This window comes from Mercenaria mercenaria, chromosome 5 (genome assembly GCF_021730395.1).
Source record: "Mercenaria mercenaria strain notata chromosome 5, MADL_Memer_1, whole genome shotgun sequence".
NCBI lineage: Eukaryota > Metazoa > Mollusca > Bivalvia > Venerida > Veneridae > Mercenaria > Mercenaria mercenaria.
Window position 1 is genome coordinate 35,008,183 of NC_069365.1, and position 61,685 is coordinate 35,069,867.

Below are 61,685 nucleotides of genomic sequence, written 5' to 3' on the forward strand. Positions count from 1 at the left end.
AGTTTGATTATAATGGGTAGGGTCAAATCTATACTTTTAATGAAGAAATCTGGGACACGATTGTCAACCCAGCGGTCGCATCTCTGGGTAGTTTTGACGGATTTGAACATTAGTAATCTCTGAATTGAACACGTAATTTTCAAGCTCACTTATATCTTGCCTTCTTCTAAGCTAAAATGATCCATATTCATTTCTGGGTTAGAAATGTTCTTTCCATTGTTGTTTTGTGATTCTATTCTGAGTCTGTGTATTATTAACTGTCATTAGTTTCAGCTTTTCCAGAATGACTTTGGGTTGCTATAGCAATCCATCAAGTTACATAACTGATCGGTATAAAAGTTGTTTTATTCTTTTTATTACATGTCTCCTTGAAAATTATTTCTTGAATTTTTATATTCTTCTAACTTCGTTTCGGATCTGTGGTGTATAAATTCTCACAGGTACTTTTATTTTTCTGTGTTCATTTTCTTGCATGTATCATCGAACCATTTCGGTTGATTTATACTTTTACTTTGATATGTTTTAATACAACACTCAACAGTATTGTAGAACAAGCTGTTAAAATTGTCTATAATACTGTTAATGCTTTTTTGCTTCATTCGCTATTTGTTCATTAAAGTCCCGTACAAATTCTTCTTAGTCTTTTTTCTAAGTGCCGTTGTTTCGTTCAAAAACATATTTTACTTTTTCTTTACTTCAGACAGCTACACTGTTTCTTTCCGTTTGATTTAATGCTTTCATGGAAAATGATATTCGAAAATGTGGAGATTCTGTTCTATCTTTTATCTTGAAGCTTGCAAAAAACATCCGAACCTAGCATGTAGTCAACAACGCTATTTCCACTTGGAACAACAAATGTGAAATCTCCAACCCCTTGGTCTTCGCATACACGTCTGTTTGCTATTCTTAACTGGTACACTTTTCAGAATTCAATTAGATCTAACCAAAAATTATTTACCTTTTTATCATATGAAACTCTATATGTTATATTTTCATCTGATAATATATAAAAGTATTATTTTAGTTCAGGAACATTTTTATTTGCTATGTCGTAACCGGGTCTATTACTTGTTCTAGCATTTAGATCACCACATAGTACTACGTCGCTATCATCCTAAGTTAAGGTCAACCAAATATTCATTTAGCAAGGCTATACCCTTTGTCCGAGTCTTGTTAAAGAAAGGCGACTGCTCTGGTTGCGAATAAATACACTATAACATTACAAGCTTACCAGATGAAACTAGGTCCTTGTCAAATTTAAATAAATTGTACCCATGTTTCTAATAAAGAAACAACATCAAAGTATTTAAGGTAGTCACTTACATCAGAATGTACAAGTTTATCTGTTAGACCATCAATATTCCAACTAAAACATCTTAAGTTTTTGAAAACATTCTGGCCTCGGCCAACTACTTATTGGCATTTATTTTCTCTTTTACCATCCTCCATCGGTTGGCTGCTATCAACACTTTCATGAAAATGTCTCATTTATTTGTATCGAAGATTCAAACGATTGCCAGCATCAAGCGTTTCCATCACCTACTCTCCTCCTATTAATTTCTCGATTCTGTCGGTACGATTTATTTTCCTTGATCGTGTTTTCTTTAGCTCAGCTCTGTAAACAGACCTTTATAAAAATATCCTACTTTACCCTTGTCTTTGTACATTTTAACTGGTATCTTTGCTTTTTCGTATTCCATTTCTTCGAAGTATATCTCTACCTTTATATACCTTAAACTTATCGTCATCAAATTTCATCGATGCTATCACAATTCGCTCTCCTTTGTCATTTGGTTTCACTAGTCTGTATACATGCTTAATATTATGACAATCCCAGTCCTGCTCAGGGTACGCAGCTTTCAAACGTCTTACCAATCTGTAGAATTCAGATTCGTCAAAAAAACCCTGGACGCTAGGGGGTGGTTCAATTTTCCAATAAATATTTACAGTAAAAACCTTATTTCTGCCTCTTAAGATGGCAGATAAAACATAATTATACAATGTGCAATGTACTTCCGGCACAATTTTAATTGACTTTTGTGTTATCATTTATGCACTGATAACAATACAGTTTCTTTTCTTATTTTCTATTAAGTTTCCAAAATGAAAAAAATTCAAGATTCACAAATGTAACATCTAATGATCACAAGAATATAAATTTATCAAAACTAAAACATAATTTATGTGCATGATGTCATTCCCCATTATGCATAACGTTTTTATTATTATTATTATTATTATTATTATTATGACTCATTGCTTACTTTAAAGCCTGTCCTAGTTTTAAGACATCAGGTATGTCAATATGTTATTTAATTTTATGGTTTTCCAGAAGGTTCCATCATATATGATGATACGTATGGCGTTAACATTTTTTAAAGTTCATGGTTTTTTCTGGGGTTTTCCAGGATCGTCTTTTTCATTCTTGGTGATACATGGAAGTGATGGAATCTTTCATGGTATTTTAAATAGGAAGCTCTTTGAAGCATTAACAATGACATTGTGGGTTTAAAAAATTATATTTAAAGGTTTGGACTAGATCTATTCTCTTGCATATTAAAATTGGACTTGGAATATTTTCAAGGTATTTAAATTGTTACTTTTTAAAATAGGCTTAATTATTGTTAATAGCTGCTGGTTTGTTTTTCTGTTACTTTTAGTATTTTAAGTAACAAGTAATAGTTACCCTTAGACGTAACAAATGTTAATGCAAAGCCACCACAAAGGACGCTTAAGACGTTACTTTTATATCTCGAATATTTAATAAAATATACGTATATTCAAATATTTGCTCAGTTACAGTTGTCTAGTATTCATAAATGATAGTTGTGTATTTATGTCAAGATTATGGACTTGGTTCATCATTTGGGGAGAAAATCTGTAAGCGACTGATCTTAATCAGTCGTGGTAATCCAAGGCCACTGGATCGAATAAAGGACTTGCTGTATACTGTTCTTACCCTTTGACAATGAATGAAATCCACGCACATTCTCGGTTTTGTCAAACATAATGTCAATTTAAATTTCTGCTAAAAAGGGGGGGGGGGGGGGGGGGGGGTAAAATCCTCATGTTTAAAACAGGGGTGGAGAGGGGGATGGACTTTGAAAACTGACCTGCATATTCAAAGGAGAAGATTTTCAAACTTTTCCATTGAGTCGTACTGAAGAAAATAGCTACAATTTTAGTAGAGGGTCTCTCAAGTATCAATTCTATGAAATTATTTTACTTCATATTTAAGCTCTATCTGCCATGAATTTTTGACAAATCACAATAATTCGATTATTCTTGATATACGGTCACCGAAGGAACATTTCAAATTGAAAAAGCGGTGTAGGAGGAGAAGCTGCGCCGGTCATGTTTTAAGGATATTTTCACCATTGCAGTTATGTTCCAAATACTTTGAGTATTCTTAGTAGACGTTCACCCTAGAAAGACTTAAGTGCTGTGTGGCGGCCGTAAGAAGTCGCCCCGACTTCATCTCAGTGTTGTAATATTTTCTGGTCCTTCGGGATCATTGATTTCAACTCATTTAGATTTGAAGATTGAATACTGCTTAAGCCGGTGCTAGGGGGCGTGAGCAGTGTTGCATATTCCATTACTGCTCATGAACAGAGTCAATAAAACCGAGTCTGCAATTTTCGCTGTTTGCTTTGTTCTCGGTGCTTCCGAGGGATCTACTTTCCAGATTTTTTTAAAAAAAATTGTAAAATTGATTTAAAATCGCCACAGCAAAGGCTTTATAATAAATCGTCACATTATGCCGCATTCGGGGATTGAACTTGCAACCTTTCCATTGTACCTTCTGTGTTGCCATGGCATTTATAAAAAACGTTATAAAATACTAATTATGGACGAAACTGAATAAATTCAATTCCAGGTGACATAGCCATAAAATGGTTAAGCATGTTTTATCAAATCATTATTATGCTTTTCTAAAAAAATGAAATGTTATAGTGACTAGATCAATTAATGCAGTTCATGTCATATTATGAACCAATAGAAAAAGTCTATTTTTGTATTTATTTGTTTTGTTTTGTATTTTTATACTGAGAGAAAATTTGTATTTGGATATAATATTGAAGGTTTTAAACAAACCGATGCTATATGTTCCCGATGTCCTATACCCAGCATCCCACCATTGCCTGCATGATTTGAAGGATGGGAGAGTGCAAGAGGTTTCATCGCTTTTGTCGTCGCAATCTGTGTAACCATCACAACGCAATCGTCTGGGAATACATCTAGTGGAGTCACAGTGGAATAGATCTTCATTATTACACACTTCTGAAAATATTTTCGAAAGACAATATCAAAATCTTCCGTTATATTAAATATTAAAGCATGTTATGACTTTGGCAACGATATTCGGCACAGGAAGCATATTTATACAGTAAACTTTAATTTCGCACGAAAAAGTTGGAATGTTTACTAGCCGAAAATCACAAGAAAGTATTCACAATTGTATTAGGAAATGGCTAAACATCAACATAGAGAATGTAACATTCGTGGATTTTTTTTGTCGAAAAATGATGAAAAATATAATACTGACTGGAAGCCATAAAAGTAAAGTTAAACAAGGCAATCTTTAACACCGATGGATGCTCCCCGAAGCAAATATCCAAAAAGGGGGAAATTCAAAAATAGGGTCATATAGAGTTATGGTTCTTAGTTACTGCACTCCCCCTCAATGTGTTCTATAATAATTTAAAGTTTAAAGAAAGTATCTCTTATAGTTAAGGAGAGATACTCTAGACAGTTTTTAACAAAAAGGTAGGTAATTAAAAATATTAAATCAATCATGTATATACTTTTCACGTAATACACCAGAAAAATGTTCATACATAAAGCGAGATAATTCAAAAAAGGGTAAGCTAGAGTTATTGTTCTTTGACAATGCATTCCTTCTCACTGATTTCTATCAATATGTAAAGTATTAAGTGAATCCCACATATATTTTTCAAGTTATGTTCTGAACAAGCTTTTTTTCACATAAGGGGAGATAATTCAAAAATGGGGTCAGCTTGAGTTATGGTTCTTTGACACTTCACATTCTCTAACATAACTCTATCTATATGTAAAGTATCAAGTCAATCCCTTTCATAGTATTGGACTTAGGCTCCGGACAAATATTTTGCAAAAAGGGAGACAATTCCTTCTTATAGTTTTCAACTTATGTTCCGAACAATTTTTTTTCACATAAGGGAAGATAATTCAAAAATGGGGTCAGCTAGTGTTATGGTTCTTTGACACTGCACTTCCTCTCACTAACCTCTATCAATATGTAAAGTATCAAGTCAATCCCTTTCATAGTATTGGACTTAGGCTCCGGACAAATATTTTGCAAAAAGGGAGACAATTCAAAAACGAGACTAACCTCTATCAATATGTAAAGTATCAAGTCAATCCCTTTGATAGTATTGGACTTAGGCTCCGGACAAACTTTTTACAAAAAGGGAGATAATTCAAAAACGAGACCACCTAGAGTTATGGTTTCTTATAACTGCACTTCCTCTCAATGAGCCCTATCATTATGTGAAGATACAACTTAGTAACTTCAATACTTACGGACGGACGGACTGAAGGACGGACAAGGTGGTGACTATATGCTCCCCACCTTCGGGGAGCATAAAAAGTGATCCGATGAGATTTATGAAGTATTTATATGTAAAAACAGTGCTGCTATTACGTAGAAATGCTCTCCTCTGTAGGGTGGATTTTATGAAAAGTATTTTTCGTCCTGTATAACATTTATATATAGTGTCCTGGATCTATCAGACTACTTATGTTTTCTTTATATTTATAATAGTTATGCATTCCGTAAAAAAGTTGCAAAAACAATACAATTATAATTTTTTCAAAATGAAAGAAAAAGTAGAACTGCCAAAATTACATATTACAGAATTACAAATCTTCACTTTTGTCTATCTCCCTTACCTTTTTTTGAGATTTAGAAAGGAAACATACCACAATTTATTTCGTCGCTTCCATCAACACAGTGAATGAAACCGTCACATTTTTTGTATGCTTCAATGCACTGACCGTTATTACACTCAAATTTAGACCTTGAGCAGCCTTCAGAAGCTTTAAATATTAAAACAAAAAACGACGTGAAAGAAACATGTAAATACTAAGTGTTTGCCTACCAAACAATTGCACCGTTTTCTTTATAAAGGCAATAGAACTTATGAAACTGTATGGTCCACTAGACAATAAATACTATACTGTAAAAAGCGATTAATGAAAACGACTTTTTTACTTAAAAATACAGTGATTTCAGTAGTTGACTGTGAGCAAACGTCTAGATATATATTCAGGATTTTTTGTCATGAAAAATATTCGTGATGTGTCGTGCCTCATTAGTTTTTGTTCATTTAAGAGTGTGAGAAGTGTCATTAAAATCTACATTGTTGACAAAATTTCATTCGCGAAAATGTCATCAAAATTGATTTTACTATCGACTCCCTTTATGAAAACGTGCGAGGTCCAATATTTCAAATCAGAATAGCAAACGATTAAGCACACGACCATATCTATCTTATTTGCCATATTTTCTAAGTGTATTCTAAGGTTTAGATAAATCAGAGTTTAGTCAAATTCTACAATGTAATAAAAACCGTCCGAATATGCAGAACTACCTTAATATGATTATAACACATAAAATTGTTTTCATATTCATGAAGAATTAAATTATTTTTCCGATAATACATTAAACATGGATATCCGTGTCGACTGCGGATTGACTTGTTTACAAATGCCTTTGTTTTAATCTGACGTCTTGTCAATATACATTTGTTACTCAGATAAATAATTGAAATAACTTACTGCAGTATTCGTCTGAGCCGTCTATACAGTCCAGTACAAAATCACAAACTTGACTGATATGTATACAATCACCGTCGCTACAGCTAAACTCGTCTGGGGAGCATCTCGGTTCGTCTTGGAAAATGGAATTTATTTACGAAAAAATGCAATTTATTTATCAAACATGAAACTGCAATTTATTTATCAAATATGAATCATGTTAAAACGGTGTTGAGCAAATTCAAAAGATGCAGAATTTTCACGCAATTTTAATGTTAAGTGTTCTCCTCATATGGTAAATGTGACGTTTAACATTTTTATATAGATGCTTTAAGTTATATGAGCCGTGCCATGAGAAAACCAACATAGTGGGTTTGCGACCAGCGTGGATCCAGACCATGCAGGATCCATGCTGTTCGCTAACAGTTTCTCCAGTTCCAATAAGCTTTAAAAGCGAACAGCATGGATCCTGACCAGACAGCGCGGATGCGCAGGCTGGTCTGGATCCATGCTGGTCGCAAACCCACTATGTTGGTTTTCTCATGGCACGGCTCATATTACTTCAATGACTTACATATACAAACCTATGCTTAAATTTGGGCGAATTAAAGAAAAAGTCGTGTTAGTGCTTACTCATTTTTAGAAGCTGCTTTCATTGTAGAACTGTCTTAAATGCATTTTTTAAAGAAAGCAGTAGGTTGATATCGAAAAAACGATAAAAGCGTGAAGAAGAGTCACTGTCAATGACTATTACTATATTAATACAAAGTAGAAAGTCCCAAGTTTCAAACTACAAATGGTACGTGTAATTCCAAAGTCAACAAGACTCTCACCGTATGTTTTATACTGCTAGCCTTCATCTAGACATATACATGTATAAGCACAACTAATATTTCCAATGATGTAGGATTTGCTCATGTCTGGTAAGTATACTGTCTGCTTATTACCGACACTCTCATGAATTCACACAGAAAATATATGTGCCACAAAAACATAAGTCGAGAAAACAAAGTGACGACATCATAAATTCTTGTGCTATATTTCAAAAATATTCATTTCAAACTCGAAAGAGACATTAAACACTTTGTAATATGCTCCTCTCTCGACTCGGCTGCTTTAAGTTTATAGACGAAATTCGTGACCGTGGCCATCTAACCCTCCGTTTTTATCCTCTAAAGAAGTTGCACAAAATTTCAGCAACATTTTATTATGAAATTGACAATATCAAGAATGATGTTAAACCACACGAGAATAGTGACTTAGATAATGTAGAATCGAACAGTATAAAACATTACTCAATGGCGAACTGTTATGTGAATCTTTACAGCAAAACAAAAGGCGAGACGAATAATACAAAATCACTATATAAATCATGGTATCTTGGTCGGGCACGACTTTTAAAGAACTGTCTGGACTAACTCTTCTCATTTCAAGACCAACATCACAATTGCATCCACGAAGTTAGGGTTTATACCAAAAGAAGTTAAAAAAGAGCGGCAAAGAACTCTTCTAAGGAATAATACTTAGAGGCCAATACCCACAGAAACTACAGGCCTGTGTCCAATCCTTATATATCTTAAAGATATATGAGAAAGCAGTTGATGCTTCACGTTGAACTGCAGTCTGCATACATGACGTTCCACTCAATTGACTCGGCTCTTGCAGTTTCTGGACCAAAACTGTGTATCATTCCTCATGCCATTTGTTTCTTCCTCAGCCCTCTAAACATTTGAACACTTAATACTGCCAGACCGTCTTGATTACCATTTTGGAGTCACAAAAAGGCACATAAGCGAATATCTCCATATCTACATGTGTGTTAACTTATTATTATACCCTCGTATTATTTCAAAATAAATTGATTACCTTGGTCATTACCTAAAATTAAATTATTGTTCAAAATTACGCCAGTTAATAAAAAAGACAATAACAATAAAACAGTTTTGTGTCTATGATACCTGTACAATTAAAGTAATACATGAATTTGAGCATATTAAAAATGATCTTTTTATGATGGTAGCTATGACTACCATTTCTCTTCCTTATCTTATTTTAAGGCAAATGTTGGTGTAACATTCATTTGAAGCCGCCTTCATTTACAACAATTTAATGTTTATGAAAACGATATGTCAGTTCGATACAGCATCACACTATGAACGGTTAGGGTCCTAAAACTCAAATGCACGGATCTGCAAGCTCTGCTTATCAGTCATTTCCAAGAGACGTTTGGTGCTTTACATATAGCTTTGTGTGTTTAAAGTGTTCACCGGACGGAAATAACATTTACTTACTTTGAAACATAGTGGTAGTTAAGGCTGGGTGCCCGCCGGTAACCGTTTTTAACTCTCAAGTAGTGTTTCTGCCAATCACAATTACAGGGTTTATAGTTTTTCGGAGGCTGCTTTCTTTGGACGTGTCTATTTCTATTTGATTATTTTGTTTTTATGATTTATTACTCAATAATGATGCGCCAGCATCCCAGGTTATGTTGCAGAGCTTGAAAATGGATTGTTCGTGCAGTCTATTTTTAATGTTATGGACGATTTAACGTCCAAAATTTAAAACTCTCCACATTGTCTATTTTAAAAAGCAAATCACTTTATACAATTGAAAACAAATCTTCATAAGTACAAAACAATGATTTCTGGTGCGAAATAAGTTAGCGAGACGGGTCGTTATATCCATAAGGATTGTGTGTAAATGGATCAATAATCAATCATTTTAAGTGGTTTTAAAGTGTGATTGTTTTAAATATGCACGTACATTTTTTTTTAAAATCTACAACTTTGGCTAACCAAATTTAATGGACAGTAATGTAAAACAAACATTTTTGGCTAGTCTAACAGGCATATTAAAAAACAGTATTTTATAACAAATTGATCTAGGAATTGAGTATTCTCTCATCGACAATGGCCAAGCTGTGCATTTTCTTCGAAATATTATAGGGGTATAAATGTATGTGAACGCAGTTGTAAGAGATCGCTGTCAAGAAGTGTGCGTTGATGGTGAGTTATCGCACCAGTGTTGATACAAATCACAGTGCACAAGGGATTCATACTGGATCCCAAGAGTTTCATAATGTTGACTTTAACCGCAGGTGTCTTATGCAGACGTTCGTGACAGCATAATCATTTCAACACCGACGTCACTTAGTTAAATCTGTTCTTTAAGTCGTTATATGAAACTTAGAGTGAAGTTTTGCACGCCCGGTCGAGATCGTCTCGCATATGCATCGCAAGATATAAAATCTTGTTCATATCAAAGCATAACTCATGCACATTATTGACCTTTCCTTGAAGATCGGTGACCCTTTGTGAAAATTCAAGAAACTGTGCGAGGAAAATGTCTTTCCAAATTGCCTGGTTACCTAACAATTAGACTACTGTAATGCGTTGTTGGGCAGTTTTCCAAACAACACACTGGACAAACTACAACATGTCCACAGCATGACAGCTCACATACTATGAAGTCCCGCCAGGCATTTGACGCTTGTACATATATTAGCTGAGGAGAAATTCCATTTTCATGGTTTGATATGTTGCACTCACATTTGCAATATGCATTTTAGTGTTGGTTATAGAAAAGGTTGTGAAAAAGATTTAGCTCAGACATACCTTTCGATCGTTCACCCTGTGTACAGTTTATTTCATCTGAAGCATCCAAACAATCTTTGATATGGTCACATCGTGCTATGAGTGAAATCAATTCCCCTGAGTCACACAGGAAGTATGAAGTTTCCTCAAGTCTTTCCGGCAAGGAAAAAAAATTGTGCGTTCTTACAAGTTCTTGAACTGAAATATATTGGTTTGAAAATGAATGTGTAACAGCGTGTTTTTAATAATGACGACCAGGCAACGTGTTTAGCATCCGAACATAAATATGACAAAATTTTAAATGCTGTGTTTCAAATATGTATCTAAACTATGTAAGACAGCTAAAATTAACGTGCCTAATCTAAGCTTAAGCATATGTTACATTTGCGTCAACCTAGCTTTTAGTTAGTGTCATCAAAATAGATTATGCAATCAATACGTTTATAATGATCCAAGCAGTGAGTTTCGTCTGTCAAGTCCTCACAGTCAAATATATGGTCACATTTGCTGGCGAATGGAATCAAATCACCACTTCCGCATCGGTATGTCTTTACTGCAGTTGTCTCATTAGATGTAAAAGTGTACGGTTCCTTTTTATTTGAATCTGAAAACAAAATGACTTCAAAAGTCGTCTTGTGTATAAAAATCTTTAACGAGAAATTTGTATTTTTGCACGCTATTTACTGTCAGTTGAAATCAGTTAACATGTAAAACTGTAAGCGAGACTTTGTACACGGAATTGGTAGGTTTCCCTCGCATGATGTTCCTCAAATCCCGGATTCTTAGTTTGATACCAGTCAATATTTGAAATAAATTCTGTAAAAAGATCCTTTGGAAACAGAATGCAACCGTGCAGAATAATAGTAGACTCGCTTTGATTGTGTCTGTTCATTAGAGGTAATGAAATATGCAACACCTCCCGATGCCCCCTAGCACCGGACTCCATGATCCCAATGATCCCAAAGGACCAGAGAATATAACAACACTGAATCCAAGTACGGGGAGCCATTTTACAGCCGCCACACGGCAATTAAAGATTGATGTTGTGATAAGTAATAAAATCTGTAAAATGATCCTTTGGAAGCAAAGAATGTAACCAAGAAGAATAATAGCAGACTCGGTTTGACTGAGTCTGTTCATGAGGGGTAATGACACTGTTCTCAATACCTTTCAGTGAATTATTACATGGTTCCCATTCGCTCTCTTCTGTGTAGCACCAAGTAAATCCGTCCTTAAAAGGATCACGACAATAATTCTCTGCATGAAGCAATGTGTATTCAGGTAAAAGCAACTGTCTGCCATTTTGTTTTAGAACTTCTTCATAACCCTCCCATCTTTGACACGCCTTTCCACTGAACGACGTATTCTGTTTTCCGCTAAAATCGTACATAGTTTTTAAACAGCGTGTACTCGGTTTATCTGAAAGTAAGGTAGAGGGTAACAAAGTTATGTTCTACAATACTGATAATTATGTGTTGCTAATTGATATGGCCGACTATTATTATTCCTTTACTAAAATGTTCTGTCTGGCATGTCTATTGTCATAAACACTTACAGTTTAGTATTAATATATGAACTGTTTATTCATTGAACGCATTCAAATTAGAAAATATTGCCCGGTTGTATTAATTGTTTTTTCTTGTGTATATGTGTGTCGTTTAATATTGAAAGTATAAATCAAGTCCTGTTATTACCCTTAATTAAGTCTCACAATCATCAATATTCCTTAGAAATATGCTTTTCCTGACTAGTTCACGCTTATAAACTTAAAACTATTTCTTAGATTAAATACTGACATTTGTAACAAACACGACTTTGCATTATGTAAATCCTTAGAAATATTGTCCAAGATCAGATCTGAAAAAGGTCAGAACTGAATAAAATTAAATTGAATTAGATCAGATTTGATCGATCAGAACAAAATCAATATGAAACATATTGTTCTGATGAATTGAATTATCAAATGATTATAAAAGCTATTAACTTTTGAACGTGATATGCTCTGTATGAATAACATGAACTGAACATTAAACGCATATTACACCAAGATGCATTTAGCATGTCTTACATCTTAGATTAAAACCTGATGTTTATGGGGATGTTGTTTACAAACCTCCTCGTTATTTGGTGATGGTAATTTTCAAGCTATATTTGATACAGTTATAAAGCGTTTTATTAAAAGAGGTACATGTATTTCTCGACTGTGTCGAGACGCACGGCATGCTATTTCTCGACTGTGTCGATACGCACGGCATGCTATGTGTTTAACAGCTGGAAGCTCCGCGTTCCTTTTTGATTGTGTCTGAAAGAATAAGTGAACGATTCTATAATAGGTAGTTCTTAAATCCAAACGGGACTGAGCTGTTTATGAAATGTGCCTTCTGGCCCTTAATGGTGTTTTTCTCTTGATGTCCCGTTCGGCAAAGATACTGTGTACATTCATTTTTGCTTTTTGACTTCTTAAGATTTGCTTTTAACATAAGCATTGTTTTGCTTAACACGCCATGGTGTCTGTTGCACTCGCCTGTGTTCGGGATAAACTTTTATTTACATTGTCCTGTGACTTTGGATGAGTGAGGTAAGGTGTGCATCGTAGACCGGTTTAAATCCCCAGTTGTGTATCTTTCACTAACCGTTCCAACGCGTTTCCTCGTGAGCTCTTCCATGCCTGCACTGTTTTAGACTACAGTTTGAGTAGGCTGCGTTCTTTGAACGTAGCTATACCTTTTGGATATTTATCTTTGTTTGTTTAAAACACAAGAAACATCAACACTTCAATACAACAGAAACAAAAGAGTCATTAAGAGAATTAGATCACCAAATGCTTCTGCAGTTATGTATTTCATATATTCTGATGACTTATTATTTATTATATATACTTTTGGTTGACAAAGCCTGAGCTAATAAAATTTAAAGAATTGGGGTTTTTAAACTTGGCACCGTGTGAACATTTCTTTTATTCTATTTCATACAATTATATGCAAACACGGTAGGTAATGTTCTAAAATATTTGAAAATATGTTAGAAACCAGTATACCATCGACTATACATGCTTCCGTTTGTGTTTGTACATCTGTCGTGTAGCACCATAAGTAGTTTTCAAAGAAAGGGTCGCGACAGTAGTTTGAAACACTAAATAAAGTTTCTCCTGGGAAGTCACTCTCAATTAAGTTGTGCTGATGGGGGGTTTTCTGCCTCCATGCTTGACAGGTTTTTCCAGTAAATGTTTTGTTTACACGCTTGCTGTGGTTAAGGTTCTTCCATCGCAATACTTCAACATCTGATACTAGGGGGAAAGGAAACGTAATAATTATATCGGAGCATCAATACTAGATACTAGTGGCACTATCTTTCATAATAAAGTACGTTTATGAAATTTCTCAAACATATGTCATTAAGAACAGTTTCAACAACATCTACGTATTCTTATATAGTCACAAAATCAAATAGATATTATTGTTTTTATTAAGTGAGAAAATGTCATTTCATTCATAGAAACAAATAGTAAAGCTTTAAATACCTACAGCATTACTCCTTATCTGAAGTTGCAATTTGTTCATATAAACCAATTTGAAATACAGTTAAAAGCCGTCACTTTGTTGCTTAAATATGTCATTTTCAAAGCCTTTGATTGATTAATAAATAATAAAAAATAAAATAAAATGGAAAAACAACCACACTGAGTTTGTCCTAATTGTTGCCGTTAATTCTCAACTTGGGTTTCCAGATCGACATGCCCACATTCAAATTTTTAAAATACCACCTCCTTAATGTTTCAGCTACGAATCATTCTTTATAAATTAAACGGTCTCGGTTTAAAATGTATGACCTTATAGCGCTTTTTAATACAACAGAGGGAAAGCATGGATATTTTACGGTTTTGTTTACTTTTTCATACCTATTACATTACGTGAAGTTTATAATTTTATTTATATATGTATGTGTCACATTGTAGTATGAATTGCTCGTATTTCCCTGGTAAAGCATTTTCTCATACTGTTTCAGATAAGATTAAATGACAATGAGTTTTCTGACAGTTTGGAGCTATTTGCTGCATGACAAATGGGGATAGTAAGATAAAGATATGCACTGAGTATTAGTTACTTAGAGGCTCATAAGTGTGACTGCCACATGTTTTTTGTTATGAAGATAATATATAGAACTTTTTTGTTGATATCCCATATTCAGTTATTGTTTCTCTAATATTTGTCAAAGTGAGTGAGTGAGTGAGTGAGTTGGGTTTTACGGCGAATCGACACAAAATGGACATATATCGCCGAGAAGAAGTCATATTGCAAAGGCCAACTGTAAAGCATAAACGTTGATGTAAAAATGCAAAGCACACCCAAAAACATCCATGTAAAAATGTAAAGAACACTATGAGTAATGTAAAACATATCTTAAAACATCCATGTATAAATGTAAAGCATATCTAAAAACAGTTATGTAAAAATGTGTATACGTGTGTGTTAAAATATCAGCTGCAAACATAATAATATTGCAAGATGTAAACAAAAATATGAAATGTTAGATTTTTTGATATATTCCTATCTGCTTTAAAAACGATAAAATATTTCCGACTGAAACGTTTTCAAATAACTCTTTCAAAGACTGAACGTCACAATATGTACCGCGCTGTGTAGCAAAGTCCACACAGTCGATTAGAATATGTTCAATAGTGTGCGGTGTTTGACATGGTGCACATTCGGGTTGATCTTCTTTATTCAAAAGATAAGACTGACTCAAACGGGTATGACCTATTCGACAGCGAGAAAGAACAACTTCCTCCCTGCGAACAGATCTGTTCCCTTGGTGCCATTCCCCTAGAGTAGGTTTGATATCATGAAGTTTATTGAATGAAGCACTGACGATTGCCATTTAGATAAAATGTATTTCCTTATATTGGGCCTAAAATCGGTATGTGGTAATTTCAAATTAGATTGTGATAATAAAAGGGATGTCTTTGCTGCAATATCAGCATCCTCGTTTCCATGAATACCAACATGACTAGGAATCCAACAAAATATAATAAACTTTTCAAAAGATAGTTCATGAAACCTGAGAAGAATATTTTGAATGAATGGATTTTCCATATTTCGGTTATGAATTGACTGTAAAACAGAATGCGGGTCGGAAAAGATAATAAATTTTTCCAGGTTTGAATACTGATTAACATGGTAGAAAGTTTTATCAAGTAAGTTATTTCTGATAACCTCCCTTCAAAGCTCTAATTGTACGAATCCATAAGCGGTAATGTGCTTTTCTCACCATGTAATTATTCATAACATTTATTCATCTGTTTTCATTATAAACTTTTCAAAAGCCTTATTGGACTTAAATAATGCACCTGACAGTGTGTCATTATTATTATTATTATTATCATCATTATTATTATACCAGATTTATATAGCGCCCTTTTCATGATAAACACGTTCAAAGGCGCTTTACAGCAACTGCAGCCACAGAGGGCGCGAAATCATCCTCTACTAGTACAGACACAGAGCGATCTGACCACAGGGACAGTGTGAAATAAAGCCCCCAGAACAGACAGAGAGAACTTTTCAGATACAGACGTGTCCGGCTGACTTAGCCTAGCTCTTTTCGAATAGACAGTCTGGTTCTTTAACGTGCCCGGTGTATAGCACCGAATACACGCGAAGCCGTCTTTCCTGGGATGAACCAGTACAGGCCTCTAGTTAGGTGGGAGACACTTAAGAGCATCTCAGAAATTTCCAGTGCCTAGACCGGGATTCGAACCCCGGACCTCTGGATTGACAGTCAAGCGTGTTACCACTAGACCACCGGCCCACCATCATTTTATTTAAAAAGAAAACTTGCAACAGGGGTATTAAGAATATTTTATGTCCTGCAGATTCTTTATACTTTCTGTTTTTTAATTTAATGAAGTTCTGTAACCTTTGCTTAGCAAATTAAGTAAATAATTGTTTTCATTTTATCAAATACCGCAGTTCATAGCATTTACAGCAGATATTTATATAAAAGACTTATTTATGTTGTAATACATTACGAACATCGTTAGTGACAATGATAATGAACACAAAATATTGGGGAAAAACAGATAATTGCAGTGGTCGAGGTATTTGTAATCGCTCATCTTAGCTTGAAGAAATTTAGATTTTTGAGTAAACCTGGTATTACGGAACGGTATAGATATGTAATAATAATAATAAGAATATAATAATAATAATCGAAATAATCCTTTTTAGTAAGATGTCTTAAAAATTAAACACAGCCACGAAAGTTAATTGTAAAAGAGTTACATTGTAGACTCAATTTATTCCAAATCAATCAATACCGTCAGTTGTAGATAACGTGCTATTGTACTTTATGATATGTTTATTTTGAACATATTAAATACGGAAATATGTTCTACAATATATTATTACTACATGTTATCATTTTCCAAATATTTATTTTCTAACTCACAAATACAACGAAATTCCTCCAGTTTTGTGTCATCTTATTTTATTCTGAGAACAATACAAAGTGGTACTGATTTACTACTACATGGGGAGGAAAATTAAACATTTAAATGAAACAGGTATGAGAGATTCCTTCAGAATGTATTTATTAAAACGACGAAACTTACACAAATATTTTAAAGATATTTGGTGTGTTTGCTTCAGAAAGTTATCTTTTACATCTGTCTATTTAGGTTTTTGGTTATCGGTATTTTAGGTTGACATCTGAATACATATATTGACATACAGATATATACTTACAGGTCTCTTGATTCATATCAGTGGTTTCACAGACAAAACTGTCAGCAAGAGTTTGGCTACAGTCTTCAGATTCCCACGTGCTTTCCGGCTCAAAATGTTGATAATTCATACGAACACAATTTCCGACGGATGGCTCTCCAGGTTTCCTTATGAAATATATGTACTATATTGATATAGCTATACATCATTATGAAAGGTAGATGATTTTGTATGGCTAGAAGGCCGGATTTTAGTGAGTTTCCGCATCGATTTTTCATTTGTTACTGATTTTGCTCTCTGTTCCAATTTGTTTTCAACCTTTCATAAATGTTGAATTGAAACCACGATCATCGTGTCATGGCCATATGTCATTCCTGACTCAAGTCTTACTAAGAAAATAAGTGCTCACCCTTATGTTTCGTTCAGAAATAGGAAAGTTACCACTGTTTTTTATTATAACTTACATCTTATTTAATACTGAAATACGATCATGTTTACATAAACGATAAACAAGGTATTATCAATGTGTGAACATTTCAGATTAACTAATAAAGTTGCTCAAATTAGTGGATTTTTGACTTATTGGTGTGTTATGAAGCTGATAACTATTTGGCTTATAAATGTTTAATTTCACTATCAGGATAGGTTTTCAAAAATATCTTTTATCTTATTCATAAGTGTGCTTCGGGGCTTTCAAAATTTCTTTGTATTATCTAACGTTTGGTCAGATTTCTAGACGTCCTCGAGAAGACATTTTTATTTCCGAGCAGGCATGCCTTAGAGAAACGTATTTATTTCAGACTTTCATAGTCGACTGACGATAAATTGTCAGGACTCACTTGAACGGTATAAAAGAAAACCACTAAGATGTTATTACCTTTGCATATATTTATGTTTTTGCAATCAAGGTGATTCTGCACTATTGATTAACTGAAAGTGACAACGTCATTTATTCGAAAAACCTAATGCCCAATAGTCATTATACGGGTAGTATAAATGTTTCCGGTAATGTACTATATCTAGAGTATTAAGTGTTTAAGAGTGAGGTAAATTTAGACAACAGATAGGTTTTAAAATAAAATAATTCAAAATAAAAACATCAAATAGACATAAATGTAAGGACTCCAACTGACATTTGGCGAATTACGATTAGCACAAGGATCTATATACTTTATGTCGCCATATGATTGAAAACAAGATAACTATGACAATTTTCATTAAAATCTACATTGTTGATTTTTTTCTATTAGAAAAAATGTCATCAAAATGCGATTACCAGAGAAGACCATTGGGGAAACTGACCAGTAGACCTATGTTTTCAAATCGGTCAAAGAAAAATTAAGCATTCCACCATATTTTTACTGACTGAATTTCTATCAAGAACAATGATGCTTTAGACAGATTTCTATATAGTAGAACAATGTCAGTTTCAAAATTGCAGAACCATACTGGGACGTCTAAACGTCTGCTGGGCTATTAAGTTTCCAAAGTTTAAATGGTTATACATAATGTTCAGTTTCACATCTATGATAAATGTTAATAATCAACTCTTGTAAGCATATACTAAATGAGGATGGTTCTTATATATAATTATCAATTACAATATGCATTATGTACAGGTGAATCATGATACCTGCATAATGCGTGTATATCTGTGAATATGTTGGGTATAAGTCGTATCGACAAAATCATACTTAGTAGCTGCTGACGGTGGAGAATGACTCCAGTACCACTCCGGCATTATTGTAAGTATTTGGGTAGAACCACTGACCTTCCGTAAGCCAGCTGGATAGTTCCCTCATATGAAAGAAACTTACATCCAAAGCGAGCGAGGTTTCAGTGAACCCACAGTGGCAAGAGGCCCGAAATTAATACAGTTTTGAAAATAAGAACCATAGCTCATATTAAAAGCACATCTGCATTTTGGATCGGAAAATATAGCAACCTTTTCGATGAATGGCAATCTGCCTTCATCGTAATTTACACAGTCACAATGTTTTATTATATATCTTAGCAATTGCATATATAAATTTAAAGGAAACTTTTGAAACTATATTACTTACCATGCAGAGAAGATTGTTTGGGTTCTGTTTTCCCAAATGTATGTCTTTACCACTTTTTTCCTGTTATCCAGATACAAACCTGCAAGTTAAATTGTTAATTGAATGTAAAATAACGACCAAAGTAGGTTATACTATATTTGTCTTTTGTTTCAGAGAATACTTTTTCGATGAACAAAATATGAAAGTAACAACTACAAATTCTCGAACAAGATATCACCTGCAGAGTATATATACAAACAACCTGATATTGTCTTAACTTTGTCAATATCTCCTATCGAAACAATTACACTGTTATATACGGGAAGTATATACCGATATGCGTGTAATATCTGGCATCGTACTGCAAACTTTGCAGGTGAAGGGGCAATCGTATATCCATGTATCTTTTTTCTCGAAATAAGTATTTGATGAAACGAAGTTCCTCCAGTGAATGAATAGTCACAAGTGATAGGTTTCTTCTTAAACATTCATGTCTTGCAAGTTTCCAGTTTGATAACAAATAGAATATACTGTAACATTTTCCAAAGTGTTTAGCACAGTGCCATACTGAAAGCAAAAAAGGACAGCTTTGATGATATTTTGAGTTAAAACTGCCACTTACAAAGAATATAGAGAAGAATACATATGTGTCTTTTCATATTTAATTTATTAAACGTGTTGAATAAAACGATAAAATGCAAGGCTTTATAGAGCATTTAACAATTTCATTCGATGAGCTTAAAAAACAGAATGTGGAATTCGTTTTTTATCTCTTGTTAAGTTTTCCTGATGAAACATCAATTCTTCTTTCTTTACCTATTACATATATATGTATATACATTCTCCTACACTTAATATGACGTCAACGTCACAGCTTTATTAAACCTGTGCAATACCAATATTATGTTTTTGCTTTATTTCACCCCAAAGACGTAAAAAGGTATATGTCAACCTCAGTTATATGACATTTTACGTTCCTTTTTTGCTTTGCGATTTTTGCATGCTGCTTTCCACAAAATGTCGTCGTTCAAAGATAGTTCAACTACAGTATTTTTATACATCTGCATTTCAGTCAAGTTACGTAGAAGCTTATTATAACACGCATCTGCATTATTCTGTAAGCTGACAAATGCAAAAAGCAATTCAGCAATCATGCAATCATGATGCATCATTTTGTTATTTATGAGAGGATATGCTATAATACTAATGTGGACTTTCAGTTGTTGAAATCGCCAGCAGAACCTGTGCCAGTATTCTGCAAATAGCTATCATCTTCCCCACAAATATCAAAGAAGAAATGACTTCAGACATATAAGCTTTTGACTAGTCATTGGTACCTCAGCAACGCCGGAGAACGAACTGGCGAGCTGCCGATTAACTGAAAGTGACAGTACTTGGCATCACACTTTTATGGTATACTTGTCAGCATACAATAGAACGCAGTTGATACTTTCGACCTAAACTGATATCAACTGTGGGAAAATAAGCAGGTGTTATTATAATAGAATAGTTTTTGATATACCTGGGCAACTCATTTCACCTTCACATAGTTCATACTCGGCGTCTTCTCCTTTACAAGATGATATTTTGCACACACGTGTTCTTCGTCTGGAGCCAATACCACATTTCTCTGAACAAGCACTCCACTTAGACCACTGGCTGTATTCACGATCAACTATGTTTAATGAAAAGTATACAGAAATGCTTAGTAAACCATAATTTTGTTAGCAAGTAGTTTTTTCATGATAGCTCGATGCGAGTGAGAATGGTTAACTCGTTCAGGAGAACATATTGGGGGATGTTGTGAATTCATATGGTATATTTGTTGAAGCTACTAACAGGACCTTTGAACATTTTCTTTGTACTGAGATTATAAACTATTCGGTCAGAGAGTGAACAACTTGAAACTTGTTTGCGATTGTACTTTACATTTTATCCCGTTGCTTCACCCATACTTTATTTGGTTTTCTGTGCCTTTTCTCTAAAATGTATGTCTGTTATCTTACCGCTTGCTTGTAATGGACAGTGGTAAACTTCGTGGAATTTGTAAGAATCGAATTCAAGTTGGTTCATCTTTTCTGTTAAAAAACAAATAATTACAAATATATAGTAATTCATTGTAACAGTAATACACCTGGGCAAACTGGATCTTTGGATCTTTGTTGTGACAAATATCGCATCGTGATTAGTTAGCTATTTGACTTGGTACAAATGACTATGCTAGATGGCTGTCGTTCTGTTGCGAGCAATTTTAAAAAAATAAGTGTTAAATGAATAACAAAGAAATACGATCATTAAATGGTCTTCATAACAGATATTCTTACAACTGAAATAAGACATGTTAATAATCAAGTTCATGTTCAAAAAGCCATTAAGCGGAGAACTGCAATCTGTGTCAACTTTTTACATCAGTACTGATTGTATGATCGTATAGAATTAAAATGCGCACACATATTTCATACTGATCTGTAAAAATAATATATGTCATACCAGATTTATATAACACCATGATTAGCACGCTCAAAGGTACTTCTTATACACCGGACGCCAATTTCATCTTCTAGCGCGATCTGACCAGAGAGAAGCGCGATCTGACCAGAGAGACAGAGCGAAAGAAAACCAACAGAGCACAGAGAAAGAAATCTTTTAGAAACAAACATGTCCAATTATCTTAGCCTTGCCTTTTTTTGAACAGACACCTTGGTTTATTAACGTGCCCGGTGTATTGCAACGATACACGCGAAGCTCTCATTCCAGAAAAGAACCAGTACTGATCTCTTAGATTGGAGACACGTAATTTCCAGTGTCTGGACCAGGATTCAAACGCCGGACCTCTGGATTGACAGTCCAGCACACTTTCACTACACGACTAGGCTACCCGCAAAGGAAAGCAAATCAATAATCAAACTTATGTGTAAGATGTCAGATGCTACTCTTTACAATGCGTGAAGGCTGGAGGATATTTATCAGTTAGGCTGACGACATGTTTATCGATGATATGCATACATCCTGGACCCATTAATAAATATTTCATTTTTTCTTCCAGCATCTTCGTCTACACTTCCACTTTTTTCTTTGGCCTGAATGCAAATCTTGATTTTCGAAACAGTTTCACATGCTTTATTTTCATTTCTGTACAACAACGATTTTATAAGTTGTGTACATAACCTTGATATTTCGTTACAGTTTTGAGATATGACTGACATCTTAAACGTTTTGTCACTTTTTTCATTTTGACAGTATGCTGAGAGAAAATCAGAGAAGGAAATACATCGGTTTTTATAATTACAAAATTTGAACCCTTCGATAAGTTCTCTGGATGACAGCCTATTGTAAAGTCTTACTTTGTGTGACATAAACGGATAAACAAAACAATATCATCCAGATTTTAAAAATAAAAACTTTCCAACGGTTGCATTTTAAAGCAGCATAGTGTTTTGACATGGTGCTGGAAATATAGCGTCGTAACATACTGCAGATAACATAGCGTTTTAACATACTGCAAACAACATAGCGTTGTACAATACTGCAGACAACTGCAGACAACATAGTGTTTTAACATACTGCAAACAACATTGCGTTGTAAAATACTGCAGACGAGATAGCGTTGTAACATACTGCAAACAACATAGCGTTGTACCATACTGCAGACAACATAGTGTTGTAACATACTGCAGACAACATAGAGTTGTAATATACTGCAGACAACATAGCATTGTAACATAATGAAGGCAACATAGCGTTGTAACATACTGCAAACAAAAAAGCGTTGTAACATACTGCAGGCAACATAGCGTTGTAACATACTGCAAACAACATAGCGTTGTACCATACTGCAAACAACATAGCGTTGTAACATACTGAAGGTAACTTAGCGTTGTAATACACTGCAAAAAACATAGCGTAGTAACATACTACAAACAACATATCATTGTAACATACTGCAGAAAACATAGCCTTGTAACATACTGCAAATAACATTGCGTTGTAACACACTGCAAACAACATAGCGTAGTAACATACTGCAAACAACATAGCGTTGTAACAGACTGCAAACAACTTAGCGTTGTAACATACTGCAAACAACATTGCGTTGTAACATACTGCAAACAACTTAGCGTTGTAACATACTGCAAACAACTTAACGTTGTATCATACTGCAAACAACATTGCGTTGTAACATACTGCAAACAACATAGCGTTGTAACATACTGCAAACAACATAGCGTTGTAACATACTGCAAACAACTTAGAGTTGTAATATACTGCAGGCAACATAGCGTTTTAACATACTGCAAACAACATAGCGTTGTAACATACTGCAAACAACATTGCGTTGCAACAAACTGCAGGCAACATAGCGTTGTAACATACTGCAAACAACATAGCGTTGTAACATACTGCAAAGATCATAGCGCTGTAATATACTGCAAACAACATAGCGTAGTAGCATACTGCAAACAACATAGCGTTGTACCATACTGCAGAAAACATAGCGTTGTAACATACTGCAAACAACATTGCGTTGTAACACACAGCAAACAACATAGCGTTGTAACATACTGCAAACATTATAGCGTTGTAACATACTGCAAACAACAAAGTGTTGTAACACAATGCATACATCTTAGCGTTGTAACATACTGCAAACAACATTGCGTTGTCACATACTGCAAACAACATAGCGTTCTAACATACTGCAAACAACATAATGTTGTAACATACTGCAAACAACATTGCGTTGTAACATACTGCAGGCAACATAGCACCGTAACATACTGCAAACAACATAGCGCTGTAAGATACTGCTGACAACATAGCGTTGTTTTAAACTCAAAATCACATTGCGTTGTAACATACTGCAGGCGACATAGCGCCATAACATACTGCAAACAACATAGAGTCGTAAGACACTGCAAACAACGTAGCGTCGTAACATACTGTAATCAACATCATAGTATTATACAAGGCACTCCTTATATATATATATATTGGACAGAATTTTTTACTATTCATTATTCATATTTTTTCTCGTGCAAGTGTCTAAAACTGTGTACGTTTTCAATAAAAGCCAGCTTTATATTTCATTCTTGCATAAACACTACTTTTTTCCTGGATCCGCTCATGTATTAACGGGAGAAAAATCGTGTATAAACAAGGCAATTTACGTGCTGTTAATACATGACTTTTATTTTTGAAGTGCTTTGGCAGGGACGAATATGTATTTCTGCGCAGATGGACATCTTTTATCTGCGTTTTGTTTCTTCCATAACAACCTCTTTTTGCAGCATAAAGATGCAATCTAATCTATAGTATGTTTTGCTGTATCAGTTACCAACACCTAGACGCACTGCCCTCTCCCCTACAAAGTCAACAATGTGCTTACTGGCTTCTCCCTCTGTTTACTCTCTTGTGAACTCAGCGTTGGTTCATTTTTTGTCGATAACTTTGGATATTTCGCGTATAACTTGTGCGATCGTTTGGTTTTAGGAATCATAGCAATAATTTTGGGAAGTATCAGTAGGAATATTTTTATTTAATTTCTCACAGAATTCATATAAATCTTGAAAGCTTGTCGTACTCATCCGTACACTGAATAAGTGTTCGAACTCAAAATATTTTTTTATCATTTTTGAAATTGTGATCCTGTTTACCGAATTTTGTGATATGTAAAAATATGGTTAATGTCATATTTGTGATAACGAGAAATAAAATGACCGTTTTTAAACATTGAATATATGCTTTTGGTAGTGTTGTTGATTTGTGGACCCCGGCTATATATGAATATCTAAAACATGTTTACCGTTTCCAAGAACCGTTTCCAAGAACCGTTTCCAAGAACAACAGAATGGTAACTGAAAATTGTACCGGAATTGTAAAGTAATCACATATGAAAACAATACATTTAGTCTTCGTGTCATGTTTTTATGCAAGAATAGCGACAATACATGTTTGTTTTATGCATTAGCGTCTGCAGAAGCCCTTGAGATATGATCGTGACCTCGACCTTCGGTCTTGCTTACAAACATTCCCGCGGGCTTCTGCAGGCTTTAATACAATAAAAAGAACGTGTATTATCTTTATGATAAAGCACTATTAGGTGATACACTGCTAATCACAGTTTTAACGTTATTCTGTCCACCTTTAAGAGGTCACTTTATATATATAAGGCCGTATGTTAAAAACATCCGTGATTGTTAATACGTCTTTGAGTTAGTAACCTGTTACTACCGGATGTAATGCCTTTGTCGTATTAAAACATATTACTATTTTTGCATTAAATACTTTTAACAAATTAATTCTAATTTTCATACATTAAAAGGCCAACTGATTTTAATACTACCCAAACTTAAGTGACACACGGATTCAAAAATCTGTCAGGCATACACTTAGCCTGACCTCATAATGACGCATGTTTGCAGGATTGTTCTACTGTCTATATACTTAAACTCTATCATGGTTGTATCAGACGATTGAGGATAAGTACTAGGACGATGGAGCTGGTCGGGTAATGTATCTTAACCTTTAGCATGCTAGATAAATTGTCGTCTGCTGGAAATGTCGTCTGCTAAAATTGTAAAGTTCGTTCAATTTGCTCCAAAATTGGAAGAAATATTGTCGGAGTAGCAAACAGCTTGGAACCTGATCAGACGCCGATTTAATCGGCGTCTGATCTGGTTCCAAGCTGTTTGCAAAGGCTGTTAAATTCGCCTGCAGCAGGCTAAGGGTTAAAGTACAGATATAACAACTGGGACAGTCACTTAAGTCATAATTTCACCAATATCTATTTACAATCGATTCTCTTAATAAATCCTGGATGCGTCCATGTCTGCAGAATATTTAGTCCTAATGGAACGTTTGTAAAATTAAAGAAATGAGTACTTTTCCAAGAAAAGGCAACATACCTTTCGTACGTTTTATGAAATGTTTTCTTCGCTCTTCATTAACATTGCGGTCTGAAAATGAAACAGAATATACTGAGGGTTGAAAGTAACAGGGGATTGTACAAGTTGTTCATCACATTGTTATAGCGGCTTTGGTGCAGCTTTGAATTGTACAAGAAAACACGCAGTTCCATGCGTACTCTCTCCTAAGTAAAACACAATACCATGCATCGAGTGGACTTGAAGCCGATCCTTGTGCAGTGCGAATGCGTACTTGGTGTCTGGCAGGAGACAATATATATGCTAGCATTAATCTTCCGCATCTGATTCATGTGTATAAATTGTCAGTTACTTGTGAAGAACATGTTAATTCTGGTACTGAATCCAGTAACAACTAGCACCGTTATAAAAGTGAAAAGTGAAAAGAAAAATTCTGTTAGTCCCATTACAAAGAATCAAACAAATTGACACTATCCTTTTAAGTTACATACATTTGATGCTTAGTTTAAATGCACATCTCCTTTGTCAATAATTTAATTTGTTTGGCTGGGATTAGAATCACTCCGACACAATTTAGGTCATATGGCGACGTTTCTAGATTTCGATAGTCGAGGAAGACCCCAAGGGCCCCTACGAACATAACATCAAGTAAGAGCGAGCACCTGATAGAACCACTGATCTTCAGTAACCACCTGGATGGCTTCCTTACATGAAGAATTATACACCAAAACGTGATTTTGAACCTACAGCGGTAAGTGGCTAGTGATTCGAAGTCAGATACATTAATCACTCCCCCAACTTGACCAAATCTTTCAACTGCAGGCAGCATAAAATGATATTTACTTTTAAGACATTATTTTTAAATTTAACGTGTCTCAATTTGTGTCAATTAGAAACAGAAATCTATAAAATATATGACAGTAAAGTTGGTAGGCAGTTGGTAGTTGAACATTCAAATAACCAGTTACATACTAGTTACCAACTGGTTACTTAAAATTTATTGGCAAGTGCGATTAACCTTTTATGTTAAGATAAAGGGTGTAGCAAACGTTATCAATTTGGAGGTAAAAGTTTACTCTGTATTAATTTCGCACGATTGTCCAACTGCTTAGTGGAAGGTAGTTGGTAACTGAAATTTTGAAAGAAAAAGCTCTTTTAAGGGGATCAAATAATTCCATTTAACGCTTGATTTGCTATTAGATATTAATTTTCAACGGTTTAAATGTATTGATCTATCACCATAACGGTCAGGACAGCCACTTGCCAATTTGACTGATTAACAAACTGCCTACAGGTAGGCAGTTGGTTATTCGTTAAAAGATTTTTGAAAATATTTTTCTGTTACTATGTACCGACTTATTCAATATAAAAGAAGTGTAAATATGCTACGTATACTTCACTTTCAAAATCATATTGCTTTCAAGAACAACGCAGTTATAGTTTTCAGTTCGTTATTCAAATTTTGAAGATAATATACTAGTACATCTTACAATAGGATACAATCCTTCAATTTAACGCTTGAGATGCTCTTGAATATCAATATTTAATATTTCAAATGTGTAAATATGTATTCGCAATGACCAGGACAGCCAGTTGCCAATTCGAGCGAATAACCAACTGCCTTTTGGAAGGTTACTGGTAATTCAGATTTTGAGAAAAAACGTACCCTCTTTCAAAGGGATCAAATTATTCGATTTAACGCTTAATTTGCTCTAAGATATTACTATCAAACTCTTAGAACATCTATCTCCGCAACGATCAGGAGAGCCATTTGCCAAATCACAAGCGAATTGGTTATTCATTTTTCAGCAAATCAATTTTTCACTCTAAAAATGATAAAATCATTCAATTTCGGTTTTTGCTCATATTCATCACTTTAAATGTGTAGGACAGTCTTCGCAAGAGAGCCAGTTGCCAATTCGAGACTTGTGTCAGAAAGTCTATTTTTCTGACATAAATCGATAAAATCTTTCAATTTTACGCTTGATTTGCCCTTAGATTTTAATATAAAACGCTTCAGTGTATACAACAGTCTTCATTAAGATCAGGAAAGCCAGTTGCCAGTTTGCGTGCGAATAAGGCAGGTTAGTCAAAATTTTTCAGGAAATCAATTTTTCAGTCGAAAATACAAATCATTCAACTTAATGTTTTATTTGCTCTTAGATATATATTTTCAATACTTTTAATGTTTACAACAGTCTTTAAAATGATCAGGAGAGCCAATTGCCAATTCGCGTGTGAATAACCACCAGCCCACTGGTAGACAGTTGGTTATTTGAAAATTTTCAGAAAGTCATTTTTTTCTGTCAAAATGATAACACCATTCAATTTAACCCTTGGTTTGTTCATAAATATTAACATTTAAAACCAGTCTTCGCAACATGTTTCAGAATATTTTTACAGCCATAAATGGGTAATATCATTAAATTTAATGCTTAATGTTTTCTTAGATATCAATATCCAACCATTCCATATATAATTCAGTCATTAAAACATTCAGGGGAGATAGTTCCCAATTCGTGTTCGAATTCGATATTTTTCAGGAAATCGATTTTTCAGTCGAAAACTAGTAGGCAGTTTGTTATTTAGCCGAACTGGTAAACTGGCTGTTCAGACCTTTACGCTGTTAAAGGCATCCAATTAAATAGTTTATTTTTAGATAGAAACTATAGAATAAAGAAAATTCTCATCAAATAAAATAAATTTGACTAAACCTATCAACTAATTTTGTTTGTTGAGAGCTACATTTACAATTAAATAGCATGTATTACGGTCACTTGTTAAAATTTTTCCTGTTTATCTAGTAGTACACATTTATGCTGTGATTAACTATGCATGTATCAGGTGTGTACCATTCTAAACGTACCACAGAGTTCTATTTACACACAAAAAGATGTTAGTTTTATGTTTTAACACGTAATTATTTATGCTTTCAATTATGAATATTTTTGTAATATATCTTTTAAGCGCTAAATATTAATATCTAATAGCCAATGAAACGTTTAATGGAGTGATTTGATCATAGATTTTTCCAAAATTTGAACTACCAACTGCCTTCCAGTAAGCAGTTGGATATTCGTGCGGAATGAAAACTTATAAATCTATACCTCAATATTGATAACGTTTGCTAAACCGTGTTTTATTTTGGGTTTAAAAAGTAATCGAACTTGCCAACATGTTTCAAATAACCAGCTGGCAAGTAGTATGTAGTTGGTTATTCGAATGTTCATTTACCAACCAACTTTATTGTCATGAAAAAATAGTGAATTATGTTTTTGTTTTTAAATATTGATCGATAAGTCACTAACTGGGTATGAATAATTATGGTAACTGTCAATCCAAGGCCGTTGAAAGACTACTGAATTTTTAATTTCTTCAGTTCCATAGATTTTTCAACTTTGACTCAAAGCGATACTGCATCGAGACTGACAGACGTTTGATCTTTTAGCTCTAAGTTGTATCAATTTAACTCGCTTAGTGTTTTATAATAAGATGTTATTAATTAGGTAATTTCATAAAAGCTTTGTTAATAGGCTGAGAAATGTCCTAGGATGTTACACTTTGCGCAACACGACTTCTAAATAATGAAGCAAATATGAAATCATCTAATTTATGACTGTTTTATTAATCAACTTTATAACTTTTATTTAATAAAAACTTTAACGTCCTTCATTATATAACTTGTGATATGAACTTCAATTGTCATCAAATACACAGAATATAAATATCTGCCTGAGGTACAGTGATGATTACTTTCAAAGCAGACTAATCTTATTGTTAAACTTGTCTTTTATGTGATTAAAATAATCGCTGCCAACTCAGTCAATGTCAATTTCAAACTAATTACAAGCCAGTACTAGTGCACAATAAAACGCAATGCCAGGTTCATTTATATATATTTATTAAACTGGAAACTGAATACCTGAATCTAAATCCACCGGCCAGCCCAATGTAAATTCATCGACAGTTACCCCTCACCTCCGAAAAGCCACATTTGAATAAAATTGCTGGAGGCAAATCTTTCCATCGACCCACCGACGCCAATGTACAATTCCATATCCCGTTATTTTAAAAATCTTGTGTTAATCATTTGTTACTCTATGGTATAGCACGCTAAATCTTTATTCAAAATCAAATGATAGTAAGGCGTTGGAGAAGAAACGAAAGCAAAATCAAGCGTCTATTCTCAGGCACGAAGGTAGTAATTCGCTGGATATGCCTCCGAATGTAGTCCATATCAATATATAGTGTCATTTTTCCGCCTAGTAAAGTCAATTTTCAGGCCAGATATAAGCTTTATTGATGCTTGATTGTAAAGAGGAATGTCTGCGGATGATTTTAAGCTACGTTATATGCTTCAGAAATTGTGTCGAAGCTGTTGGGTAGTATGTAAGTGAAAGTAGCTATTTCCTGATGTCTACCTACGCAATATTAGCGTTTTCATCACGTGTCTCAGTCATGTGACCATGGTCTCACTGCATTATGGTCAACCCCATACTGTTTTGGTATTTTTTGATTGCCTAAAGATAGACCTTTAAGACAAGGGTATTCTCGCAAGAAGGGAAAGGCTAAAATGCTGATAAAAACATGTTATAAATTGTTATTTTTTACACAGAATATAGTAGGGGAGGCATTTAAATGAAAAATTCGCACTTCGTGAAAATTGCTTTAACCGATGTAAAACTGGTACCTTCTGATCAGAATTGAGTAATAAATACCATTTTGAGACAAATTTCATATCATTTTAATATTTTGGGCAAAATTGAGACTTTTTCGGAAAGCAGGCAACATTTTGATATTTAAGGGGTTCCCAACACATTGGTTTCGCATTAGCGACATCTTTTTAGGTATGAATGACAGGAAGGGATGACTTTTCGAGTACTTTTAGCTGTTTCTTGCAAACTAATTATAGAAATACGAAAAGTTGTATCGTATGATACTTTATTTAATGAAAAATTGGCATATTCTATCCATTTGACACGTTTTTCGCAGGTATGAACGGCCTTATGGGGCATAATTCCGACAATAGCCGTTCTTTCAAACTGAAATTTGGCAAACTTTTTGACAACTGACTTATGTACAATAATTGATTGCGACAGAATGATTTTGAAAACTTTGACATTTGTTATAAGTACGAAGGTAGTAATTCGCCGGATATGCCTCCGTGTCTATTCAAATGTAGTCCATATCAAAACATAATGTTATTTTCCAGCCTAGCAAAGGCCATTTTCCTTCCAGTCATAAGCTTTGTGGATGCTTGATTGTAAAGAGAAATGTCTGTTGAAGATTTTAAGCTGCCTTATATGCTTAAAAAATGTGTCGGAGCTGTTGGGTGGTATGAAAGTGAAAGTAGGTATTTCTTGATGGCTACCTACGCAATATTAGCGTTTTCATTACGTGTCTCAGTCACGTGACAATGGTTTCATTGCATTATGGTCACCCCGTACTGTTTTTGTATTTTCTTGGTTTGCCTAAAGACAGAACTTCAAGACAAGGGTAGTCTCGCAAAAAGTGAAATGCTAGAAATGCTGATAAAACATGTTTAATATTGTTATTTTTACATAGAAAATAGTAGCGGAGGCATTTCATACCTCAGCCTATAAATGCCAATAAGGTATACTGATTTTGGCAGCGTTGCCTGAACCAATCAGAAGTTGTATCGCTTTCGGCCTAATTCATTAACCAATCAAACTAAAGGAATCTGATATTGGTAAAGAAAATTCTGAACTGGCTGAGATGAAACAGAATATTGCCGACTTTATCTCGCATGACATTGGCAATAAGTATAATATTGCGGCAAGTATAACTAATCTTATTAATAATAATACAATGACGTAAATAGAATAAGAATTTAAAACAAAAGTCATTATGAAATTTTACAAACGTTTTAGACAAATTATTTAAGAGTCGGTGGTATTCTAATTGATTGTCTTACCTAAAACTCCATAAATCTTTACTTCACAAAGGGTGCCATGCACATAATCATTATCGGCGGGAGGTAGAGGATAGATACGCTTGTATGTATGTAATAACTTCACGTATCTTGCATGAATTTCATGTTGAAATATTGTATCCCATCTCTTTGGTTCTCTACATTCAAATGATGTCAATGGCATATGTAATGCATTGAGTCCTGTAGAAATTTCTGTGTTTCTGATATAACGCCTGCCTGTCAATAAAAGAATAAGAATATTATTTCAAAAGCGTGTGTTGTTCAAAGACCTAGTTTAAACAAAACAACTAATAATACAAAGTAGAATAAACAACTTACAATGTAATCAATCCTTTTTTGCAGTTTTGATATATCCTTTTAATTAATACTTGAAATTTCACAATATGAAATACTTTATGAATATGTGTATAAAGTCTTTTTTATAGGCAAAAATGGAATTTGTATAAAATATTCAAAGCACACGTTTTAAGGAGAAACGCACAAAACATAAGTATAGAACGCAACCAGGCAACATAATAGCAAACTCGGTTTGACCGAGCCTGTTCAAGCCTGTCCCATCCCAGAGGTAAACATCAGTGACAGTGTTGCTACCGGTGTAGTAGCGTAATGATTTTACTCTAAGTACTCTAGTTGCTAGATGAATGCCATATATATTTTCTTCAAACGGCAGTCCACTGTTGTAGAAATTTGGCTGTGACCGGTGCTTACTCTCTAAACAGGAGGAAAACATGAAAGTTCACATGAATTACTTGGGGAGCAACTCAAAATGAATAAAAATGAATAATCATCATTTATGTAGAAAGACCATCAATAAGTCAATTATACAAAACAAAGTTCAAATGCAAAGGAGGCAAAACTCATGTAAAAAGTAGATCTATGCTGCATCCTAAATTGTCAAATGTATCAAAAAATCACTGTTCCATTACTGTTTGCATCGTCAAATCGGAATACAAATTCGTTTTTGTTCTATACCGCTGATTGAACAACAACATGACCTCTTCCGATGATATTCAGGCACCAAAATGCGTCATACATATGAAACAATGCGTAGCTCACATATTTTTTCATATGCATGGTTAAAAAATACCCTATATTCTTTGCATTAGATAATTCCATTCCATTGAATGAATTTACAGGAATTATCCTCTATGTCCTTTTCAAAAATAATTTCATAAAACCGTCTTCTTTGAAAGAAACTAAACTGTTCGATCGCGTCCGATTTGAAAGTGACATGAATGGTCTTAGTGCTTCATTCATCTAATAGGTAATAGGATTTTTCGTGAATTGTGGCTTTATTTTGGAAGATTCATGTAATAATCTATACACCATTCTAAAGATCTCCGAGAAGTCTGAATCTTTAATAATGTTAAGTTTCATTCGGCCACTTATATAACAAGAGAAAGACAAGTCATATTTCCATCTAACAGTAGACAACGAGTAACATACTGAAGTTATCAACTCTGCAATTATGATTATATGAGTATAAAAATCTGGCAAAATCTCAATGAAGAAAAACTGAAATTTAAACAAAATTTTAAATGGTTCCGGAATCCTGTTTTCATGGTAACTAAGATAAGTTAAAATGAACCAGCGCTCCCGTCAAGCGTATAAATATGGACGCGAAGTACATTAACCGCCAAATTCTTGACTACTGTAAGAAAAATAAAAATATGCATTATTTGGATAATGATGATATGTTTCTTCAAGGGAAAAAACAGTCAACTCTTTGTATGATGCTGGAGGCCGGCGAGGAATCCACATTTCTGAGGAAGGGGCTGATCAGCTCTAATTAAGCATGACAGCGTTTCTAATCGATGGCGTATCAGACCAGGATTTTATGTCCCCTGATACAGCTACGCCGATGAGAAACGGGTCAAGTGAGACTGATTCTGCAGCGCCATCGTCGGCAAAAAGTGTATCAATAAAAAAGAAAATAAGGGAAGATCTACAAATGAAAAATGTCTATGTATATGAAACTTTATTTTCCATTCGGATCTTATGTATAAATGTAGAAGACGATTTGTTGAAATCGTTTCAACACTCCGTTTATTTCATTTGCTAATCGTACATGTACTCGTAACGTGTTATGAGGTTAACAATAGACATTTGTATGAATATTCGAAAAAAGTAAATGAAGGTTTTTTAAAACATGCCAAAATCTTATACATATTACTAACATTATATAAGATGATTTGCGGTTTTGTTTATATTTCTGAGTTCATTTACGAGTTTGCTATATTTTTAAAGATTTAGTGATAGCTATTAATTTTGTAAAATTTCAAACATTTAAAATGACACGAATACATAAATTTATTTTTCTAAAAAAAGGCTATGCAGAATAGAAAAAAAATGCTGAATAATATATACAATAAATTTTGTGTAAATTTGTTAACTGTGTTAATATGTCATATCATAATGCATCAATAAATGTCAATGGTTTGAGGGACGTTAAAAACGATCCCTGATTTTTCAATAGTTGCATAAGAAAAAGTTCGACATCATATTTTTACAGGAAACACATTGTAATAACAATCACGAATCGATCTAGTATGGTAAACAAGAATACAGATTTTAGAAACAAAACTTGAAAATTAAAAAAAAGTAAATAACAATATTTCGACTTCAGAAAATGGAAAAAAATAACTCAAGATTTAAAGTTTTATTACAGCAAAGAGTTAGAAGCTGCAAAAATTAGGTCGAAAGCAAAGGATGTATGTGAAAATGAAATCTCACCAAGATATTTTTTCGAGTTGGAAAAAAAAGCGGGGAAAGCAAAAATTATGGTCAAAAATTCATACTGAGGCGGGGGAAATAAAGCAAGATAATAATTCTATCTTAAGTGAACAACAAACCTTTTACAAGTCGCTATTTTCATCAGAAGGTATTGAGAAAAGTTCGGCGGAAAAATTAATATCACATTTAAACACAAAAATAAATGACAATGAATCAAGGGTAAATAAAGAAGAAATAAAAAGCGTTATTATGAGCTTTAAACGTCTTAAGTCCCCAGGAGAGGATGGACAAAATAATATAAATAGTGGGTTTTTTTTGTGAGATGTATTGTAGATGTTCTCCGGACCGTTTAGGTGTGGATCGACCCAATCATCCGGGACGGTTTGCATGCTGTGATGCATTTCACAGGCATCATACTGGTTAATTCTGTCTGTTCAAAATGTAGGATATCCTTTGTTTTAATCTGTTCTAACCTGTAACTTTGATAGATGAGTTAATTATTTACGCTACTGTATTTTGTTTCATGTTATGATCGAACTTGTATTATCTTATAAAGTATATTTCAAATTGTGATTCAATATTTTATACTTTGTTTATATTTAACTATGTTAATGTTGTTGTTTTAATTAGGAGTTTAATCTGCTTACCCTTAATTTAAAACGCTGTGTATCTTACTACCATAATGTAATCTTAAATTCATTCTATAATAGTTGAATTACCTTTTGTTTTCTTTTTTTTTTATTATTAAACATCATATAGATGTTTTATGTAAAGCACTTTAAACGTATTTTTTATATGAAAAGAGTGCTATATAAATGTGGTAATAATAATAATGGTATTATTGCCAAATGGTATCAACAATTTTGGTATCTGAATAAAGGAGATTTGATAGAAGTAGTCAGAGAATGTTTAGAAAAATTCTGTCTATCGGATTCACAATACAAGGGCATAATATCATTGATATATAAGAATGGGGAATACTTCTCAATATCAAGGTCTATAAAACAAGACTGTCCGGTGGCACCTTTACTTTATATCTTACAGGCAGAACCTATGGCAAGATAGAAACATTAAAGGCATTAAACTCCCATCTCATAATCAGTTGAATTTAGAAATCAAACTTAGCCAATATGTTGACGACGTGCAATTCTTCTGCGAAAATGAAACTTGTCTTCCGCATCTATTTCAAAATCTAAAGGTTTATGAGAAAGCATCAGGCGCCTAAATTAACAAAGAAAAAAGAACCGGACTTTTTATAGGTAGATTAAAAAAACAGCACTCCGAAATACAACGAAATTAAAGGGACTAAAAATTACATTGCAACTTTAGGTGTTTGTCACGGCTACAATATTGATGCTAATGAAATTTGGATGGAAAAAATAAACAAAATGAAAAACTGTCTACAAGTATGGAAATCAAGAGTTTTAACGTATCATGGAAAAAATCTTATTTTAAAATCTTTTGTCGTGTCGCGTATTAACTTTGAAATAGAAACAAGAGGAATTCCATTAAAATACATTGACGAACTAGAAATGATAATGAGTAACTTTTTATGGAATAATAAGAAACCCTTAGTGGCTAAAAGTACAATTTTACTAAACAAAGAAGACGGGGGTCTTAATATGTGTAATATACCTAATATCTATGCAGGTCTAAACATTAAGATGAGTTGCAAAATAATACATTCGGATCCACAAAAATAGAATGCAATTGGCAAACACTATTTACAATCATATGATAAGAATGTTTCACAACATTGTTTTCTCTGCAAATGCTCCACAGTAGAAAATATGATTGTATCAAAAAAGAATATTAGTAACTATTATAAAGTAGCATTATTTAAAGCATTGGGCTAGATTTTGAAACTGCTTCAGTCCAGAAACAACAGTGGACATAGGAAATATGTATATTATTTGCAATAATGAAATAGAACATCGCGGCGATCCTTTTAATTTCGATTTTTTTTTAAAGAGTAACATCGTTTCGTTAAAACAAATCTGAGATTTTTCCAGAAATACTTTTATTTCATCTGAAAACTTGTTAAAATTATTAAAAAATAAGCGTAACTGGATCTCCGAATGGAACATTATTAAATCCAGCATTCCTAAAAAATATACTGAAACACAATAATACAAAACAACATCTTAAAACTTTTTACAGATTTAAAAAAGCAACCTTCGCTTCTCAACCTTGTCAATTTTCGCTTTCGGACAAGTCACTGATATCGTATAGCGAAGGGGTTCCTTTTGTTTAAATAAATATTATAGCTTACTATGTCTGTTGTACGTTAATAATTTGCTTGTGAATATGTGAACTATTGTTATATCTGTTTTATATGGATTCTATTTATTTCATAGTAATAAATCATTGAATACATTGTAAGGCTAGTAGGCGGATGCTCCCCGACCTCTATTATGCCAATGACGAGGAAAATAAATGGGGTTACCCATATGGGGCCTGAAAAAAATGACACAGTTTAAAATAATTTAACCTAACTTTTATAATCATCCTGGTCACAGTTTTATCAGGAAAATATGCGAATAAATACACTTCTAGAGCGAGTCGATTACTGGAGATGATAATGTTGATATTTGCGTTACATCCGTTAACAATACGATTATATTTAATAAATCCTTGCTGGATTTGGTGTTGGTGCATATCTAGAACATGGGGAAATGCTCTTTCAAGTTCGAAAATGCAGTTTCTTTTCAGCTTAATGGTTTATGTGTCTGGTAAATTAAATATATAGATCTAATGTAAATACATTCTATATACACATTGCATTGTCAGCATTTATCATATATGTTATGTTAATTAATCTATGCAGAATTACACTACTTTTCATCGTACTGTAATGACAGCATTAGACTGACAATATTTTAGACACTCTCACATTTCCTTGTTTTCCTGTTATTGTCAGTTTTTTTTTTTGCTTTATATCTTCCAACTTGACCACTAACTTCATCATTTCACAATCGCACAAACAGACGCGTATGATGGGTTGTTATGCAATGCGTTTCTGCAGAACTGAAACATGAGCAAAAATGAGGTAAATAACTACTGAAAAATTGGTATTTGCAATTGTTCTTGCTACATGTATACCCCGATAGACATTAAATACTCCGATCGACCTAATTAGCACGAAAGGGAGGTGTACCCAGTATTTAAAGAAATCCATCGATTTAAAGGTGGAAAACTGGTTAATAGCTTCCTTCGGGCACATATTTTCAACAAAAATAATTTTAGATATCACGATACGGCCATTTCTATATGCCCAAACTAGTGTAGTTTTGAAGATGCATGACCTGTGTCATAACCGACTGAAAACAATTTATAATTCTTGTTTACAAACTACATTTTTAACTTATCCGGGTATATATTAACGGCAAAAATCGTCAGTCGGTGGAAAATATTGGGTATCAATATGTGAGATTTGTTTTATTATTGAATGGTCGAATATTGAGTTCCATAAATTACGTAATGTTCATGGCATGATATACGAGGGATGATCAATAATTACGTAGACTGCCTCTATATCTTTAATAGTATAAGACATGCATTAATAAAAGATACATCAATAGTAACGTCGTTATATCCTCTAGTACGTCTGTAAATATCAAAAATGTCTGTCTCTCCAACACCAATGACGGTGACTTGAAGACGCACACTATCGCGTTGCCGGCTCGCGTCGTGATATGTTCGACGACGTCAACGGCGTCGCTTATCCTGAAGTTGCTCGACCACGACCTGCATCGTCTTCAAGGGATAGTCGGTCATCAGAAAAGCGTCGAACGGCAAATGCAGTTTTCTCCCCCTGTCTGCTTTAGTAGCTTATATGTTGCCTATTTCTTTGCAAAATTTAATGTTTGCGCGAATTTCCAAACTTTCTTGTGACGACATATCTAAATTCATAGCATGAATAACTGTCATAGAGCAGAAGTTGTTTATTTCACAATGCAACGGCCGATTGACGTCATATTTTCAGATAACGTCGCGCAAACGTCGTCAAACAGAACCGCGGATTTTTTTTTTAGAATTTCATTCTCAATGTAATATGATGTAAATGAATATTTGTCTTTGAACTCGTGTGAAAACAACGTATTTTGGTTGGCTTGTTTCACTGGGGGCTGACGCGTGTAACGAAAAGTGTTTCTAAAAGAAAGCACGTGTATGTTCCTCAATGAAAGCGTGTTAACATTCTGGCCTCAAACTGATCTGTGAGTATAGTTAACACGGAATACACTGCATAGATGTAGGACATTTTACATAGTCTTAAACTTAGAATAAAGATTATGCAAATGCATAGTGGTTTTTGGTGCTTCAACGTTTAAAATGCCAGCAAATTATGGTCGTTTCATGAAATGATGCAATGTTTTGATAATCAAGACCTTGATCTATAAATTTGCACATCAAATGTAATTGTAATGCTATTGTTTTTCACTAATAAGATCGTAGTGATAGAAAGAATTCGTTTTTTAGAACCAAAACTTATATTATCATCGGTTTACGAATGATTTTAAAAGAGTTGCAATGCCTAGATTAAGGAAAAACACTGTGTAAGTTTCTATACGAAATCGATAAAAGTGTGTGCGTTTCTAACAGAGAGTGTGTGCGTTTTTCACTGAAGACATTTTAATAATATCGTTTCCAATTATCGCGCGTCGACCGGGCGTCGTCTGCAAGTAAGAACTTTGGAACGCCGCAACTGTCTTATGTCAGGATATTTCATGTTATGATATCAGAGTGTGGTCTTAACTTGTCAATACAGTGTTTTATTATGTTAATAAACTATGTTATCATGTCAACGTATGGTGTTAACTTGTCAAAACAGTGTCTTATTATGTTACCTAGTCATGTTATCTTCTCAGAGTATGTTGTTAACCTGTGAAAACAGTCTCTTATTATGTTAAAAACTATGATATCATGTTAAAATGAGATGTCAACTTGTCCAAATAGTGTCTTATTATGTCAAAAAGCTATATTAATATATCAAAGTACAGTATGATCTTGTCTATAGAGCGTGTTATTATGTTTAAAAAACCAGACAAGATCAAATGATACTTTAACAAGATAACATAGCTTTGTGACATCATAAGACACTGTTTTGACAAGTTAACATCGCATTCTGACATGATGATAGCATGAAATTTCCCGACATAATACAAGTGCGGCGTTCCATAAAGAACATTTAATTACCTCTTTTCGTTCTCCATTTTAAATCATGCCTCAATTAATTAACTTCTTGCTTTTCGTCGTGTGTATATAACTGGCAATGAACTGACTTGCTTGGAGTATCAATTTTCTGCAATTTTTTAACAGAAGATAAAAGGTAAGGGTAGATTTCCCGGAAGCACAGAGCACCACAAACACAATCACAGAACTACACATTTGCAAAGTAGGCCCACAACAAAAAGAAGCTGTAGCATACTTTCCACCGCCGCTGAAGTTGGAATTGATAGCTTTCCTGTTAATTTATCAAGCTTTAAATCATTAACTTTTGACCACATCACGGCCAAGTACTTTAAACGTCCTTTTATATCGTACTTTCGACGCAGTGAGTGTCTTGAACATGTATGACAATTTTTCCTCTGGGTGGACCGCTGCGCTGTGACATAACGCATCATTTACCCCGCCAAGTGAAAGGCAACAGTATGGACAAACAACATGGTTCATTTCCTAAAATTAAACATAACTTCGTTGATAAATACACACATAACATTTGACTTCGTTGGAAAACATACACACTCTCTGTGCGACACGCACACACAATAAACTGTGGGGAAAAATCCTTTTGTATGTTATTTTTATCAGAAACGCAGAAAAAAACGTGTGTTCTTTCAAAGTCATGACATTTATTCAAGATATCACTACTATCAATCATTGTTTTCTTTGTACAGATAGTATGTACATGAAATTATGCAAGAAAGCACAACGCGCGCACTTTCATGACATAAACTGCACTAAAACAAAGTATAACAACAAGAGGCGTTTGTGTTATAGAAAATAACATTTATCATCGTGAACCTGCTATCTGATTGCCGTCGCAAGTACAAAAGTCCAAGGAATACACAAAATTGTATCCAACACGTGGTCAACATAGTCTTCAATTGAAAGAATGTAAACGAACATACACATGCTGTCTTTGAGAAACACTTTACGTTACACGCGTCAGCCCCGAGTGAGTTTAGTTAATATACAATCAAGTAAACTTTAAACGTCTGAATAACTGGTTTTATCATGCTGAATAACTGATACTTATATTAACATTTTATCGGCCAGCGTCGAAAACCCGTATATTCATTTGTACGAAAAAATCTTTTTAGCCGTTTAGAATTTAATTATAATTCTGCATGTTTTCCGAAATTGCTGGATATCTGATCCAATCAGAAAGCTGCAAAAATGTTATTTGACGCGCTCGTATAAATCACTGGACCATTGTATGTACTTCTAAAATCTGGTATGCATTTTGTTAGTTTCTGACATGCATCAGATAACCAAACAGGAGAAATAAATGGTATCAAAAACTAAACCAATTTTCGTCGTATTTATTGCATTATTGCTACATAGAAGTTCTGCGGAAACTTCGTAAAAGAACATTTCTTCTATTTTATTGTTACCATTATCTCGTGTATGTGCAATAATTGAAGAAACTAAAAAACATGAGGTGTATCACGTAAAACGTGTGCAATTCCTGAAAAAGATTTTCCGTATATCCTGAATAACACCGAAAGTGAACAAACACAGATCATCGACGGCAGCAGACGATTTGTAATAGAAATAAAAAATTACTAAATGCCAAAATTATCAATATAAATTGCATAATAACATTTAAAGGCAACTGTTATCCTTTTTCTTAACTCGATCATCCGAAATTCGGAAAAAATATCAAGAGGGTTTCTTCCGCTTTACTCATTCTTTTTTGTCCGAGGCGATCTTGTCTGTATTCTGTTCAGATAGAAAGCTGTCCGTATTCATCATCTAAGACGAGCCCTTTTTTTTTTGGGATGCATGCTGTATTTTCGTCTTCCTTATTACAAAAACGATTCAAAGTGCAAATGCACGCTACCCTGCTACGCACAAGAGGAAGCTAAGCTAGGTATTAGAAAGGATAAGAGATTCTACATTTTCCGTTGAACAGGAAACACAAATCAAGCAAAAGTTAGGAAAGCAAGTAAAAACATTAACTACCGAACCAAAAATATGTTTAAATTACTTTGTCTTGTACACTGAATTTATACAAGCCTATTGTTTTCCGAGTTATTTTTAACATTTTCTTTTGAAATGAGAAAACAATCATTAAACTTTTTTCTGACAATAAAATAAATACCTAATATTGTTAACTCGACATTAATTTTTTATACATTTGCGTCAATAATTTTGGGTTGGTCCCTCAAAAAAAAGTAATATAAATACAGGGCGCCGCCATACTGTTTATGTGTGAAAGCGAGGCGACGTCATTTAGCATAACGGTCTAAAGGAGAAAACCAAAATGCATATGTAAAGAAATATATAAATAAAAAGTGCCTGGAGAAATGGATCCTCACTATATAAAAACATTCTCGAACATCATAACCATATCATACTTCTAACAATGATGTCAACCAGATTGGTGGGGCAGACTGAATTGCTTTTTTGTATTATCGTAAAGCGCACGGACAATATAAAAGAATATAGAATCAGCTGTTATGCTTACCGTACATTTGTTCATAAAAAAGGACTATATAAGAAATTCGGTATATGTCTTGTAGATCAACAGTCCACCATACTGCGGGTTGGTTGCCATATGTATCTATATCAAAACAACCTACGATCCCATCATTTCTTTGTCGTGCTGTTGTGTTTTCCACTGGAAAAAATCTATTACCCAACACACTGTTGCCTTTAATAAATGCTGGTTTTCCCATTGCAACATCAGTGACTACAACAAGATATAATATGCCGCTAGATGCTATTTAAAGTAGCTCTGCACGTTTGAAAAACCGGAAGTAATGACGTAATATCACTTATCCGGATAACGAAGAATAAAGCCCAGACTCGGCATCCGGAAATGAAAATCATTTTAAGAATTAAAGACAGCGTATGAGTTAATTCATTAAAACGCCAAAGTTCTTGTCTTTCTATATAAAAGTTTTGACCTGTTGAATAATTCCAAATGCTGCCTTATACTATTGGTCACATGTGTATTTACGACTGTGAGAAGCTTCATTTAAATTTACATCGTAGAAACAATTTCTATTCTCAAAAATGTTATCAAAATTGTGACTTTACCATAAATGGAAACCTGGGTAACGTTCAATCAAATCATGCTAGCAAACAAACAAAAAAAAAAACAAAAAAAAAAAACAAAAAAAAAACAAGGACATGACCATATCCTTTTTATTTGCCGAATTTTCTAATTACTGTGAAGTTTTGTTAAATCAGGGTTAAATTTCATCAAATTGTACATTGTATAAAAAATGACCTTAACACGGAGAACTACTTTAAGACTATCTTTAAACAGATTCTGAAGACATTCAGAAAATTAGCGACAGCTCTAGAAAAGCGGTGAAAATATTTCCCAAAGTTATAGAACAATTGTACATGGACGCAAAGTGTATTTCAGTATATTCTTGATGAAAGAAAGCTATCCAAAAAGACTATATTTACTTGTGAACAAAAAGCACATATAACTTACCTTCGATTCTCTTAGTTTCAAAACCAATCAGGTGTTCATACGAAGTATTCATGACATGGTAGATGAGCCGAAAACCTTCCGTATACGGTACTTCATGTATCCGAATTTCGCTCCTTGCAAATGAGATATTGATCAAATCTGACACCGAGTAAATTGTATCCGGAGGTCGGGATAAACTACAAAACGTTCGTTCATATGTTGATTCAATAACCTTGAGTGTTGAGCCGATGCCATCTACAATGAAAATAATGAAGCCAATGCATGCCGAAAGTTAAATAGTAAAATGGGACCACCATATCTGAACTGAACTTTTTACACCCTCATATGTTTTCTTGAGAGCCTAAAACTAAAATAAAATAAATTGAAAGAAAAACAATTAGCAATAAAAAAAACAACGAAAAAAGCACAACTATTTTGGACGTTGGCACATAAACATTTTATACAATATAAAAAGCTTTATCTTAATAAAGCATTGTTTTAGTCAGTTAGTGATGATATGTGCACGTATCCCTATCGTCTGCGAAATGTCCTTACAAATTTGTGTTTTCCGCGAATTGCCGCAAGATAACTAGAGCATTCTATGGTCACTGTATGTGATAGCAACACTAATTACAGCTAGCTGCTCGTCTTGTTTTAACCATCGAGGTAGAAAGAAATGTTTACCACTGATAACGCTCCCAAGATCTTTAGAGTAATGTTGTCATTTTAGCGATAAAAAGCAGAGAATATCTGCTAGGGAATAGGTGAATCAAAAATTTAATTCAAATTTTTATTTAGAAAATTTCATAGTGTTTCTTGTGGTTTAGAATGAAAGTACAACTTCACATACCTTTATTTTTACATGCTACGAAAAAGTCTTTAAAGATCAGCTGAACCCTTTTCCTAGGATAATGTATTGTCCATAGTTCTGTCGTCCCGACAAATGAAAGTCCCAATAACGACATTGACGTCAACACCATTGTAGACCTTCTGCAAAATTCATTTCTATTCTTGCTAAGTAACGGCGTTCCTAGTGTGAAGCATGCAGGATTACCTATGTAATGAAATCACAATGTACTATTAAAATAGCCAGGCAGTTTGACCTCAATATTTTGCCTTTTGAATATTCACAATGTTGCAAATTAAGCGGAGTATAAGAAATTTCAAAACTGAAATGGTATTAACTTAGGGAGTAAGTGTTGAAACCATAGTGCTTCGATGCTAATCGTCTGTTTGGTTGGCTTGAGTTTAGCGTTCAGCATTATTTAAGCTATTTTATATACCGGTATCCAGTTTCATCCTCCATGGATCCAGTACAATATTTGCAACTGCTTTAGGCAAGTCGTTAAAACAACTAACCAACATAGAATAGAGGTGGAAAACAAACCAATTTAAACAAATTGTCTCCCGTCAAATCGTAAAGGAGACCTAACTCGTATGTTAACTGATAAATATTCCACCTCACAATGTAAATACAACACAACTTATGCATATCTGATATTTTGCATTTTATTATTCATTAGACCACACAATTTTATTAATGTACGAACTATGGTCGTTTTTACTGATAAATGATATTTAAAATAAAATACTGTGATCTGTGATGACAGCTTGAAAGCCTTTTGCCTCCAGTAGTTTTGTTGACGACGCAGGGCATGCAATAAAAGAGATAACAAGTTGTCTTTGACTACTCTCTATGAAAAACAGTTCGTCATTCAGTCTGTAATCAATTATCTGAGAAACCTCTGATCTTTCTAGCAATCGATTAGACAACCATATAGAATCATTGCAACTAGTTGCTATGTCTCTCTGCAAAAGAAATACAATACATGATACAGTAAATGACAAACGTTATGGTAAACAAACACATTATCAATAAAATCTGTAAAAAGATCCCTTGGAAGCATAGAATGCAACCAAAAAAGAACAATAGCAGACTCGGTTAAAAATTGCATGACAATCAAAACAAGAAGAGAAAATTTTAAGATATCAGGAATTTATTGGTATATTTCTGAGAAGTCCCTGAAACTTAGTTACGTCTAGAATATATAATATGGAAACAGGTGAAAATTAGCTTTTCTACTAATTTTTCTATTCGTTATTATAAAGCGTTTGTCACGTTGAACCAAAAGTAAACTGCCTTAATTTTAAAGGTTTATATAAACGGGAGATAATTACCATGTGGTACTGGTCGAGATGGCAGGGAAGTTTTTATTACCGAAGAAACCCGTGTTTGATTCTCGATTCAGACACATTTTTCTTGATTTACGTTTTTTTTAAGATAGCTTAGAAACAAAAACTCGTGTTTTAGTCTTCATAGCATGACCAAACTTCAATTTTAAAGAAAGATAACTTTTGCCAAAATCTTAAGTCCAGTTCCACTAAAGCCAAATGTTGTGATAAATCAAAGTAAAACATGATACAGTTAAAGACAAAAATGGACGGATTATCAGACAAATTGAACTTCAATAAATATAACAGACGGTATGTATAATGTCCACAGAAAACGTGATTAACTTCGAACAATTTAGAACAGTTATACCAGTTGAAATGGAAACAGTTTGTATGTTAACTCGGCCTCAAATTAACTGTCAACTGTCAACACCAAAAATACAAACTTTATGTGCGAGTTAGCTTTACATTGCATCAGAAATCTTCAGGCAGGTGATGTGCGATAATATTTTTAATCAATACCTGGAATTTTGCCAGGGATATATCGGTGAACACAATTTTTATAAACCCTTTATAAAATGTTATTATCCATCTGTAGTGTTGACCACTTTCATACATATCCGGGAATCCAATACTTGAAATCAGATTCTCCGTTGAAATGGTTTGTATGAATGAAATAGAAGAATCAATCGCTTGGAATCTGTAAATGGAGGGCACTACCTTGTAACCTCCTGAAAACAAATATTAGCGTATGTAATAGTATGTCTGCGAGGCCAACAGTCCAATTTTAAAGATCATATTCGTTTTCTCTGATAAAGATAAATACAGTGATTAATTCTAATTCCTGAAAATTATGTCGACCCTCACCAAGAATGGGACATGTCCGAGGCCATAGCACTCGACCGTTTGCATTTGTGTACGTACATTGTGCCGTAAAAAAGACAAATATATTTCACAAGACGTTGTTTGTTGAATTTGTGCGTTTTGATGCATCATAGCAGCAGACGTTATTCCAGCAATGCTTTTTGACTAAATTCACAATTTTAGAGATTTATAACTTTGTTAGTACGCAAAACTGTATCAGCTAAAGCGATAAATACAATTGAAAACAAAACTGTAAATAACCCGATATTAGTGAAAAAAATTCGATCCGGTTAAGATCCATTTGGATATGAAATATCCGTCATATATGTGTATAAGTAAATGTAATTCTGGCTCTAAGCACTTGTATTCCATAAAAAACTAAAACTACAAAACAGCTTGCCATTTCGTCACCGTGTTCGCGAAGTCATTAGAAATTATTCAGAACTTTTTTTATATAATATCTCCATAACAAGTATGTTGCTCTGTACATAGAGGATAAAAAAATACTGAATTAACCATTCCCTTAACACATGAAAACCTACGTTTATCTACAAATGCAAGGACATAATTTTGATCTTCTTTGTTTAAAATCAAATTTTATGAAAGTAATTATTTTTGTCTTCTTATAAATGTACACAAATGGAATTTACTGTAAATGTTGTAATTCTTGAGAAATAAAACTTTGGCTACAGTTTAAAAATATGTAAAACCTTTTGCAATATAAACACCAAGGTGAATGCTGAAATACATTAAATGACACTTAAAGTGTCCAGTAATTAAACCAAAATATGATATACCTGTAGATCGACAGCCATGTAGCTCAAACCGTAAGCAGCTTAGACCCTCTGTAAATGGTTCAGTAATGAGGATTTTCACATACCGTGCAGTGAATGGTTTGAGGAACCAAAACGACTGTTGTTCATCCACTGAACGTGATGAATCAGAATAGAAACTCTGCAATAGTGTTTAAGTACATTTTGGAAAATATTTTTTTCAGTTATCACAAACCACCAAGTATAACCTGTATGAAGTAAGAACGTTGTACAGATTATCCCGTTCTTCCTGTTTATACTGTACACACACATTAGTGAGAAAACTCACTTTTCTAAATGATAGAACAAAATATGTTTTGCCTTCGTTGACTTTGTGATAATGGATCATATTACAATCCCAGATCAACTACGTTGAAATCTTGGATGGAGCATATCCGAGGTCGAGTCGCTCAATTCGTTGATTTTATATACATCCTGTTGTCAATAATTGTCTATTTAGAGATTTTGATATTAAATGCATACAGAATTTACAGCACTTCGGCCAAAACTCAACTTAAAAACAACTGAAAAACAACTTACACAATTTAGACATACAGAACTGTTTAATTTAAACAATCTAAGCATGTAAACATTATAATCTTATCTACTTAAGAATATGATGTGCATAAAAAAGTAATAAAGCTACAATACGAAATAACTCACTGTTTCATACGAGCTTAAAGTGTCGTTAATGTCCCTGTCCACTGCATAGGATATCTTGAAACGTAAAGTACCGAAAATAAAAGCATTCCCTTCAATCCACGACCATAATGTTATACCCTCAATCTCTGTTACAGTAAGCAAGTCAATCTGAAATAGATGAACACCTTTCACAAACATAACACTAGAGCTAAGTATTTTAGAACAGAGTGTAAGAGTAGTTCGCTCATTCATTTTAAATTTTGTACGATACTGTTTCATAGATTACACGTTTGTCCATCTGAACGTTTTTAGCATGAATGGATTCTGGACGATTCCATACCGTGATAGATGGGTTTTGATCACGCATATCCGCACACCATCCTTGGCTGAATGGTCTGGAAGACTCTAGTGGATAACCTTGATGCGAGGAGGAAGCAGATAATTGAACATTCTGCATTGTGTCATCTTTCATACCAAGATCAATGTTGCAGCTGTCACCTCCATCTAGAGGGATATCAAATAATATATATTTTCTATAAAGAGAAAAGACTTATGTAATTTCTGTACCACTATATTGATAATTAACCCTGTAGGTAAGAGGAAAGTTTCTTAACCATCATTCAATTTACCGTGCAGCGAATTTGTTTAACCTTCGCGAAGTATTGTTTACTACTGTAGTAAAACACGCAAATTCTGATGACAGCCACAATGAGCATTCTTTGTAAGTGTCATGAGTAAATTCATTAAAATATCTTTGCTAATTTTCTGAGCGTTTTTCTGGGGTTCTCGTAACAAATTCGACAGCTTTGCGGTGTTTCTTATCGGCATTAAATGATACTGATGACGTCAAACCAAAGACAAACAAAATGAAGACAGGCTTGCCTTAAAATTGCACATATAAAACAACGGACTAAAGATACGATATGAAATGCCTTCAACGAATCAAAATTAAGACTGAAAATGCATCTGTAAAGTTTCATTCGGCCACTTATAAAACAAGAGAAATCCGAAAGACAAGTCATATTTCCATCTAACAGTAGAAAGCGAGTAACATACTGAAGTTATCAACTCTGCAATTATATTACAATCATTCCCATCTATCTGTCTATTATCTAATTCCTTTCAGAAGTTGCAAACTTATTGTACCGACAAAAATGTAGGAATAATGTACAAAAGTGGAGATAATATCTGGAAATCTATTCGGACAGGGTGACGGTTATTCTGATCAGTAGTTTCTCTTATTAACATATATCATTATTATGTTTTTATTCATTAATCCCTTTCACAGTTGCAATTTTTATGCAAATTTTGAAAAAGTTAGTATTAAAGGGAGACAACTTACGACAGAGCTACTTTATTATTTGGAAAGTCTGTCACATGCTTCTTTATATTCTATTGAAATGTATGTCTACGTATTTTGGATAACTGATTTCGGACACAGTATGATATTTTTTCGGTATAGAAAAGAAAAATATACTTTTGACTGAGCTTTTTATATGCTACTGACGTTTAGCTAAAACTCGTCTAATCGATGTTTTCGGTCAAGTCTTCGTTCTAACTCCATAAACTCACTTTAAGAGTAATTGTTTTACAATTTATCTCTATTATTATTTTCTCAAATACTCAAATACCTCTGTTTGAAGAACAATTTAATTTTAAGACAATTAGGACATTTTTATCATCCATCCATACCAGTTCCCGAAGTTTCTTTTTAATAAGGCGACACGAAAAAAGATATGATGAGTTGAATCTTTAAAACCATTTTTCGCGAAAACACCAAACTAGTATACAGGAGGAGACGCAATGTCAAGTGGCATCTATGGACGAGTAGTTCTACGAAAAAGATGGAAACTGTCGCAAATACAAGCACATGTCTGTGCATGCATTTCTACATGTTAAGAAGATAGAGAAATTCATTTTCAATTTTGGTCGAGCTGGATTCGTTTTATCGGCACTGACTGTGCTATTTAAATTACATACATGTTATGTCCTATTGACATTGTTTAAACGCCGTTTGTAGATGAAAAATAAGAAAACTGCATTTAAACCAGTTTTTTGTTCATGCGTGAAGCAGTTTTCGACAAGACATAATAATTACGCATCAATCTGTTTACTTACAGTAACTAAATCTTTTCGTGAAAACATCAACTTCAAAAATTCTATCTAAAAAAGGTTCGTTCGGGCTTCCAATAAGTGCTATATACCGTCCGTCCATGTCCCTGGAATACATTTGCTTATTAGCATTGCATAATTATGGAAAATGTTTGCCGTTAGATCCAATAAATTTTGACACGTGTGAGTGACAAGAATATTTCATTTAACGAATTGTAGAGAAAAGCAAACATTGTGAATTATAGAATTAATACAAAACAATGTCATTTAGAATACTCGAAAGGCGATTATGTTTTACAAAATGAGCGCACACAATACATTAATTTTAGAAACAGTATACAATAGTAAGTAAATTTGTCTGACAAATTAAATCGCTCTTTCAATCATTAATACGAGAAGTGATTAATTTTCTAGTTTGAAACATGCTTAACGATGAAAATTTAAGGAACCTTTTCAACGATAGACGATCAAGAATGTACATAAAGTGGCCTAACTGGAAAAAGCTCTTATACCTTAAAAACATAAGAACGATGATTTCTTGATCATCCAGAAAGCCTGGAACTGTAGGACATGACAAGGCGCTGAAGTGAAGGAAGTCCCACTGACCCCTGCTGATCATACACTCTGGATATGAGGTATTTGTTGGTTCAAACGCTCTTTCTGGAAATAAAATAAATTCTTTGTAATGACATATGTTTGACTCGAACTGAACGGTCTGAAGCCGATTTGCAACTCGTGTAGTAACATAAAAAGACTGAGACAACCGGTACTTATAATGTGAGACTTTTACCTCATGTACAATGAATTCATTGGATGTAATGTATATCATGGATAATCATGTAATATTAACAGGTAACAGATAACAATGATGTGACAATGCTCTTTTATCAACATGCAATAAGCATTTCCTCTTCGTTCAAGATTAATTGTACATAATAAATATTCTTTCACTTAACCTTACACATGACTTTTACAGTTATTTTAATGATACTGATTTCGATTTCGATCTGAATTATATACCATTCTCTGCTATCACAATGTTATAGGTATCATAAATGGTGTCCTTTCTAATCATGTTAATATCGGTTGTATCACTAGTGGCATTTGCCGCAGTATTCGTCATTAGGGTAAGTGAAGAAATAGAAATGCAAATTTCTTCAGCTGGTAATTATATATACAAATGTAGTCGTTACACAATTAGTTTAAATTTGAATAAGTTAACGTTTATGTCAAAATTCTCCTGTTGATTTTTGAAAAATGTTATGTGTCTGTTATTATATTCAAATACCTTGTAGGCTATTTAATCATAATCGCGACAGCTTGTAAACAGAAAGAATGCAGTAGAGTTTTGTCACAAATGTTTAAATTAGCTTATAATTATTATAAAGGATATTTACCTAAATTAGGACGGGTAAGCCTGTGTGTCAGTATTTCCAGTTTTAAACGAATTCCTGCTACAGTAAATGTTCGTCCAGTGTCTAGCAATTTCCATGAAATATAATCTGTTTGATTTTGAGGTCCGAATGATCCAGCACCTTAAATAGAATATATGAGTATACTTATCATTAGACACCGTGGCAGAGCGTAATCAGTGTGAGCTATTGTGGTAACACATCGCTCGTCATTTGTCAGTCCGTCAACATTTTCTTCCAGCGACATACAGGGATGTTCCTTAAGTAGTCAATTTCCAAAACTGTTTAAATTGTTCCACTGTGTTGCACAACCGCTGCCGGCAATGTAACTGGCCACTTTTCCTCAAATGAATATAGCGGAAAATTACCCTTTTTTTTCTTTTCAGAAAATGCCCTCCCAAGTAATTTTACATGAATGATTCTTGGGTGACTCTCAAGAAAGGAGTGTTCAAATTATTCTGGCCAAAAGAAGTCATTGCCGCTTTTCCTAACTATGTATGTACAAAGTGGACATTTTCAAAAATCTGCTGGCCGGATTTTAGAATATATTTACAGATTAAATTGTAAATAAAATCTGGAAAATAGATCCCTCGGAAGAACCGAAAACAAGGCAAACAGTAAAAATTGCAGACTCGGTTTGATTGAGTCTGTTCATGAGCAGTAATGGAAAATGCAACACTGCCCACGCCCCTTAGCACCGGCTTAAGCAGTATTCAATCTTCAAATCTAAATGACTTGAAATCAATGATCCCGAAGGACCAGAAAATATAACAACACTGAGATGAAGTCGGGGCGACTTTTTACGGCCGCCACACAGCACTTAACACCCGCTGTTGTGAAGTAAATAAAATCTGGAAAGTAGATCCCTCGGAAGCACCGAAAACAAGGCAAACAGTAAAAATTGCAGACTCGGTTTGATTGAGTCTGTTCATGAGCAGTAATGGAAAATGCAACACTGCCCACGCCCCCTAGTACCGGCTTAAGCAGTATTCAATCTTCAAATCTAAATGACTTGAAATCAATGATCCCGAAGGACCAGTAAATATAACAACACTGAGATGAAGTCGGGGCGACTTTTTACGGCCGCCACACAGCACTTAACACCCGCTGTTGTGAAGTAAATAAAATCTACCCCTTTTGAAGAATTCTCGTATTATTCAGATTCTTGAAAAAGACATGACCACTAGAGTTAAAAGTAGAAAAATCTTCCTGAAATCGGTGGTTTGACTGGGAAAAAACACTGAAATTTCCTACGGTTATCCAGTTATAAATTGATCAGATTTATTAAAGTATGGTCGCCAGAGGGGGGAAACCTTAAAATCTCGTCGGCCTGATTTTAAAATAATGTTTAAAAAATGTTTCTTGGTTGACCCTTTACAAAGACTGTTCTAATCATTCCTTATCGTCTTAAATATGGCCATTAGAAATCACTTCCTAAACTTCAAATTTCACCAAACTGTCAGATTTCACAATATTTTCTTAGAACTGTTCTTTTGATGACTTCATACCAAGATTATCCATATTCCTTCTTAATAAAAAAAACAACAACAAAAAATGGCCACCAGAGCGCTAAAGTCTTAAATCGCCATCTCCTCCAAAAAACTTGGTTTGATTTTGAAATAATTTTAGTTATGGGTGACGCTGTACTAAATTCTGGTTACTGACATAAGGTCATAATGACCCTCTTGATTTATTTTCCGTCCATTTCTAATCATAAATCTAACTTTGTGTATGTTTACATATAGCGTAAGACTTGATAAGATGTCGAAAGACTATAGCATTTAAAATGCATGCAATTATATATCCATGAGAAAAAAAAATGTTTATTATATAATGTAAATAATATCGTAAATTATTTAGATGTTACCCTTTACTGTTCAAAAGATGTTAAAGATGGACTTACCATCTGGGTAAACATATAGGTATGATTTCCTTGTAGCTTTTAGATCACTCAATAATTTGTTCGTTGACCAGATAAAAGCTGAAAAACAAGACTGTTCATTTACGTTGCATCACAGAACTATGAAAACACTGTTAATCAATTGTTATATTTTAATAATGCGTGGAACTCTTGATAGTGAGAGTGCAGGCATCCAAATTTGTTGTGAAAACCCTAAGCTTGGTAAAACCATTTATGCGTGGACATGTGCCCTTAGAACATCTTGCGTATGATATTTTAAGGGGCGAAATAATCAAACAGTCAAATGATTGAATTCTGAATAAAGAAAAGACAACAATATTTGACAATAGATAAGAGTGAAGAGGAATACAGTAAACAAGTCAACTTGACAAAAATTAAATGAACAAGTAATGGATATACTGCCAGGCAAAACAACCAAAAGGAAAAGTACCACATATTTAAAATGATTGTGATTATCAGTGATTACTTTGAATATCTATTTATACATAGAAATAAACCACATAAGGAAAGTAAGTATATGACCTTTAACTTTTACTTTGACATTTGAACTGGCAAGTGACGTATTGTCTTGCTTTGCTGAATGTTTGTGTCAAGTTATACTAGAATAGCTGTCAATGCATAAAATGTTATATGAAAACATTGATAAAATTCTTTGACCTCTACTTACAATCTTGATCTTTAAGCAAGGATACTTGGTCTTCCATATGACACATTATCCTGTTAGGTGAATGTTTATAACAAGTTATTCAAAGGTATCCCTCCGTGAATAAAGTAATGTCCGGGCAAGAGAACCTACTTGAAAACTATTGAGCGCTAATTGTGATTTCTATGTCAAATGCTTGTGTCAAGTTACTAGAACATTCATCCATGTAAATAGTCCGGACAATAAAAATGACGGAAAACCTTATGCATTTAAATGTGAGTTGACCTTTGAGCTAGGGATCTTGATCTAGAGCCAAACATCGTCTAGTTACGGAAAATGTTTGCGTAATCATATCTGAATATCCATTGATGCCTGTCAAAGTTATTGACCTCCCAAGAAATATTATCTTTAAGGGTGGCCTAGGGTCTAGCTCTTCACGCGACACATTGTCCTGCTAAAGTGAATGTTGTGCAAATTCATTTGAAAATCCATCTGTATGTGGAAAAGCTATTTAACGTGCAAAATACGGGTCGGACGGACGGAGTGACGACGCAAACCTATAGTCTCAAAAACACGTTTTCTACCAGGAAAGGACTAAAATGATAAAGTGAATTCTGTATAATGTTACGAACATGGCACAACACAGAAAGTGATACGTACCGTCTTCTCCGAAAGTTTTAATTATTTCGTCACTATTAGCTGAAAAGCAAAAGGTCATATAATCTATACAACACTTAAATCATTGAATCGAGTGTCACTACGTTTACGAATTTTAGAAATGTCCACCTCATGGAATTGTATTATATCTACATAGACATTGTTGCTCATTGTATTGTTTGAGACGATAATTGTTTAACATTTAGCTTGATTCAAATTATACATATATCTGGGTCATTTGCAGGGCAAATACAGTTTCTGGCCCACTACTGCCATGAAAAGTAACATGATTCTCGTAATCTGAGATATTATCTAGATATGGTACCAGAAATCAACCAATGACACAAATAATAATCCTACCTTGCATATACCTATACACCTGTATGGCACAAGTTACATTGTAAAAGGAAAAAAAATAATTGTATGGTTAAAAACTTAGTGATGCAGTGTCACTTTTCATGTAAAATACAGAAGTTTTTCTTGTTTTATATATGATGATTGATATGGTACAAATAACATTATATCTAAATTTCAGCTTAAGTATTTGGATCTGAATTTAATTTATCAGACTCAAAAACGTTTATCTGTTGTCATACAAAATACATGTATCTAACAATTATTTGCATTGAGATAAGTTCTTCCAGTTATAACTGGGAATTAGATATCCATCAATGGCTTGATATAAGTGGGACTATTTGCAAGAGCGGCTACATGGAAATTAAGTAGGAAGTTTCTGAAAATCTTAAGTAACAAGCTTCAAAATGATAAAATCAAGACTTAAGTTTACTAAAGTCGGTCTTGAAAGTTATAAATAAACAACCTGCGTTAAATTTGTTTAATAGTTTTTCATAATTCAAAATTTTATGTACTATCTCTATATTATCTTCTTACTCTGTTTATTTACACTTTAGTAAACACACGTAGCTCCTTTTACATCGAAAACTTACATTACATGCCATTTTATAGAGTACATTGTAATTTACCTGTAATCCAACTACTCGGGTAAAGGTAACAAAATCCGAAAATAATATCAAAATCTGCATATGATGATCCGGTTGAGTTTGTTTTAAAGAGGAGTGTTTCTTCTTCAAAGTAACTGTCTACATCTAACACCGGACAATAACTGTCGAAGTTCTGAAACCAAGGGATAACAAAAATAATGTACGCAAAAAGCAACAGCTTTTTTCAAATATTTTCTTCTGTCGTAAAATTACAAACGCATTCTTTTATGTAGAGAACGCATTTATTTTAGTACAAAGTATAGAAATTATCCGGAATAACGTAGATATTTAAATTAAATTTTTCACAATAATAATCAGCGTGTAACACTGGACAACGGATACAACATACTGTTTTTAAGAATCTTTCACTGGTTGTATGTAAACTCAAGCATAAACGAGGCTCTGTCCCGTTTGATTCAATTTACATAATATGCAGGCGGAACCAAAATCTGTTGCAACACAACATTGTCTATTTGTGCCCGCCGAAACGGTAATGGCAGAACAGGTTGCATTCATCATGGCAGTGACAAAACTCTTATTATATCGTTTGCAGAAATTTCTTCTTTTTCATCCGAAGGAGAGAGGAAAGAATCTCATTTGAAGTGAAGGATAATGAATAGCTATTGTTTATAAAAACATTTGAAGGTTTTTTGTTGTTGTTTTTTTCAAAATGCACAAAAATAATATTACTTCACCTCAATGACAATTATAATTAACATTTTCCATTTTCTCTACATACCTGAACAAAAATAAAAGGTGTTTCCGCAATTGTTTCCCAAACACTTGTGTCAGTACTGGAAAGCTGTTGTACACGTCGGCAGAGTGAAAACTGGATAACGGCTTTGAAATTGAAAGTTCTATAACATTGTTTTTGATATTATTTTACATACGTAATATACATCATCGCAAAAACATTTCTCGTCACGGATATGGGTAGAATAAAAGTGCTGATAAAACTAACAAAAGCAAACAATTAATGAGAAGTTAAAGTTTCTACGCTGTATTAGACAAAATAGATATAACCTTTTATGTTTAGATTTATTGTTCATGAAAAAAATTCAATGAGCAAACTAGTTTGGCTACAGATTATTTTAGAGGATGACTTATCTTTTCTAAATATATATAAATATCCTTGAAACTTCACAACATTTGCAAAGGAATGAAAGAGCATTACCAACGTCAAGGGTATTGTAAATTAGTTCTTTGCAAAATCTTATAAAATGGTTGTCTGTCTCCCTGTGTTATCATTTGTGTAATATTGTTCTCTAAGGTTCATTGGCAGTTCAAAGCAACTGTATGTTATTATGAAAGACTAAAACATTATAAGAGCTCCCACGGTCTTCATACTATAAGAAATTAGAGGTGTAGCGAACATTACACATTCTGTTTTTCAACTGACCATTTTACATCCTGTTATTACTTGAATTTAAGTAATATTGGTACCATTAAAACATAATCTTACAGAGATGTACATATAAAAGATGTATATAATATTCAATTACCGTAATCGTTATGCTGAGTTATGTTGAAATCTGGGACATAACCATTCGTCGTCCAGCTTGTCAAGCGCGGCAATCTTATACTTTCTACATCTTTTGTACAACCTTTAGATTACAATACAACACATCTAACGTAATAATAGCCAATATCTTATTTGTTTCAAAACAATTGAAACAAATAGAACTAGATGTATGTTCATAGGACACTTGTGTTCCAACTTCATGTCATTGTTCATGGTTTCATGACTCCAGGAGAAATATTTTTAAGATGTATGCAACATCAGCTATAAAGCATATATGTGTATTTTAACTGGGTCAAGGACAATAACTCTGGTCTGACGGTGTGGAATTAAAACACCAAGTGAACAACTTCGCATGGTGAATGACAATACTGTCAGGTTTGATGGCTCTGGGTCAAATACTTTATGAGATATGCGGTAACTCTTTTACAATATCCTAGTTTTGCTAGTGACATTGGGGTAGCGTCTTGCTTTGCTCATAAACGTACGGCTTTTAAATAAACAAATATTATAATACTTAAATAATTGTTTTATTTTTTCTGAACAAATATTTCCTTACTTAAAAAAAGTTCATCTTTGTATTGATATCCTTTTGTGTATTGAGCTACCTACTTTTACTTTTAAAATGTTAATATTACCTGTTGGACAGACACTGTCAGCTGTGTAAACGCTGTAGTTGCCGTCAGGCCATCTCCCGGTATCAAGTGTCTTAGATTGTCTATATTTGTAGCAGAAATTTAGTTTGAAAGATTTGTCACTGTACTGAGTAAGCAAAAATGACACAAAGTAGGGCCACTGACTGTCAATCTTCAGAATGTCATCGTATTCTAGACTAAAATTTCCTCTGGAAATGAAGAGTTCGGTTGCTTCCTGGAACGTCAACAAGATGTACCCTTCTCTCCAGCCATGAGCGTACGATTCTGGACAGCCGTATATTGACATTGGAAGAACGTAAGGTCCTGGTGCCCACTGGCTAATCTTTTCTGTATTAGCAATAATTTGTATAAACGATTTATAAGAAAGGAAGGTTAAACTGTTTTGAAGAAACCAATGCCTCTTTCTCAGAAACTGAAGTCATATTTTTACAAATAACAATGAATAGTGAATTTGACGACTGATACAAAAGATGAAAATAATGCTTTATAACACGAAGTAACATAACATATAGCATTTTGTTCAAGAGTAAATTAGCATACAATTTATATACAAAATTTATTACAAAAGAATAATAAGCAAATGAGTGTTTCCTCTTTCAGTACCTACTGGTATCCCCTTATGTTACACAAAGTGCTTTAAGGGTGTTGTCAAAATACAAAAAGGCATAAGACTTATTTACCATAGTTTGTTCTTATATCTAGACATGCAATTACACTCCCCTCATCATGTTTTTGTCCGCATATAGATTGCCTCCATGAGGTAGTCTCTCCATTTGTCTCTGCTGACCCTTTGAAAAAACAATTGAAATTATGTCATAAAATATTTCAGTATGTATCTAAATAATTCTAATCAAGGACAATATCCAACAGAAACAGCCACGTTCTAAGAAATCATTAAAAAAGTTTTGAGGACTGTTTATTGACATCAAATATCCATTTTAAATATTTATATCAGCGTAACCGTCATTTTGTTTCACATGTCGTCACGCTGTATGTGCTGTCGTTGTTTTTCATTCCACACGCTGTACATGTCTCTGTTCTTTCTCTGTTATATGCCACGCTGTACATGCTGCCGCTCTTCATGCGATTGTATGTTCGTATTCTTGTATAAAAGCTAATTTTCAGTGATTCCGGGCATTTCTTAACGGAAGAAAATCGTGTATTAAGAAGGCAATTGACGTGCTGTTAATACATGATTTTCATTTTTGAAATGCTATGTTATATAGGGCCGAAAAATTTATTCTTAGGTCGCTGTTTACTCTCTTTCGAATCGGGTTTTAGGAAAACGTTAGTCGATTTCCGTGAATGTGTTAAATGAAATAGATAAATAAAATTATTATTCTTGAAACTCTGTTCTATTTACCTAATTTTAAGTGATATGCAATAATCAAATAAAAACCTCGAATACATGATTTTAGTAGTGGTCTTGATTTGTGTGTTATTCTCCTTCATATTTCTCGAACCTGTTAATATACTACTCTTATTTATAGGCAATTCAGAAAAATGTCGTGCTTGTAAGCTTTAGACACTATAAATTCGCTGATTTTAACACACTGTCTTGCTGTTTTCAGAATAAACTCTAGATTATTAATTTCATCTTTCATCATTGGTTTTGATTTAGATCAACATCATTTGACTAAACATTAAAGATCAATTAGTGTTCAATTAATATAGCCGCGAGGTTACTGTGTAATTATACCGACATTAAATGTCCATAAGAATATCAGAGTGAATGCATTACACATGAGGCGAAAAAATATTTTTCTTTTATAACCCGGCTTTCACGGAATTCTAATATGACTAAACTGAATGGACTCCATCAATCCAAAAAGCTAGAAAATATTACAACACTGAGTCTAAGTAGGGCGAGGCTTTTAACAGTCGTCAAATGACACTTAAAGATTGTTGTTGTGATAGCTATTTAAAAAGATGTTTAGAAGTGTAGAATATATCAAAGCAAAATAATAGCAGACTCGGTTTGACCGGGTCTCTTCTTGAGAGGTAAGTGAATGTGCACCTTTTACGCCCTCTAGCACCAAAATAAACTGTAAATTTTATTACACAAGGTCGATCAAGGAAACATCTCTTCATTAATTGCCATCATTAACTGTTTTGGAAAATATTATTTCAATATTGACTGTGTCCATATAAAATAACTGGAAACAAGCTGTTATAGATATATTTGCTTTTGGTAAAAACTTGTAAGACCAGAACATAGAAAACTATCCTCTGATATCTATAGCGTACTGTTTGAAAATTTTAACTTTTATTCATACAAATGTAGCATTATTTAAATGGTTAAAATATGTACAAGGTAATTTATAGAATGTGGTATGCATGACATTTGGTTATCGCATGAATTTCTAGATTGTAAATGGTTATGTAGTAGTGTAAAGCAACGACTGGCAGATTTGTTTTTAAATGACTGGTACTCTTTACTTGAAAATTCTTTAACTGTAAGATATATAAATTGTTCAAACATGAACTAAAATTTGAAAATTATTTACTAGAAACTTATTAGAAATTTCTGACGTACATAATAAAATTTAGGACTAGAAACAACAGACTACCTGTAGAAACAGGAAATTGGAACAGAACAGCTTTAGGAAATAGAAAATGTACACTATGTCAAAGTCATATTGGAGACGAATACAACTTTTTGTTAGAACGTTGTTATTCCTTTTCTCATGCTAGAAAAAATATATTAAATCGAATATTTATAACAGACGAAATGTGCAATTTGATATGCTAATGAATATGAACTGTAGTGGGTTAGAATATAAGAAATATTATTTGTTTGTTAAAACTATCTACCATCTTATCATTTAATAATTAAAATGTTTAACATAAGGATATTCTCCCACGTGAATGTAGAAATTCCTTTCTCATCGTTGTTTGATTGCGACCTCATTTTATATGTGGTATTGAATTCATATAACCTCATGTTGTCATTTATATGACCCGAGTCAAAATAAATAAACTTGGAGTTGAAATAAAGATGAACTTGTTATGTGACTTTTATTAGAATATTTCAATCCAGGAGAAAGTTGTTATATTCAGCTCAAATTTAGCTTCTCATATAATTGTCTTTTTATTGCCGTCGCTAGGGAATTTCAGTACATTTTTATTCATTAAGATCATCTTTGGATTTATCATCTAGGTAATATGATTAATATAGTTTTCTAACAATCATTAAATATCTTTCTCTTATTATTATACGAACATAAAACAGCTAAGAGGCATAAGTACAGGCAGTTAATTTCAATGCCATATCAAAAAGTCGTTACCAGTATAATAATTTTGAAATAATAACTTTTTTACTGAATTCCGGGGGACAATTAATTTTAAATTACTTCTTTTACATCAATTGTAGACAAAATTATTGACAATCTATGTAAACAGCGTAAATTAACTGTCTCTTTGAGTGGAAGCCAGGGAGCATAGTTAAATTCCGTCCCGATCCGTAACAGCTGGTTTACGAATGAGATACTCGTATTCCCTTGAAAACTCTCAGAAGAAGCAGGAGTATCAGTAAGAAAAATAACGTATAAGACGAGATTCTGAGATTTGAAAAATTCTATAAAATGTCAGCCTCGATGGCTAACAATGGTATGCATATTACAAATAAAATGTAAATGTAAAAGTTATGTAGAAATAATCATCTTATAAACATGTTTATAAAACCTTGCTTGTAATTCATTTTCAATCGCAATGTATTTATCTTTACTACAAGACTCCTAACAAAAACCAATGGTCCATAGTTGTGCTATTTTCCGGTCTATAATTGTATTCTGAAGTTTCCTGGGCTTAAGTGAAATTTTGAAGAAAAAAATTGAATTTATGTCTGACGTCATGTAATTAGTGTATGAAATTGCACAGTCGAAATGTTTCCACGT

At 33.6% G+C, this 61,685-nt stretch overlaps 1 protein-coding gene across 1 annotated transcript; it reads right to left on the reverse strand.

Moving 5' to 3' along the window:
• Positions 1–43,287: 43,287 nt before the first annotated feature.
• Positions 43,288–44,426, reverse strand: LOC128557468 (uncharacterized). The gene is made up of 2 exons (XM_053544848.1): positions 44,229–44,426; positions 43,288–43,633 (listed from the first exon to the last, which is right to left on the reverse strand). Exons 1-2 carry the CDS (start codon positions 44,356–44,358, stop codon positions 43,368–43,370), a joined length of 396 nt encoding a protein of 131 aa, XP_053400823.1. The 5' UTR covers positions 44,359–44,426; the 3' UTR covers positions 43,288–43,367.
• Between the last annotated feature and the right edge of the window lie 17,259 nt (positions 44,427–61,685).

Coding starts and splice junctions, on each gene's coding strand:
- LOC128557468 (XM_053544848.1), bottom strand. CDS start 44,358: ATGGTGTTGACGTCAATGTCGTTATTGGGACTTTCATTTGTCGGGACG. Junction 43,634..44,228: donor CGTAGCATGTAAAAATAAAG/GTATGTGAAGTT, acceptor TTTTCATTGTAG/ATGGCATCGGCTCAACACTC.